Raw genomic sequence first — 72,089 nt, 5'->3', positions numbered from 1 at the left:
CACTCGGCCAAAGGCAAGGAAACATACTGCTACTGGTCTCCACAGAACACGCTATTAAGAATCCCCCAAGTAAATCACCGTATACAGCCGCCCGGGCTCCATGTCGGGAGCAAGGGAGAAAGACAAGGGACGTCTCTCTGACAGCGAACATGTTCAGGCCATACTCCGAATCTTATGTCAGGAGGTTCCGTTGTCCCATCAGGGACATGCTGGGACTGTAGCAGTATGGGTCAGGTAAGCTCACTGACAAGCCCATACTGGGGTATGGGCTAAGGACACGTGTGTGCCTCGATCAGTGTGCACACACTCCTTCCCAGCTCCATATAAGAGCTCGCAGACCTTCGCTGGAGGTAGGTTTTTTCTCACGTATTCTACGATTCTTGGAGCCACTTTCTTGCGGTGAGCTTTGCCTGACTTGAGCGTCGGAGGGTCGTCGCCGGGAACCTCCCCGGCCCGACTTCTGTGCAGGATCGTCGGAGCGTCGTGCATTTAGTCGGAGATCCACAGCAGCAGCAAGGGAGCGCTACGTGCCCAGCGTCCGTTGATTCAGCATTCGGGCAGGATCAATTTGGCGCCGTCTGTGGGAACGCTCCTGCATCCGACTAGAAACAATGGATGAGGCTGGACGACAACACACGGTGGCGCTTTCGACGGAAGAACTAGAAGCTCTGGTCGAGATAAGGGCCGCCAAACTTGTGGAGCAAAAACAGAAAGCATCGGCCGAACGGCCGGAGCAACAAGCAACATCTGCGTCGGGTGGCCGAGCGGAAGCACCTCCAGCCACCGTCGCATTCCATCGGGCCTTATTTCGCACCCCTGAAGTCGTACAGACTCAAAGAGATAGAGGATCTTCTTCCGACGAAATGCTTAGGCGAGACGACAGAAAGGGGATAGCTCCCCGAGCGGACTCATCTCCCGAGCGGATCAATCGCCAATTTTCGGAGGCTATCCTACGAGACCCTCTGCCCAAGCACTACGTGCCTCCGACGATCGGCGAGTACAATGGAACAACAGACCCAGATGATCATCTGGGTAAGTTCGATAACACAGCTACGCTCCATCAATATACAGATGGAGTAAAGTGCCGAGTCTTTCTTACCACCCTCTCGGGATCGGCTCAACGATGGTTTCAGAGGTTGCCGGATGGATCCACCACTAGCTTCAAGGACTTCCGAACGGCCTTCCTCCACCACTTCGCCAGCAGTCGGCATTATCAGAAGACAAGCGTCAGCTTGTTCTCCATCTAGCAAGAGCCTAGAGAATCGCTTCGAGCTTACATCCAGCGATTCAACCAAGTGGCGATGGATATTCCAACGGCCACATCAGAGACGATGATGAATGCCTTCACGCAAGGCCTTGTGGATGGGGACTTCTTCCGGTCGCTCATCCGAAAGCCGCCCCGAGATTATGATCACATGCTACATCGGGCTAACGAATACATAAACGTGGAAGAAGCGCAAGCCGCCCGGAAAAAGGAAACTCCAACCGAGCGGGCTCCTATACATGCCGAACGGAAACAGCACGCCGCTCATCAGCCACCTAAAGGACCAAGGGCCGAAGCAGTCCGCTCCCCTCGTGGGAAGTCCCAAGTTCAAGAAGTAGCTGCCGCTCGGCCCAAGCCAAAGAAGAGATGGACCCCTATGTTCTGCTCCTTCCACCGGACGGATACGCACAACACGAAGGATTGTCGAAGTCTTCCCTTTGTGGCTAATCCCGTTCCTAGGAATGCCGAACGACGGTCTCCTCCCAGCGATAGGAGACAAAGGACCCATGGAGCTGACCGGACCCGTCCCGAGGGGCGACGTCAACATACGCCCGATCGACATCGTTCTCCAAGGCAGGAGAATCGCCGAGCGTCCAGAGAACGGTCCCGACCTTCCGCTCGGGAAGAGGAAAACAGAGGCAATACTTCCCAAGGCGAGATCAATGTTATTGCTGGTGGGCCAACCGAAGGAGACTCCAACCGAGCCAGAAAGGCGGGCGTCCGGCAACTCCAAATCCACGCAGTCGGTTGCAGCCAAGAGCGAGTATGTGGACCGGAGATCACTTTCGGGCCCGGGGACTTAGAAGGAGTTGAAGTGCCCCATGACGATGCTCTGCTCATTAAAGCGGTAATAGCAAATTATACTATTCATCGCATATTCGTTGACACAGGGAGCTCGGTCAACATCATGTTCAAGAAGGCGTTCGATCAGCTGCAAATTGATCGAGCCGAGTTGCTGCCCATGACGACCCCGCTCTACGGGTTTACGGGCAACGAAGTTCAGCCGGTCGGACAGATCCGGTTGGCTACCTCGCTGGGAGAGGAGCCGCTTAGGAGGACAAGGACAACAAACTTCGTGGTGGTTGACTCTCCCTCGTCCTACAACGTCATTTTGGGACGACCGGCGCTCAGCGAATTCCGAGCGATCGTCTCAACCTTCCATCAGAAGATCAAGTTCCCCGTGGAAGACAAAGTGGGAGAAGTACGAGGAGACCAGCTAGCAGCTCGGCGATGTTACATCGAAATGGTCAGAGCAGAAGCTAATTCCGCTCGGAAGGCGCCCCGAATCGAGGTACACGCCATAACTGAGAAACCTCCTGCTTTAATTTATGAGGAAAAGGAGGAGGTTCAGATCCATCCGACCCGATCGGAGGCCACGACTTTTATCGTCTCTGATCTGGAGGAGAAGCAGAAGGAGGAACTAATCCAATGCCTCCAACGAAATCATGATGTCTTCGTCTGGTCGACACATGAGTTACCCGGAATTTCGCCGAGCCTAGCGCAGCATGAATTGCATGTCCGACCGGACGCTCGGCCAGTGAAGCAGAGAAAAAGGGATTTCAGTGTCGAGCATAATGCAAGTAGAAAAACTTCTGGAGGCCGGCCACGTACGCGAGGTGCAGTTCCCTAGCTGGCTGGCCAATGTAGTATTGGTCTCCAAGCCGGGCGGCAAGTGGAGAGTCTGCATCGACTTTCGGTACTTAAACAAAGCATGCCCCAAGGACTTCTATCCTCTGCCCCGGATAGATCAGCTGGTGGACTCTACGGTCGGCTGCGAATTAATCTGCATGCTTGACGCCTATCAAGGATATCATCAAGTGCCGCTCGCCCGGGAAGATCAAGAAAAAGTAAGCTTCGTAACGGCCGACGGCACATATTGCTATAATGTGATGCCATTCGGATTGAAGAATGTCGGGGCCACCTATCAACGCTTGATGAACAAAGTGTTCAAGGAGCAGATCGGACGTAATCTGGAAGTCTATGTGGACGATATTCTTATCAAATCTGTCCGAGCGGCCGATCTCTTCAAGGACATGGAAGAAACCTTCCGAACGCTGCGCAAATATGGAGTCAAGCTAAATCCCCTGAAGTGCCTGTTCGGGGCAAAAGGAGGCCGTTTTCTGGGGTACATAGTGACCGAGCGGGGAATCGAAGCAAATCCCAGCAAGGTGAAAGCTCTACAAGACATGCCGCCTCCAAGAAATACAAGGGAAGTGCAGCGTTTGACCGGTCGGATAACGGCATTGTCCAGATTTATCTCCAAAACCGCCGACCGGAGCCTACCATTCTTCAAGATCCTGCGCAAGGCTACTAAGTTCCAGTGGAATGAAGAATGCGATCGAGCGTTCGAAGAATTGAAGACATACCTTAATTCTCTGCCTATACTTGCCAAGCCGATCGGGGGTGAGTCACTTTATATTTATCTGTCTTCAACTGAGCATGCTGTAGGCTCAACACTTGTGAGGTCGAGCGGCGAGGAGCTGCCGGTGTATTTTCTAAGCCACGTTTTAAAAGATGCTGAATCTCGTTACACCGGGCTCGAGAAGTTGGCCTTTGCTCTGGTTTTAGCCGCTCGGCGCCTCCGTCCGTACTTCCTGGCGCATACTATCATCGTCAAGACCAATAGCCCGCTCGGCCGGGTGTTATTAAACCCAGAAGCGTCCGGGCGGCTCATCAAATGGACGACAGAGTTAAGTGAATTTGACATCCAATACCAGCCCCGCTCGGCGATCAAAGCGCAATCCTTGGCCGATTTTGTGACTGAGGTGCAAAGGCCGGAGCCGGAAGCTATGTGGAGGATATATGTGGATGGGTCATCCACTCGGCTCGGGAGCGGGATTGGAATATTGTTGCTCTCCCCTCAAGAAGAAAAGATGCACTTATCCGTCCGGCTGGATTATAAAGCAACCAACAATGAAGCAGAGTACGAGGCCCTCATAGCTGGCTTGCAGGCAGCTCGGCATGTGGGAGCCGGTCGGGTCACTCTTCACTCGGATTCGCAGTTAGCCGCTCAGCAGCTTTCTGGCACCTTTGAAATCAACAGCTCTCGGCTGAAACTCTACGCCGAAGCCTTCGAGAAGCTCAAGGCTGATTTTAAAGAAGTTATTGTACAGAAGATACCCAGAGCAGAAAATCAAGCAGCCGATGAGTTGGCCAGACTAGCAAGTTCTATAACGCCGGTCGTTATCCCGAAGTCAATTGAAAAAGTACTGCTGGTGGCGCACGTCGACCGGATGCAAGGCCTCACGTTTCCAAGCGACTGGAGGACACCTATTATAGAATTTCTCCGTTCGGGCACCACACCCTCCGATGAATATGCAGCCCGGCTCCTCAGAAGAAGAGCCGGTCGGTTTACACTCATCGGAGATCAGCTTTACAAGAAAGCTTTCTCGCGCCCGTTACTGAAATGTGTAAGCTCAGAGGACTCAGCTTACATCCTCCAGGAAGTACATCAAGGATCATGCGGGCGCTCGTTGGCCAAGAAGATCCTCTTGGCCGGATACTTTTGGCCAACTTTACAAACAGATGCCGCTCGGACAGTATCTACCTGCCTTTCATGTCAGAAGTATCACAACTTCTCCCACCGACCGGCCGAAGAAATGAAGGCATCAACCGTTTCGTGTCCGTTCGACCAATGGGGAATGGATATCGTGGGTCCATTTCCGATGGCGACCGGGCAGAGGAAATTTTTGCTGGTGGCGGTCGATTATTTTTCCAAGTGGGTGGAGGCCGAGCCGCTAGCCAGGATCACCGAACATATGGTCAAAAAATTCATCTGGCAACACATCATCTGTAGGTTCGGTATCCCTCGCCGATTGGTTTCAAACAATGGACGGCAATTCACAGGGAAGGTGCTAGAAGATTGGTGTAAAAGCTACGGCATCGAGCAACACTTCACGTCCGTGGTTTACCCCCAAAGCAACGGTCAAGCCGAAGTAGCCAATCAGGAAATCCTTCGTATTCTGCGCGCTCGGCTCTACCATCTCGGAGGAAGCTGGCCAGATGAGGTGCCGGGCGTCTTGTGGGCCATCCGAACGGCTCCAAAAGAAGGAACGGGCGCCACGCCTTTCCATCTGGTGTACGGCGGCGAGGCGGTCATTCCGGTCGAAGTCGGTGTCGAGTCCGTCCGGATCCAATGTTACGATGAAGGCAATGCCGAGCAGAGGAACATGGAGCTGGATTTGGTTGACGAAGAGCGAGCCAAGGCATCTGTTCGGCTGATGGCATACCGGCAACGGATGAAGCAAAACTACAACCGGCGCGTCATTCCCAGATCATTCTAGGTCGGCGATGTCGGCAAGCTGGAAGCTCCGTGGGCGGGTCCCTTCAGAATCATCGAAAAGCTCCGCTCGGGCGCGTATTATTTGGAGGATGAGGGCGGTCGGCAACTAGATAGGCCGTGGAGCGCGAACCACCTCCAGCCTTACCGGGCGGGGTGAAAGGTGCGCCAATGTAAATAATCCTGTGTACTTTTTTCGACTGTATACTTGAAATGCAGAAATAAAAAATCGGAGAAACAAATACAAGGCATCGTCAACGGAACCGAAGGCCAAGGCCGCTCGGCCTGGTAAGAAGTTAGCCTTGGAAAGCCGACGAGCCCCGTCGTTAAAGATCGAGAGCCGCGCCGACCGGCTATAAATATCCGCGCCGTCGAGCTCCGACGTTAAATATCGAGAGACGCGCCGGCGTCTATAAACGTCCGAGCGGAAAGCCGACGAGCCCCGTCGTTAAAGATCGAGAGCCGCGCCGAGGCTATAATATCTGCCGTCGAGCTCCGACGTTAAATATCGAGACGCGCCGACGCCTATAAACGCGTCCGGCGGAAAGCCGACGAGCCCCGCCGTTATCGAGAGCCGCGCCGACCGGCTATAAATATCCGCGCCGTCGAGCTCCGACGCTAAATATAGAGATATGCGCGCCTATAAACGCGTCGAGCGGAAGCCGGTGAGCCCGTCGTTAAAGATCGAGAGCCGCCGACCGGCTATAAATATCCGCGCCGTCGAGCTCCGACGTTAAATATCGAGAGACGCGCCGGCGTCTATAAACGTCCGAGCGGAAAGCCGACGAGCCCCGTCGTTAAAGATCGAGAGCCGCGCCGACCGGCTATAAATATCCGCGCCGTCGAGCTCCGACGTTAAATATCGAGAGACGCGCCGGCGTCTATAAACGTCCGAGCGGAAAGCCGACGAGCCCCGTCGTTAAAGATCGAGAGCCGCGCCGACCGGCTATAAATATCCGCGCCGTCGAGCTCCGACGTTAAATATCGAGAGACGCGGCTATAAACGTCCGCGCCGACGAGCACCGTCGTTAAATATCGAGAGCCGCGCCGACCGGCTATAAATATCCATGCCGTCGAGCTCCGACGTTAAAAATCGAGAGACGAGCCGGCGTCTATAAATCCCGAGCGGCATACCGACGAGCACCGTCGTTAAATATCGAGAGCCGCGCCGACCGGCTATAAATACCCGCGCCGTCGAGCTCCGACGTTAAAAATCGAGAGACGCGCCGGCGTCTATAAACGTCCGAGCGGAAAGCCGACGAGCCCCGTCGTTAAAGATCGAGAGCCGCGCCGACCGGCTATAAATATTCGCGCCGTCGAGCTCCGACGTTAAATGTTCCGACGTTCGATCGACTCTGCGTTCCGCACGGCTCATGGTTCAGAGGTCCTCGGCTGGTACGGGCGATCTTGGTCAGCAAAGCGGAATGTTACACGTACGGAATATCTACCCGATCGGATGGGTATCACCAAATACTTCGTCCAAAAGGCCTTTCGATAATTAGCGAGTGGGCAGCGTACATATTAAGTGAAGCATGGGGCAAGAATATAGAGTGCGCGAAGGGAAAGCATTGCATTCAAAATGAAATCTCAGGCCGGGCGGCCTGAGTACAAAAAGGACCATATTTATCCGAGCGGCCAAAGTACAAAATTACTCTATATAATCGTAGAGGGTCCTGGGGATGGTCTCTAGGAGCGCCACCTGATCGCCAGCCGGAATATTAGTGAGCTCCGGAAGCAGGCCCTTCGACTTCAGATAAGTCATAGTGGCTGTCATGGCCAAGTCGAAGGCTGTGTACATCCGCTCGCATATTTTCTCCGAGAATTCGGGCGACCGGATGTAACTTTGTCTTAGAGCAGCAACTCGACCCGGCTCGGCCTCCTGGTACTCTTTGAAGGCCAATTGAGCTGCAGAGAGGGATTCCTGCAAAGCGGTCAGCTCATTCTTATACTTGGTCGCTTCGGCCGAGCGACTTACTTTCTCCTGGTCGAGCTGATCCATCAACTCCTTGACCTTTAGCTCTAGGCCCCGAGCCTCCACATTTTTCTTCTCCAAGTCAGATATGGCCGTATTCTTCCGAGTGGTGGCCAAGGTAAATTTTTGGTCGAGCGACTTGACTTGCCGGTCTAGCTCGGCCAGATGATGAGCCTGGTCGGCTATTTTCTTCCGTTCGGCCTCCAGCATGTCTTGAGCCTTCTTCAGCTCCTTCTGCAGCTCAGAGTAGGATGGTCCCTGAGAACCGGACGGACCAACCGCTGCCTTCAATTGGCGCAGCTCTTCATCTACCAAGGCCAAGCGGTTACAAACCGCAATTTCTTCCACCCATCTCTGACGAAATAAAATAGAAACTGTTATTGGCCGAACGGAATGAAGGCATACAAAACTTGGGATGAAATGGACTTACCCCGGTGGCCTGCTGCATATGACTGTTGGCCAAATTCCCAATCGGAATCATCGCGATGCGCGCCCGAGCGTCCGCCCACATCTCGGCTAGAGGTCCTTTCAAAGTAATGGTATGCTCGGGCACGGTCGGTCGAGCGGTCTCTGGCAATAGCTCTTCAGTGGGAAGGTGAAGGGTAATCCGAATCGTGCGTCCGGGGCCGTGGGTTGTCCGACCGGCAGTTGGAAGGGGATCAGAAGCCGGCGCAGAATACTGGGAGTGAATGGTCGAGCGCTGGACTGAATGGCGAGGGGGCGGAAGGGTGTCGATTGGAATAGCCTCCATCAGCGCGGCCGGCTCGTCCCAGTCAGAAGGTGTCCGGTCAGACGAAATGGTTTCAGGCATTGGCGCCTTGCCCCGAGCGTTTGCAGTGACTCGCTCGGCTGGTTGAATCGCGGACGCCGCCGACCGCGAAGGAGTTTCCACTCGACGCCTCTTTTGTCGAGGCTGCTCCTCCTCCCGAGCGGAAGTTTCCCCGGGGGCAGTTGGTTCTTCAGGAATGGCTTCGCTGGCAACGTTTTGTTGAGAAGTGGGAGCGGTCGACTCATCCTGAGTCCCGCTCTCTCCTTCGTGGGATCCGACCGGTTGGATACCCAAAGCTTCCATCTCCCGGGTCGCTGCGGCTTCCAGAGCGGCCGCCTTTCTCTTCAAGACACCGGCCATGACCGAATCCATAACGATGTCCGCTGCAAAAAAAAAAGGAAAAGAAATCAGTTAGCAATCAAAGCAAATGCCTAACCCCAGGTGCTTACCGAAGCCGGTCGGGAGAGGAGTCCATATAGGACTCAGCCCAAAGATGTACATCACTCCCTCATGGAGAAGTTTGTTGATGTCAAGTCGAAGACCAGCCAGTATGTTTGCAGCGTGGAGGTAGTCCGGTCGGGTCTTGAACTTCTTCAACTCGGGAGTAGGAGGCAGAGTGACCTGTCACTGGGTCGGGAAGTCTGCCTGATTGGGCATACGGATGTAGAAAAAATAATCCTTCCAATGTTTATTGGAGGTAGGAAGTTTGTTGAAAAAGACCAAGCCGGGCCTAGCCTAGAACATGAAGGTGCCCGGCTCGGCTTGCTTGGGGTAATAAAAATAAAAGAAGACCTCCGGTCGGAGGGGGATGTTGTGAATCTTGAACAAAACAACGACGCCGCGGAGGAGACGGAAAGTATTGGGTACTAAGCTACCGAGCGGCACGCCGAAAAACTTACAGACATCTATGATGAACGGGTGTACAGGAAAATGGAGACCAGCTGTAAACTGGTCTCGAAAGACACAGAACGCTCCGCGCGGCGGTCGGTGAGGTCGAGCGGCAGGACCAGCTAAGCGAATTTCGAAATCCTCTGGGATTTCGAAATTATCGGCCAGAATATCGAAGTCCCGCTGTTCGAATCGGGACTGCATGGTGGTGTACCATGGGCCGAGCGATTGATCTTCGGGATGGGAGGAGCTGGCCATGGGCCGTTCGGGAAGAATTGAAAGAAAAAAAAAAGGCAGGAGAAAAATAGTAGCAAGCGAAAGGAAGTTTCAAGGATCGAAACTGAGAAAGAAATGCTGAAAAAACACCGGAAAGGCAGAAGGAAAGATGTAAAACCTTGCTGTGGGAAAAGGGGGCCAAAGAAAAGGCGCCGGAGAGCGTCGGAAAGCAGAAACAAGATCGCCGGAGCTCCGAAGCGCTGGAGGTAGTGGTCGAGAACGCACGCAGAAGCAAACGAGGAAGCGAAGGCTTTATAGGGCGGAGGCCGGCCGGCCTCCACCGTTGGATCCAGGTCACGGGAATCAAAGCGTGCATCCCGCCGTTCATTTCGAATCGCTTCGATCGCATCAAAACACCATGCCGCCGCCACCGTAGGCCGATGGCATTGCGCCACGTGGCGTTCTACCATTCGGAGCATTTAATGAAAGCATGCTCAACCTTAATGTCGGAGATTGGCGCAAAACCCGAGGAGATCCGGTGAATGCCATTGTTGATTTGTTCAAAGCCATCTATTCGATAAGCCGATCGGAGTATATTAGCACGGAGGAGCTGCCCGGCTAGATTCGCAGTCCAGTCAGTCGGACAATTCGCCTCCTTCGACTAGACTTGAAGGGGAGGCAAGTGATCCGGTTGTAAGAACAGGGGACCCCCATCCGGTGGAGTCAACGCCACGTGGAAGTCAAAGGGGCGGTGTCCGGCCGGAGAAGGGTAGGTCCGACCGACCGGCCAGCCGGAGTCGGGCCGGTGGTCAAAGGCGCCCTGACGGAAGTCAGGGTTCCGGCGCTCAGTGGACAGATTGCAGGGCCGGGCGGACGACACACTCGGCCAAAGGCAAGGAAACATACTGCTACTGGTCTCCACAGAACACGCTATTAAGAATCCCCCAAGTAAATCACCGTATACAGCCGCCCGGGCTCCATGTCGGGAGCAAGGGAGAAAGACAAGGGACGTCTCTCTGACAGCGAACATGTTCAGGCCATACTCCGAATCTTATGTCAGGAGGTTCCGTTGTCCCATCAGGGACATGCTGGGACTGTAGCAGTATGGGTCAGGTAAGCTCACTGACAAGCCCATACTGGGGTATGGGCTAAGGACACGTGTGTGCCTCGATCAGTGTGCACACACTCCTTCCCAGCTCCATATAAGAGCTCGCAGACCTTCGCTGGAGGTAGGTTTTTTCTCAAGTATTCTACGATTCTTGGAGCCACTTTCTTGCGGTGAGTTTTGCCTGACTTGAGCGTCGGAGGGTCGTCGCCGGGAACCTCCCCGGCCTGACTTCTGTGCAGGATCGTCGGAGCGTCGTGCATTTAGTCGGAGATCCACAGCAGCAGCAAGGGAGCGCTACGTGCCCAGCGTCCGTTGATTCAGCATTCGGGCAGGATCACTTACCTTCCAATACGCGAAGTCGTCGCGGTCATAGAAAGGTGGAATGGTGATGTCTTCTCCGAGTTGATCCATCTCTAGCTTGTGCTCCCTCGGGTGTTAATCCGGCGAAGAGCGACCTTGCTCTGATACCACTTGTTAGGATCGTCGTACTCGGCTAGAGAGGGGGGGTGTGAATAGCCGACCCCAAATTGCTCGTTTCTTCCTACGATTAGGGTTAGCGCAGCGAAAATAACTAAATAGAAATGCAAAAAGGAAAGATCAAATCTCAAACTCGAACTCGACGATGTAACGAGGTTCGGAAATGAAACTCCTACTCCTCGGCGTGTCCGTAAGGTGGACGAAGCCTATCAATCCGTCGGTGGATGAGTCCCCGAAAAACCAACTAATAAGAACTCCTTCTGGGTGGAGAAACCTCACCACAAACTCTTGCAACAGCAAGATCAGAGTACAAGTACAAGAAGCACAGCAAGATACAAATATAAAGATGAATGTAACAACTCTTGCTTGCCTTCTCGTCGTCGACTGAAATCTGTAGATAAAGCACCAACTTCACAGAATCACAGCAGCAGCTGAAACCAGTCGAAGAAGTCGAGGAAGCTCACGCGAAGCTTCGGAAGCGAGCTTAACAAAGCTCTAGAACAGCAGAAGCAATAACTTGCAGAAGCAAGAAGAAGATCAAGAAGAAGCAGAAGCTTCGGAGAAGAAGAAGAAGAGTAAGTGGGAGACTCCACTGTAGAAGCCCTCAACCCTTTTATAGCCTGCATCCACCTGCGAGAAGAACAGAGGCCAAAGACAGCAGAAGAATCTAGCCGTTGTCTCTCAACGGCTAGGGCCAGACCGATCAGGCATCACCGTCTGGGGCTGGGTTAAGTCCGTGACGTAGGGGGCTTACTGATCGATCTCTGATCGGTCCACGGACCGATCAGGAAGTTCTCTGATCGGTCCGGGGACCGATCAGCTTCGCTGAATGCTACTGATCACCTTCTGATCGGTCCACAGACCGATCAGGAGGTTCCCTGATCGGTCTCGTGACCGATCAGGGCGTCCAATACCTTCTATCGGTCAACTGACCATCATTCTTAGCATCCGGTCACTCCCTTGACCTGCTAAGACTCCCCACCAAGTGTCCGGTCAATCCCTTTGACCCACTTGGACTTTTCTCTTCGTGTCAAGTATCCGGTCACTCCCTTGACCTACTTGACCTTCTCAACACCAGATGTCCGATCACCCTTGATCCATCTGGATTTTCCCTTGCCCGGTTTCACTCACCAGGACTTTCACCTAGCTTCACTCACTAGGGTTTTCACCTGGCTTCACTCACCAGGACTTTCTCACTGCCTGGCTTCACTCACCAGGACTTTCACCTAGCTTCACTCACTAGGATTTTCACAACTGCCTGGCTTCACTCACCAGGACTTATCCGTCTGCCTGGCTTCACTCACCAGGACTTTCCACATCCGGTCCAGAGAACGAGCTACCGAGCCCTCTCCGACTTCCATCCGGTCCAGAGAACGAGCTCCCGAGCCCTCTCTGATCACAGTCCGGAGAATGAGCTACCGAGCCCTCTCCAACTTCCCATGTGCCAAGCTTCCATACTTGGACTTCTCCGTGCCAAGTCTCCATACTTGGACTTTTCTCGTGCCAAGCTCCCTGCTTGGACTTTTCACCATGCCAAACTCCCTGCTTGGACTTTTCCCATGCCAAGCTCCCTGCTTGGACTTTTCCCGTGCCAAGCTCCCTGCTTGGACTTTTCCGAGTCAGGTCAACTCACCTCGGGTCAACCAGGTCAACCTTGACCACGGGTTGCACCCACAATCTCCCAATCTTGTATCCTTGTAAAACATCAAGATACAACTTTTCTGTTCACGTCAAACATTGTCAAACATAACTCGTCAAACATCAAAACACAACTCGAGTCTGGTCAACCAGGTCAACCTTGACCTAAGGTTGCACCGACACCACTGCCACCAAGCCTTTGTCGCATGCTGTGCTGTTGTGCTGCTAAAGAAGAAGCTGTGAATCCGCTTGTAGGGCAGTGATCACCCATTGGGAAGAGGAGAAAGGGGTAACAAATCTCTTGAACTAAGCTTGTTTGACTTATGTTACTTCTGATTGGAAGTTGGAATTTAGATATGGAGGTATTAATTATGTTTTAGGATTTGTTTGGAGATCCATGGTTGCACTGTAGCTTCGACCATGAATCCTCGGCAGCAAGTTCTTCGGCTGAATTGACGACGAAGTCTTTGGATTTGGGTAAGTTTGGATAAAGTTTTATACTTAGATATAATGCTATTTATTTGTATTTTGATTAGGAACGTTTTCATTTGAAGGGTTGTACAGTCACCTAGTTCCGACCATCTTGTTCTTATAATGAACATCCCCGGCTGTGAGTCGATGAAGGAGCAATTCGAAATGAGGTAAGTTGTGTATGGAGATTGGTTTGTATTTAATGATGGATTGGTTGATTTGGATTGATGGTGTTAGGTTGATATAGCTTTGTATCAGTTTGGGACTTTAATATGTTCTATCGTGGTTAATGAGTAATTAGTTGTGTTGGTTGGATTATCAGAGGTGGTGGTTAGCAACTGATTATGTGGATGAATTATGCATGTTTAATTCGTAATGTTTAGTTGTTGATGGAATTAAACATGATTGGATAAGTTGGATTGTTAGTTCAGGTTTTGTTGGATTTGAAGCATGTTAATAAGAAGGGTTAACTAATTGAATTGGATTAAGTCATAAGAAGATTAGCTGTGAAGGAAGTGTTGGATTATTAAATGGAATTTAAGTACAATTTCTTAATTAGATTAGGATTAGGTTTAGCTATTTGGTTTATGATAAAACTTAGCTATGTTGTATATGCTATGTGCAGGACTTTGATTTGAGATGAGCGCCTCGATGTAGGAATTGTATTGGCATGATTTTCACAATGAAGGCGGGTACTTTTTGCTTTATCTCTTTAGTGCATTGATCTTAGTGCATGAGCTAAATATTCAGATAGTTACTGTGTTTATCTTAACTCCACTCGTATTTTTTTTGTGCTTGATGCTTATCCACTCGATCTTTGAGCTACTCGTTTCTATATCTATACAATCTTTCGTTGCTATCTATGATATTTAGCAGATACTAGATACCATGCTTACTTGCTTGAATGTTGTTTATTTACACATCTTACTGAGTATGCTGGCTTCGTGTAACATACCTGATTTCTGTTTATATACATTTGATGACTACTACATTTTACACATCATGTCATTGCATGCATGGCGGCGACCATGTCTCCCTTGTGGTTGAGAGGGTCGTTGGTCAGGGCCGCACGCTCGACCACTCATGGGTAGTGATAGCTGGAGCGTGCCACTTGTCCTATAGTGCTCCCACTTGCTCACATATGAGTAGTAATTGCTGGAGTTACGAGTAGCAGGGATCCCGTCGCAGATGTAGCTAGTTAGCTATTATGTAATTGTCCTCTCAGCCACTCGAGAGTAGTGGTAGCTGGAGTGGTGTACAGTTTGTCATTGACCCGGCCTCTCGACCATTCAGGGGTCATGGTACAGAGGGGTGGGCGGGAGTGACCATCTGTGTATACACTGTTATTATTATACTTGCTGATACTGTTGCTTACTTATGCTGATGTTGCTAGTTTATACTGCTGTTGCTTACTTATGCTGATATGCTTACATAGGTTGAGATATATACCTGTGATATGTGTGTAGACACTGACTTACTTATTATTAATATGTATATACCTCATATGTTACCCATGTAGTACTTATGAGTAATATGGTAGCAGGTCTTTGCTACACCTGACCTTCTATTACTAGCCTAGGATATAGTTTCAGGTATGAACACTTAATATGATATCACTGTAGTATCTTCTATTTTCCCTACGAGACTGTATACCTTTGTATCTCTAATTCTTTACTATACTCATGCACTATCTGTCTATTACCCGCTGAGTCTTAGTACTCACCACCCCATGAAATAGTTTATTTTACCAGGTAACAGGTAAAGAATTTATGGAGTCGCCTGAAGATCCTGTTTGCCAGTCCCATGTCACATCGAGCTTCTCCTTTCGTTAGTGTTTCCATTCACATTATTGGTTTTGTACTTGTTCTTGTATTTGTATCTTTTATATGGAGTTTAGTTTTGTGATATCTTGTGCTTGATTTGATGTAGTTGTCGTGTCAAGCCGGGCTGGCTTGCAGTTAGTTGTATTATGGTTTTGTGATCATTACTTGTGATTTCCGTTGTGTTTTGTTTCAGCCATGTGGGCTGACTATAAATTGCATGGTTGTGTTTACTTTCAGCTGTGTGAGCTGCTTATAAACTGCGTGGCTGTTTTTATATTCAGTCATGTGGGATGATGTTGCTTGTGAGAAGTCATATGATAATGTATTATGCTTCATATTGTCATTGTTACAGGGAGGTGCTGTCCGATTTTCATCGGACAACCTTACTCTCGAGGCGTGACATTGATATTTCCTACTAAGTCACTGCCAGTATAACCGGTTGGTGTAGAAAGCACCAGATGATTGAATCCAAGTTTTGATAGTGACAAAGGGTTTAAAGTTAAGGATTATTGTGGTTCTAATAAGTCTAATTAAGTGTGCAAGAAAGTTCTAAGTGAGTTTAAGAAAGGTAAAAGTCCTAGTATACTAGGCAAGTGGAAAGCCCTAGTTGCAGCTAGGTAAGGAAGTACTGGTCCAAGGGACTGGGTAGAAGTCTTAGCAGGTCGTGGATATTAGGCAAAAAATCCTACTGGTTGAGGACAATAAGTAAAAATCCTGAAGGTCACGGACACCAGGTGGAAGACTGGATAAGTCGAGGATCGGATGTCCAATAGAAAGTACTAAAGTGTCAGATGCTGAGCAAAAGTTTAAACAGTTTGGAGGACCAGTTTGACATTAGGTTATCTCTCCTAAGAGGAGTAGGTGAGGATGTATTCCCCATTGAGAGAATAGTAGACGTCGGTTCGACCTAGGATTTCATGAAAATTTGAAAGTCAGAACTAGACAATCCCAAAACTGTCAAATTAATTAATTAATATTATTTTATATTGTGCTAACTCTGTTTTGTAAGATATCTTAGGTATTTGAACTAACATATTTTGTAGGAGCTGAAATACATAAGTTAGCCTTAAGTTAACAGTGCTCGAGATTTCTCAGAGTTGCTCGGATGTGTCTCAGAGCTGCATGAAGGCGCCCTAGATAGGGTAGAGGCGCCCTCGAACAGATAAACTTTGAGGATAAAATTTACATTGCGAGGAGGCACCCCTGGAGTGATGGAAGGCATCTTGGAGTGCATTGGAGGCACCTCGGAGCACCTGGAAGGTGTCTTTGGGCAAATAAAGAGCACAGTCTACGAAACTTATCGAGTCTGAAGCTAAGGGGATAAATTTTGCAACTGGAGGCACCTCGGACGAGGATGGAGGCACCTTCAACACCTTATAAAAGTATTGTTTAGCCAGAATTCAATACAACACTCAAAACATAACAAGCTACAACTTCTACACTCAATAAATCATTTATCGACTATATTCCACAAGTCGAATACTTTCAACTAAATTTCAAATCTACTTCTCCAATAATTATAATCTTTTCCGTTGAAAGTATGTAGAAATAGAATAGCAACATTTCTAGATGTCATTTTTCTTAAGTCTCATCTCGCTCTGATAGTAATTAAAGGGGGAGAAGATATGATATTTAGGGATAGAAGAGAAATATAATTAAGGAAGAAATATAATTTTTTATCTCAATATATATTCTATGATACAAGTTAGCTTAAATAGCTATGATAAAGGAAGTCCAATAATCAATATTGTTTTATTGAAATTTAATTTAAATTATTTTATTTTATTGCTTAAGTATTTTGCTTTTGTAATTTTGGAATGATTATGACGTGTGAATTGGCATATTGAGTCCGGCTTCAAACGGAATAGAGTTGTTGATTTTGATTGGATGCGTGAATTACAATTTTATTAATTTATTTAAAAGTGGAGACAGACAGATTCGAATTAGCCCGTGGATTGAGAAAGAAAATAAAAATAAAAAACTCAAAATATACTTTTAAATCAAAATTTATTTATTAAATGATCAAATTTAATGAATAATAATTTTTTCTATATTTTTTATAATTTGATGGACTAACCTGTCTAATCTATAACTCATTGTAGATTATACTGGATACGAATTGGAGATTTTTCAACTCACTAAGTGACCTATATATCCAATCAAATGATGAATTTTTAATGGATCGATCTATCCGACTCGATACAGACAGTCGTGTTACAGCTTAAAACAGAATATAATAACTGTCACGGTGTGCTTGTCTAATATATATAAAGCTACGGACTAGTCTGTATAACTCAATATATATACAAGTTTATGTTAGCGGACGTTGTGCTGAGGACTACGTCTGCGACACTGCGACAATGTCCGCAGCTTTTTTTTTTTTTTTTTTTGCTTTTATTATTTATTTATTTATTTTGATGATTTTTTTAGAGAGATAGAGTAGAGGATAACATGAGCATATATGCATACATACCCATCATTTAATTCTTTACGTTTCTTTCAAAACCTGTAGATTGTTGTTCTATCAACAAAATAGAGAGAGGATAACACGAGCATGTATGCATACATACCAACCATTTAATGCCCTTAGCTTATCTTTACGTTTCTAAACCTGTAGATTGTTGTTCTATCAACAATATCAATCTTTGGGTATGATATCCGCAAGTATAAAGCGTAGAGCACTGATACCTCACAACCATCCTACATCCTTCATCCGGAGCGTGGACTGCTACATCCTTCGTCTGGAGCGTGGACTGCGTTAACCTTTACAACTACAACTACAATGGTTCAAAGAGCATCTCCTTATGTTTCATTAACTCTGTTAACAGTCGTATGCACCTTTTGTTGTACCTCTGGAGCAAGAGTGCTGCAGGTAGTTCCAGGTGCCTCGATAAATCATGGGGAGCAAGGTAATGGTGGTGTTAGTGCAATGCGTAATGTACCAGGTGGCCCTGACCCAATCCATAATGGAGTTGAATTTGGTGTCCAAGACATTGATGCTACGCGCACAGTTGGAAGTGGTCCAGAACCAATACAACACAGTGGTGGTTTTATTGATATAAACGATGTTGGTGCAATGCGTAAGGTACCAAGTGGCCCTGACCCAATCCATAATGGTGTTGAATTTGGTGTCCAAGACATTGATGTTGGTTTTATTGATAGAAATGATGTTGAGACAATGCGTTTAGTCCCACAAGGCCCAAATCGAATACACACTCCTGATCAAAATGCTAATGATGGAATGGTTTAACAATGTATGAGTTTGAACATGAATAAAAGCTAAGTCTAACTTTATCTTGATTTTATTGCTCTCTTTGTATGTTTCTATTGATCATACGAACAACTCTTAGCTTGTGAGAAGTGTCTTTATACAGAATTAAAGAGAAACACATGCACTAGATTCTTATCCTCAACATAATGATTTTATGAGCTAAAACATCATCCATTAATATTGGAGCTGCAGCCATATGAAGATGAAATGGAAAACTTCTAATTGCAATGGGATCGTTAATCAGAAACTATGTAATGAAATGTAGAAATGTTTTGAGTTTGACACAATCAAATTAGAAGCATAAAACAGAAGGGATACAAGCCAATGCCTCAAAATTATTGGTTGCTGGATCAACATAATCAATATACCAGAAAACATTCAAGATGTACCCTTCTCTAAATACACAATTTAGAAACACATAATGAATTGTTGATGGCAGTCACTTCTTTCCCAAAGGGACGAGGAACCCTTTTCCGAACTATTTGAGAGTTCTACTATAAAGGTTTCGGTACACAATTCTAGTTCTGTAAATGAGAATCAGACTCAGAACAACAGCGATGGCACAAAGTCCCGACATTATTAGTGAGCTGAGGAAGAAACAGATGGCCCCTGTGCATTTCACTGTTTCCTCCCCACTGAATGAAGCAACTTCGAATAATCTTCGGATTCGTAGAAGTGATTTGTGGTGTTTCTGGGCTCGCTGCGATGCTTCATAATCGTAGATTACGCTGGCAATCAGGCCAGAAAAGATTAGTGAGCCTGTGGGATTAGCTACTGTGAGGAAATTGTACAGAGCTCCAAAGTTCTTCAAGCCAAACAACTCAGATGCTGCAGCAGGAACAATGGCCCAGTGAGCTCCATATCCAAGTCTAACTAAAAGGGTTCCTAGCTATGTACATTGTTCCAGGCCAAGCCATGGCAAAGAATAAGTGTCCAATTGCCATTACAACCTGAAAGACTGCCAAAGCCACTGGCCTAGGATATGCTTAGTCCCTGAGAACAAATTTTTTGTTAGCATCAAATCATCTTGAAAACTTTTGCAAGTGGCACCAAATTCGTACCTCACAAGAACCTCGGACAAATAGCCTCCACCTATTCTTCCAAGAATGTTCCAAATACTGATCATGGATACGAAAATATGAGCTTCATCATAGCTTAGAGATTCACTCATATGGCCAAGGTTATCGATGACCGTCATGTTGGACATAATTGCATGATATTATCCACTTCGAGCATAAATCTTCATGGTTTTGCTTTTGGGCTCTTCCCAAAAGACCTCATGCCAATGAAGATATCTTTTCTCTTTATAAACTCATGATCTTTCTCATGTGTTTTACAATGTGAGACTATGTTTACAACCTTACAAACCCAACAATCCCCCCCTTAAATAAAGGACCACATGCTTCCCAAGTCCGATCCTTCGACCCACTAGGTCCTCTATCCTTCAGTCTATCCGACCTACTAGGACTTCCTTTATCTGTTGTCTGTGTTGAAGCAATCTGGGTACCCTAAGTTTTGATGTTTGGGCAAAGGTTTAAGTTAGGTTTATTGTTGTATTTGATATGCATTGTGAGTGTGCAGGATACAGGTACAACAAGGAAAGCCCATGTGTGATCTTGGCAAAGGAGGAAAGTCCAAGGATGAGTCTTGGCGGTGTAAGTCCAAGCATGTAGTCTTGGCAACGTAAGTCCAAGTGTGACTTGACAATGGATGAAGTCCCCGAGGCGCGACCTCTTGGCAAAGGAAGACCCGACAACAATGACAAAGCCGATGGAAGCTCCAGAAGGCAAGACGTGAAGGATGGGGAGGCATCCGAGGGACGCAAAGCTGATGGAGGAGGCTAGAAGGCTAGGTCTAGGTTGGTCGGGCGAGAATGAGTGTTGAGTGAATGTACTCAGGATAAAATTCTAGAATTAGGGTTTACTGTAGCGGTACTGTAACAGCACTGTAGCGTTACTGTAACAGTACTGTAGCAGTCGACTGGTGGTTTCATGAGTCGACTGATGCAGTTGACTAGTGCAGTCGACTGAGAGCGAACAGAGGGTTGGTATCGAGCCATTGGGCTGCAATGGTCGAATTTCCACGAAGGACAGTCGACTGCATGTTTTGGCAGTCGACTAGTAGGCGGGGTTTTTCAACCCGTGGCCTATATAACCAAGCATTGGAAGCTTGGTTAAAGTTGACGAAATAGAGGTGGTTAACCCCTATTAGTAGTCTACCAATGCCCTAGCTTCTCAAGAGTCCTTGGTGAGAGTTTGTGGCGAAGTTTCTCCACCCACAAGGAGCTACACGAGTTAGCTGGAGGTTTTCCGGGGAGTCATCCACAGACGGATCGGGATCGTCCACCTTACGAACAGCCGTGGAGTAGGAGCTTCATCTCCGAACCACGTTAAACAACGTGTCATTGAGTTTGCTTCTTGTTTATGTTTTTTAGGGTTAGCTTTGCTTTTGTTTGTTAGTATTTTTGTTTCCGCTGTGCACTAACAAGCGTAGGAAGCGACGATTTGGGTGAGACGCTATTCACCCCCCTCTAGCGAACATCAAGGTCCCAACAAGTGGTATCAGAGCACTTGAAGAAATGGGAAAAGAAGAGGAGCACAAGTCAAGGGGGAGCTTCAAAGGTAAAAGGGAAGGTAATCGCTATTTTGAAGTTTAATCCAATCTCCAATTCTTATATGCTTGTTAGAAATAATGTAGATTATTTACGTAAGCATAATCATGGATTTAGGTATAATGATAGAAATAAGGTTAACATGGTAGATAACCCTAAGAAATCATACACTAAGGGTAGACCTAATAAGAACCAAACTGTTAGGACCAAAAGTAGCTAGAGGGGGGGATGAATAGCTTCACGTGTGCTCGTCGTGCTTCCTTGCCTGTTTTTTCAAAGTGATGCGCAGCGGAATACAAAGAAACAAACTACAACAATGTTAACAATAGGATTTTACTTGGTATCCACCTCACAAGAGGTGACTAGTCCAAGGATCCACGCACACACACACACCTCCACTAATAAACACTCCTTTTCGGTAACTACCGAAGGCGGAGAAGCCCTACAAGACTCTCAATACAAGTAGAAGAAAGGGTAGTAAAGATTAAGCAAAAGCTTACAAGATATGCAGTAAAAACCCTAGCTTCTTCTTCTTCTCGTTGCAACTCGCCTCTTGACTTGGATGAACCTCCAAGAACCTTCAAGAACTGGCGGTGAGGAGCTTAGAGAGTGCTGGGGAGGAGCTATGATGAATCTGGAATGAATCGGTGAAGCAATGCCGAAGGAATCGTGCGCCTGCGGCCTTTATCGACGCCAACGGTCGGATCCCGATCGATTCGAATGTTCCCAATCGATCGGGGAGGCTTTGGATCGATCCACGGATCGATCCAGAGCGCCTCTGTGCTCTGGGAAAAACGCCTGGATCGCGCGAAGCAGCAGCGTCCCAATCGATCCACTGATCGATTGGGACCTCTGGATCGATCCACTGATCGATCCAGAGGCTCTCTGTTCGCTGGGACAGGTCTGGATCGATCCACTGATCGATCCAGAGCCTAGATCGATCCACTGATCGATCCAGCACTTGGTTTTTGCCCAAAACCAAGTCCCAAACCTCCCAAACCAACATCCGGTCAACCTTGACCTGTTGGTATGTCATGCCTAGCATCTAGTCACTCCCTTGACCTGCTAGGACTCCCTCACCAAGTGTCCGGTCAATCCCTTTGACCCACTTGGACTTTTCTTTCATGCCAAGTATCCGGTCACTCTCTTGACCTACTTGGACTTCCACCAGATGTCCGGTCAATCTTGACCCATCTGGATTTCTTTCGTGCCAAGTATCCAGTCAATCCTTTGACCTACTTGGACTTCCCAACACCAGATGTCCGATCATCCTTGATCCATCTGGATTTCCCTTGCCTGGCTTCACTCACCAGGACTTTCACCTAGCTTCACTCACTAGGGTTTTCCATCTGCCTAGCTTCACTCGCTAGGACTTCCTTCTGCCTGGCTTCACTCACCAGGACTTTTCTTCTGCCTGGCTTCACTCACCAGGACTTTCATACTGCCTAGCTTCACTCACTAGGTCTTTCATTCTGCCTAACATGCCAGTTAGGACTTCCCGGTCAAGTATCCGGTCAACCTTGACCTACTTGACTCTTCTTCAATCAATTTCTTATTGTCAAACATCTAAACTCAAACCAAGACTCAGCTTGGTCAACCAGGTCAACCTTGACCTGTGGGATGTTGCACCAACAATCTCCCCCTTTTTGATGTTTGATAATACCACAATAACACTTACAATACCACATGTAAGTTAGGCTAATCCTATAGCCTCAATCTTCATGCCACTAGGTAATGAACACATAAATTAAGCTCTTCATTCTCCCCCTAAGAGGGCACACTCCCTCTAGATAATGAAAGCCTAACTTACACCCATTCACAGGTCCTTTCATTCTCCCCCTATTGGCACACATCAACCCATCTTTGGGCACACATCAACCCATGCCCCAATTTTGGGTACACATCAACAAATCCATTTGTTGACGACTCTCCCCCTGAAGAGTTGCTCATCGTTGTTCACACCATCACTCGTTGTGATCAACACGATAATGAAGGTCCCATACCCTTCATTCATCCTTAACTTCTCCCTCAATGTAGACAAATACCCAACCTTGAGCACTTTCTAATCACTTGAGTTCCCACTTGAAATAATGAGGATATCCACTCCCCATTTCAAGTTCAAGTGCTCAACCTTGAGCAAGTTCCTAACAAAAGGTTAACCACCTTCCAAGGTTCATGAAAAAATAATTTTTCATGTCTTTAAAGAGTCCCTCCCCCTAAAGACATGGTGGTAACTTCTGTCATTGCACCAACAATGACTTGGAATCCCTAAACCTTTAGGAAACCCAAATTTAGAAGTTTTGAGGTTCAAATACTCAAAATTTGAAACAAACCTCAACCTAAACTTCAACGAAGTCTTCCTTAACCATTCCATCCTTGTTTTCAACACGAAAACACCCTTTTTATGTATACAAATGTATTTTAGGGGTTTGGAATGGTTACATAGACTAACCATGGTTCAAAGATGCTGAAATCAGGCCTACCCAGCCAAAATCAGCAACTTGGATCGATTGGAGTTGGGTTCCAATCGATTGAACCTTGCTGAATCGATCCACTGATCGATTCAGACTTCCTGGATCGATCGGCTGATCGATCCACGGATCGATTCAGGCACTCCAATCGATCCACGGATCGATTCAGGCACTCCAATCGATCCATGGATCGATCGGAGCTCTGATAGTTGCTGAAAATCCATTTCAGTCAACTTCAGAAACCCCTAGAAAATTCTACAAAAATCCAAAAATCATGAAATTTCGTGTAGACATTATTTAGGGCATATACTATCAAGGAAAAATAGTTTTCTATGAAAATACTTCATATTTTCAAAGATTGACACAAACTTGAAGACTTGTAAAAACTTTAGTGTTTTCTTCAAGTTTTGTGTCTAACTATTCAATGGTGATTACTATCAAAAGATAGCCTTCACCAAGGTTTTTCAAAAACATTTTGAAAACTTTTTCAAAACCAATATCCCATCATGTTCCTTGGGCTTAATGCACATGACTTGTACATTAGCTTTCCCAATGATGGGAAAACACATAACTATGTGTTTTGATGAACCTAAAAACTCAAAAGAATGCACTAAATCAACATCTTGAGCTTTGTTCATCATCCTAACATCTCACTTGTATCTAATGTGCACTAAACACATACAAGTCACCTTATAGTCTTTGTGAGATGTAGATTTTGGTTTTTGCCCTAATCTAGGGATCATGCATATCTATCTAGGCATTTTAGAAATATTAGACATCCACCTAGAATGTCACTTGTTAACAAGGGTTGTTAAATGCCATTTGTCCTTAATTACAAGGAATTAAACTAATGCATGATAATGTTATGGCATACATCAAAATGAAATAATTTTCAAAAGAGAATATCCTATAACTACATGATGTATGAATGTCATGACATAGTATTTTTGGATTTTTCATAATAAAACATGAATGCAAAAATAGACATGATGTCATGGCATATGATGGGCAAACAATCATGGCAAGATTTAGCATAAATAAAATATACCTAGATTAACTATCTAAGTATCCTTAAAATCTTAGCTAAACTTACAACTTAAACCTAGATTGCCCTAAAGTGCTTCAAGAAAATGCCAAAGCCTAAATTGGCATTTCTAATTCCCTTGATTAATGTATGCCAATTGAAAATAGACACGTCCTCAAATGTTGGCATATTCCATTTTTCTTCAAGAGTGATTACATAAACCAAGGCCCGGATTGCCTTAAATTTCCAAGAGAATACCAAAATCTCAACTTGGTATTTCTCAAGGTTTTCCCAATTTGTGCCATTTTAAAATAAAATCAATTTTTCACCATTAGGCACATTTTACTCTTTCAAGGAGTAAATAAAAATTCTATTTCATTTTCAAAGGTTAACAAAAATCTTGAAAATGCTCCTTGAGTGTCAATTTCCTCAAAGTTGGGTTAACTACCCTTCTAATCGGAGTTGACACTCTCTAACTCATCTATGGGGTAGAGAAGATGCTCCTAGGAACCCAACACCTATTGGTGCTCCTTGGATGCTCTAGGTATTCACTAGGGATAACTTCCCTAGATACCTTCCTAGTGACCTTGTTCGGCTTCTTAGAAGCCTTGGTTACTTTTTCTAGGTCAACTCTAGGGATAGCCTCCCTTGTGACCTTGTTAGTGACTTTCTTAGACTTCTTAGAAGTCTTAGTCACTTTGGTTGCAAAAATACTCTTAGGGATGACTTCCCTAGTATTCTTGGCTTGACCACTAGACCTAGGGTTTGTTCCATAACTATATGGAACTCTATGGTAACTAGGCACATCCTTCTTAGCTTTTGGTTTGTATCCCAAACCTTTATGGCCATTGGATGGCTTTGATTTTCCTAACTCTAAGTTATGCTCATTTTGCCCTAATAGGATATTTTCCATCCTTTTTAGGGTCTTTTCCATTTTATCAAGTCTTGACCTCAAGACTTGATTTTCTCTCACTAAGTCCTTAGTATTTGATCCATGAGCATTTTTGTTTCTAGGCTTGTATCTTAAATCCTTAGAGTTATCGCCTAGGTCTTTACCTACATTCCTAGCCTTAGGGATAGTAGTTTTGGCATGTAGGGCCACATGCTTTTCCTTAAAGCCCTCATGCTTCCTATTCTTATGGTAAATCGCATTAAAATGGTAAAAATTAGAACTATCATGCTTTTTACCATAATGTAGAGGGGTAGGCTCAATAAATGTTACCTTCCTCTTTACCTTGGAGGCTCCCCCTTGATTAGTGCCTCCTTGAGCCTTGACCACCTTCTTCCCCTTGGGGCATTGACTTCGGTAATGCCCCTTTTGATTGCAAGAGAAGCATATAATATGCTCCTTGCTCTTCTTTGTGTTGGGGATGATCTCCTTGGGCTTCACCTTGCCCTTTTGTGCCACTTAGCCCTTCTTCTTGGCCAATTTAGGGCACTTGCTCTTGTAGTGCCCATGTTCTCTACACTCAAAGCATATAATATGATTTTTGTTATTAATTGAAATATTTATACCTTTGCTTGTAGGGATGGCATCTTTTCCTTTGGATCCGGAGGTAGAAGCTTCCTCTTGATCGGACCTTGATTCTCCTCCATTTGATTTTTCTTGACTTATGGAGGTAGAAGCTTCTTCCTCCTCTTCGTCTCTTGACCCGGATGTAGAAGCTTCTCCTTCTTCTCGATCCGGTGTCACCAAGGATTGCTCCCCCTCAATCCTAGAGGTGGAGGCTTCATCATCTTGAATATGAAACAAGGAGTATGCCCCCTCCTTGTTCCCTTCGTTGCCTTCCCTTGAGGATGAAGCTTCTTGGATTTCCTCTTCTTCGGAGGTTGAGCATCTCTCAACCTCGGAGTCTTCCTCTTGATCTCGCTCCAATGAGTCGCCCTCTTTGGATTCTTCATGATCTTGTACAGTGGAGGGGATCTCTTCATGAAGCTTGGCCAATTTACTCCATAATTCCTTTGCATCTTCAAATTCTCCAATTTTGCAAAGGATGGTGCTTGGCAATAAATTGACCAAAAGCTTGGTCACTTTGTCATTGGCCTCGCACCTTTGGATTTGCTCCGAGCTCCATTTGCTTTTCTTGAGAAGCTTGCCCTTGGAATTTCTTGGAGCCTCGAAGCCTTCCATTAGAGCAAACCATTGCTCTATCTCCATCATAAGAAAATTTTCGATTCTTGATTTCCAAGAATCGAAGCTTGTGGATGTGTACGGTGGAGCCACCCTTGTGTCAAATCCAAGTCCATCTTGGAATTGCATCTTGAAGTTGAGCTTGATAAAGTCTTGAACTTGAAAAATTTGCTTCAACTTCTTCACCCTCTAGCTTTTCTTGTTACGCTTGACCCTTCCGGCGATGATTCCGGTGAAGAGCGGTCTCGCTCTGATACCACTTGTTAGGACCAAAAGTAGCTAGAGGGGGGGTGAATAGCTTCACGTGTGCTCGTCGTGCTTCCTTGCCTGTTTCTTCAAAGTGATGCGCAGCGGAATACAAAGAAACAAACTACAACAATGCTAACAATAGGATTTTACTTGGTATCCACATCACAAGAGGTGACTAGTCCAAGGATCCACGCACGCACACACACCTCCACTAATAAACACTCTTTTTCGATAACTACCGAAGGTGGAGAAGCCCTACAAGACTCTCAATACAAGTAGAAGAAAGGGTAGTAAAGATTAAGCAAAAGCTTACAAGAGATGCAGTAAAAACCCTAGCTTCTTCTTCTTCTCGTTGCAACTCGCCTCTTGACTTGGATGAACCTCCAAGAACCTTCAAGAACTGGCGGTGAGGAGCTTAGAGAGTGCTGGGGAGGAGCTGTGATGAATCTGGAATGAATCGGTGAAGCAATGCCGAAGGAATCGTGCGCCTGCGGCCTTTATCGACGCCAACGGTCGGATCCCGATCGATTCGAATGTTCCCAATCGATCGGGGAGGCTTTGGATCGATCCACGGATCGATCCAGAGCACCTCTGTGCTCTGGGAAAAACGCCTGGATCGATCCACGGATTGATCCAACGCTTATCGCGCGAAGCAGCAGCGTCCCAATCGATCCACTGATCGATTGGGACCTCTGGATCGATCCACTGATCGATCCAGAGGCTCTCTGTTCGCTGGGACAGGTCTGGATCGATCCACTGATCGATCCAGCACTTGGTTTTTGCCCAAAACCAAGTCCCAAACCTCCCAAACCAACATCCGGTCAACCTTGACCTGTTGGTATGTCATGCCTAGCATCTAGTCACTCCCTTGACCTGCTAGGACTCCCTCACCAAGTGTCCGGTCAATCCCTTTGACCCACTTGGACTTTTCTTTCATGCCAAGTATCCGGTCACTCTCTTGACCTACTTGGACTTCCACCAGATGTCCGGTCAATCTTGACCCATCTGGATTTCTTTCGTGCCAAGTATCCAGTCAATCCTTTGACCTACTTGGACTTCCCAACACCAGATGTCCGATCATCCTTGATCCATCTGGATTTCCCTTGCCTGGCTTCACTCACCAGGACTTTCACCTAGCTTCACTCACTAGGGTTTTCCATCTGCCTAGCTTCACTCGCTAGGACTTCCTTCTGCCTGGCTTCACTCACCAGGACTTTTTTTCTGCTTGGCTTCACTCACCAGGACTTTCATACTGCCGAGCTTCACTCACTAGGTCTTTCATTCTGCCTAACATCCCAGTTAGGACTTCCCGATCAAGTATCCGGTCAACCTTGACCTACTTGACTTTTCTTCAATCAATTTTTTATTGTCAAACATCTAAACTCAAACCAACACTCAGCTTGGTCAACCAGGTCAACCTTGACCTGTGGGATGTTGCACCAACACAAACCACTTTGCCTAAGGGAAGGAAAGTGGGTGAAAATCTAAGCATTAATCCCAAGAAGGGGAGACACATGCCTAGGAAGAGTAGGTCTAGGAATGTCCATGATGGACATGTTGATTCTAGGGTTAGAACCCTAGAATTGGAAAATCAAGCCTTGAAGACAAAGCTTGAGGAAATGGAGAAAGTCCTAGAGAGGTTCATTATTGGACCTAAAGGACTTGACATGTATTTGGGTGGTCAAAGACCCAAAAATATCAAATTAGGTCCCTTCAAGACCAAAAGGAGGTCCAGTGCTAAGGTAGCACATGACATTGGTTAGGGAGGTGTGACCAAGGACAAGGGAGAGTTATCCAAGGCCAATAAGAAGGAATATGCTAGGGTGACATATAATTATGGCAAGGATGGGATACCCAAGGTTAAGGACAAGAAGAAATTAACCAAAGATAATGTGTCTAAGGTTAAGAAGGTGAGTTTTGTAGGGCAAGTGTCACCCGAGGTGCATCGAAGTGGTCTAGCCATAGTGGATGAGTCACCAAGGGAGGTGACTAAGGTTAAGATTCCTAAGGTTAGGAAGAGCCTTTGGGACCCATGGTAGATGGGTTATCAAATGTACCAAGTGGTTAGGAGACGGACTTAAGTCTCTAACATAGTGGGTTGACACAATTGGGATGTATTTCATGCATTGAAATGTGAATTGGGTTCATATTGCATGAAAATTAATTTTTGATGTCTAGATGCCATATAAACTAATGCTAGGAATGCATTATGGTTTAGTATGGGCAGATACATCAAGAGGAAGCCAAAACTAGGACTTTAGGTTAAGGTTCAATTGAACCATTTAGCAAGTTTTGAATTTTGTGTCAATCTTGGGATCTGTGATAAATATATTTATATATATATTTTTCCCAAGTAGACATGGATAAAATAGACCTCTCCACAAAATTTGGGATTTTTTTTGGAGGTCTATGGAATTTTTGGCACATTTCTGAAAGTGGGTAAAAAAGGTTGATTTTTGCCCAAAAAGAGTACCAGTCGACTGATAATAGTAATTTTCAGCACAGAGGACCTCTGTAAGCTCATTTTAACGAGGCCAGTCGACTGGTAGCACTGTTCATGAGCACAGAATGTCTCTGTAAGCTCGTTTTAATGATGTCAGTCGACTGGTACTTATAGCAGTCGACTGATACGGTTTGAAAATGTTTGTCAGCATTAGAAAATGACCAAAAGAGTGGTGAATATGTATGTAATCTTATGGGGGATTAATACATGATGTTTATGGTCATTAGAGGTCAAAGAGTCCAATAATTGGGATATTGTTGGAGCTCTTTTTGATGTATGGCAAAGGGGGAGAAATTTAGGTTTAAGTGGGAAACCTACATACCTTTGCAAGAAATCTTAGCTCAAGGAGGAGCTTAAGTGAAGGGGGAGCGATTGCTTATTTATTAGCAAAGGGGGAGAAGTTTATCTTTGCAAGAAATCCTAGCTCAAGGGGGAGCTTAGGTGAAGGGGGAGCCTAGGATTAGGTTCCATGATTTATGCATGTGTAGATTGTATATTTATTTGCATTATTATTTCTATATTGTTTCCCTAACTTAAACGGGTTGCCAAACATCAAAAAGGGGGAGATTGTTGGAGCAATCTGGGTACCCTAAGTTTTGATATTTGGGCAAAGGTTTAAGTTAGGTTTATTATTGTATTTGATATGCATTGTGAGTGTGCAGGATACAGGTACAACAAGGAAAGCTCAGGTGTGATCTTGGCAAAGGAGGAAAGTCCAAGGATGAGTCTTGGCGGTGTAAGTCCAAGCATGTAGTCTTTGCAACGTAAGTCCAAGTGTGACTTGGCAATGGATGAAGTCCCGGAGGCGCGACCTCTTGGCAAAGGAAGACCCGACAACAATGACAAAGCCGATGGAAGCCCCAGAAGGCAAGACGTGAAGGATGGGGAGGCATCCGAGGGACGCAAAGCTGATGGAGGAGGCTAGAAGGCTAGGTCTAGGTTGGTCGGGCGAGAATGAGTGTTGAGTGAATGTACTCAGGGTAAAATTCTAGAATTAGGGTTTACTGTAGCGTTACTGTAACAGTCGACTGGTGGTTTCATCAGTCGACTGATGCAGTCGACTGGTGCAGTCGACTAAGAGTGAACAGAAGGTTGATATCGAGCCGTTGGGCTGCAACGGTTAAATTTCCACGAAGGGCAGTCGACTGCATGTTTTGGCAGTTGACTGGTAGGCGGGGTTTTTCAACCCGTGGCCTATATAACCAAGCATTGGAAGCTTGGTTAAAGTTGACGAAATAGAGGTAGTTAACCCCTATTAGTAGTTTACCAGTGCCCTAGCTTCTCAAGAGTCCTTGGTAAGAGTTTGTGGCGAGGTGTAAGTCCAAGCAAACCCAGTGTCATTGGGTTTGCTTCTTGTTTATTGTTTTATATGGTTAGCTTTGCTTTTGTTTGTTAGTATTTTTATTTCCGCTGTGCACTAACAAGCGTAGGAAGCGACGATTTGGGTGAGACGCTATTGACCCCCCCTCTAGCGAACGTCAAGGTCCCAACAGTCTGGTCCTCTTAATTCGAACATAGGAGCTCCCACTTTCTTTGTTCGAGGTAATATTATACGCACATGGCTTAATCAGAGCATGACTCTAGTGCACAGTCGGCGGTTAAACCTTACTCTGATATCACTTGTTGGACCGTAATAAATTTAGATATCTCTATAATTGTATGATATTATCCACTTTGGGCCTAAGCCCTCATGGTTTTGCTCTTGGGCTCTCTCCAAAAGGCCTTATTCCAATGGAGATATCTTTTCTTTTTATAAATCCATGATCTTTCTCATATATTTTACAATGTGGGACTATATTTCTAATCTTATAAACCCAACACGTCAACCCTGAACCTAATCCCAGTAGAAGAGAGGTGAACATGAGCTAAAAGTCTTTTACCTTTATAGTGCCTGCATCAGGGTGAAGTCCTCTCCCTTGTGAGGGCCTCTCCTCTTCTTGACCAGCTCCATCAGCAGCCAAGAATAACTTTACCTGCAAATGAGCAATTCTCTTCTGCCTTTCTGATGCCGGGAGAAGGTCATCTCCCTTGGGCATCTCGTCCTCGAGCTCACTAAGGATGACTTCGTAAATCAACAATAATTTCAAAGTCCAAATCAATAATATTATTGAGACTCTTATCATAAAGAGAATTTATTTTATGAAACCTAAAGATTTCTCCTCTAATCTACTTACTGGACTAGATTGGAATTTTAATCTAGACTCAAGCATGAAATCACAAACTTTACAACCAACCGAATCTAGTATATATAAAGATAGACATGGTAAATCTTTAGCAAGATTTCATAATTACAAACATTCAACATCATAGGAAGAAGATCAAGAGGAAGCCCAACTTAGTATGAACTTAATGAATAAAGAATGTAGAATCATTCCACAAACTTATGTTTATAACCTAACTATTTATTTTATGATGACTTAAATGAGTAGGTATACCTACCATTTGAAATATCTACCTATTTTACTAATAAAGATCTTAAAGAATTAAAAACCTTTGATCCTTTACACCATATGCTAGAAGCAGACGGGATGTTAGACTGGATGTTATACTTTAATGAAGATCATAATATAATCGCTAAAAAGAATGATTATTTCTCCAATGTTAATTTAATGAATCTTGCCTAATCTAGTGCCACTAGTACATCTAGACGACAACTCTTATAGGTAAGATACTCAAAAAATTCTATACAGACTATGGACTACGAAAAAGAACATTATCTAGAAAAACAATTACATGCTTACATTAATAATAATTCCTTATGAACCATAGGAAAAACCAGGCTTTTCATTTGATACGTATTAATACGGTAAGGTCGGAGATAATCCAATGGCCGTAATTTAATATAAACGATAATGACATTCAAAATCCATTGGCTACGAATTAATGTGATTATTGCTAAGCCAGCACCATTTATTTTTTTATTATTTTTTTTGACAGACATTTTTACGAAGAAATGGGACTGCAAGCCAAAACGAAACTGGTATCGAGATCCACACTTACCGACGTTTGTTACTCTTCCCGTCTCTTCACTCCTCGCGTTCTTGACCTTCATCTGCTGCTCGTCCCTTCCTTCGCTGTCTCCGAGATTCGTCATCCGCCGCCCGTCGAACTCGATTTAAACTGCCCCCTGCATCCGCTGCCTTGCTTCCAATTTGCATGGTTTGCCGCCACCAGAAATTCGGAGGAACAGCTTTCTCCCAGAGCTTCCGCCTTCTGGTTCGCCTCCTCCCTTTCTCCTCCTTGATTATCGATAGGATTCAGACGGATCCCAGCGGGATCCGTCAGATCTGGGGGGTTTCCGGCATATTCCAATGGTGTTCCCACATGTGTCATAGGGCTGTTATATTTTAGATGAGTCTAGTATCGTCATCGGTCTTCCTGATCTAGATCAGCCAATTCCCTAAACTGTTATTCCGTCGTCATGTTATTGATTACTATCTTTTACTGGTTACTTTAGATAATTTTGTTATTTTCATTGTGTTGCATCACTGTTAGGTCTGCTCTATCTTGTTTTGACTAATGTTATTGATATCTACATGAAAACCATAACATTGTGTTCTTGCTCCTGGTTATGGGCGGCCTTTTTGTATGGGCACTGGCGTCATCATTGTGCTAACTACTAACAGTATTATATTGTGCTTGCAGACAAGCAGTAATGATGCTCATTGTCAATGACCTGAACTAGTTTCACTAATGTTTGAAGTTCCTTTAGCTTCTGGTAGTAGTCCTCATCTTCGTCGTGCTGGTAGTAGACCTACTTTTACAGATCAAGGTGGAATGAAAATCAATTTGAAGCCAACTCGTGTTCTCTCCATTTTTGCATGGATTTCATGTGCATGTCATACATTTGACTTTGCATGTTTTAGTTCCAACTGAACCTGGGAAGAAGTTGACACTGGTTACTTTTTCTCAGAGGTAGATGAGATGAAGGGTCCAAGCATAGCAGCCTCTAGTGTTGCAATGATGCCATCGCCAATTTTTTTGTGGAGATTCAAGGTTATTTTTTCTTCTTAACTTTTCCAATTTGTTCTACTTGCTGAGTCAAAACATGCTTTTTCTTCTGATTTGAAAGCAATATCTCTGTATGCCCAATTTCTTTTCTTTGAAATAGGAAACTATACTTATTTCTAATGTAGCTTAATTATTTAGTTACCAAATTCACACACACAAAAAAATCGTATAAAGCTCCATAATTTAAATTTGTTAGTTTACCAGAAAAAGTTGATATGATAAAGGATCGATTATCTAATTTTCCTCTTTATCATCTTTCTAAATAAGTCTCTTTTATAGGCACTTATACTTAAATTTGAATAATTTTTGAAATTCCTCAGTAAATAGATTAGACTCTAAAGCATTTCTCAAAGTATCTTTGTATGACAGGACCTTCTTGATGATCTATGTTTCCTTATACCAGTGTCTTTCTTTCAAATCCATGTTCAATAAGTAAACTTTTCCAATTATTTAATTGATGTGGCAGAAATGGTTAAACCTTATATGTCCAATTATCTTAATCTGCATCCATTATGGCATGGCCATTATATACATAGACTTGTACCTCACATGTTTGTTCCCCTCTCAGTTGAGATCCTGAAGGGTTATGTGGCTTATGTGTACTTTTTGGAAGATTCTGGAATGCCGTATAAGTTTTTAAGTTTTCTATTTTGCTAACTTGGGAGTCTATTTCAGGTTGTATTATTTCTGTTGTGGGGCATCACATGTTGCAAGGTCAGTTCTTAACCTTATCTGAATAAATATCACACTTGACCTGTATGATTAAATAGTGGAAATATATCTCAGGCCTGTGGCTCACACATGTTGTGCAGATAGGCTGGGACTCTGTAATGCGAATGAATGCAGATAAAAGAGATTTATTTCTTTATGAGGCCTTTTTATATTTTAATCCACTTCTTCTTGTGGTAAGTAGTCATGTAGCTAGGTTACTTCAAAGGCCATTTGCATTTGAATAACTCACTTCCTCATTCAAAATCTTTTTAATTTGACGCTACAGACTTTGATGGTTTGGCTATGGGGAGTGAATCTATGGGTTTTTTCTCAATCATCTATTAACTATGCAAAAGTATTTGATCTTGATCACGCCCATCTCACACATTGGGAAATATGGAAGGTATATAATATGGATTTCACACTCAATGTGCAATCCTTGTTCACGCCTTGTGTTTTGCATACCATCTCTTAAACAAGCACGAATCTCAGGCGTAGCAACCTGCTGTTGATTTCTTCACTGACTTATGCATACAAAATAACAATTATATGCTAATTCCTCTGTGTGCTCAATATTTCGAAAACTGAATATCCACAGCATAGGATCCTAGGATCATGCAGGATTTTAATGGAGATTTAAAGAATATTCTAGCTTTGTAAATTTTAAGTGTTTGATGCTGAAACATACACTTAACAAATGGTTTTACATGTTTGAAGGTAACTAAGTGATTTTGAAGTTTGACAAGATGAATCTATTATAATTGAAGGGGGGTAGAGGGAGATCAAAGTAAATTCTAGTTACTACATTAAAAAACTAAATAACCTATTTTATATTAATATTTAATAGTGTATATCAAGCTCAAAAGAGGGATGAGATCTAGTAGCTGATCTCAATAGTTTGGACAAATATAACTTGGTGATAGGATAACAATTATACTTTAGGTCATTTAATGCGTCGACAGACATTTTATAAGATGGCCATGTGTATGTTAAGTGTGAAATAAATTATATGTTTCCTTTCTTTCTCCATTCTTTTTGGTTGAGAGGATGGTAGATTCATTGAAAGAAGAATGCTAACAAGGTGCAAGGACTTTAGGATCCAGTCCAAGTTCCATTGCAACAAAAATTGCAAGACATTGTTAGAGAGAGTAGCTTACAGGTGTGACTTTCGACCTACTGATTGAGTCTGGCCTTGTGACAACTTCGGTATTAGAGTAGTTGACATCATCTTGGTATAAAGCTAAGTTTGTTTGCAAGTTTTTTATGTTAAATTTGTTGGTTCACAACTTTTCTACATATTCAATCGATTCATATGAATATCAGTATAGATATTAAGACAAACTAGTACAGTTATTTCCTAAGACAAACTGATACTGTTAATTTATCTTATGATTCAAGCCAATATTAAAACACAACAACTATAATTAATTTGGATTGCTTATTTCGAGGGATATGAAAAAATATTTAAAACCATCAGAAAATTTACAGACAAGGGTATGAGCAGGGGAAATGAGAGTGGATCCAGTGTTTGCCATGATTATATCTGAAATTTTTACGCGTGATCAATAAGGATGTTGTGGGTCCCCAGAGTGTCCGTGACTTCATGCTAGAGTTCTGTTATTCAACATGGCTAAAAGGGGGTAGATAAAGAAACTAATAATGATCTATCATCACAAGAAACCTTTTCCAATTCAAATATCTCACCTAGCTAAGGACTAGATATGCTTTGCTATCATATGCCACAACCTACCTAATCAAAAGATAAGTTTGTGGTAGTTCACTTTTATACTGAATTAGAGCGTTGAAACCTGTTGATTTTTTGTAGGTCTTAGTCACCCTAGCCTTCTTACTTAAGCTTCACTAGTGATCCCAAATTCTAGGCTATCATCTCTAGACATGTCTGTATTCATTCTTTTGTTATTAACTGTCTCAAATTGTTGGGACAATCTTGGCTTATGATGAGATGCTGTTGTTAGGCAGTGAAGTCCTGTGCATGTCAACCCATTAGTTGAAACAATTACTTCTATATGAAATTCCTACAAGTCTATCTTTTTATCATGAGAGCGTTGCTGCAAAGTATGCTATTGTTTCAGGAATATTAGTTTTAGTTACAAACTTTTAAATCTATTACAATGTCGAAAGAATGCATTCTTGATCAATGAAAGATGTAAACATAATAAAACAGGCAAACCTTCATGCTGATTGATTTCTTCTAATTGCAGTGTGCAATCTGGATGACCATTGTTGTTCCTACAAGTATGTCAGCTTATCTTTATCTGTACTCACATGGGGAAGTATCACTGGCTGCATCACAACCTGTATTGTACCTGTGCCTCTCTTCTATATGTTCACCTCTTTTTGTGTGTTTCTGTAAATTTTTACTGATTGTTTCTTTGGTGCAATATAGACATCCTACTCAAACTTAATGAATACACTTGTTGCTTGGAAAATCATTATGTAATTGGTATTAGACTATTAGCGATTTAGCAGTCAATTTGATTGGCAGTCTATGGCGCTTGTCATAAAACAGGATTGGTTATGCTTGTTAAGGAATCTAACATACTGCATGGATTTTAAAATTGTATTATTGTCCTGAAACCAAATGGATTTAGAATTGGGTTAATTACTATGCCCTGTATTTTTTAAGGTTGTAGAAAACTTATTGTGTATCTCCATTCACAAAATTTCTATGATTTTATCCACGCTTCTCATTGGAACTTTTATGGCTTGGCCTCTCAGCTATGACACAAAATAAACATGGTTGATGTTTTAAAGTTCCCTTGGCTGAGTTGTGAGTCTCTTGATATTGTGCATCTAATCATCAGTACAATTTCATTTATGATGACCAACTGTAGGCATACAATAAGGTTCAGATTCTCATTGGAAAATGTTTGCGCTTACCCATCTTTTAGAAAAAAATCCATATGACATGAAATCAGGCCATTAAATGACCTATGCTTTATGTGGGTGTATGTACATTCATGAAGTTAGGTCACTTCATGATACATATACACCATGTTGGCATATATATATATATATATATATATTCATTTCTATAAGTTATTTATCATCAACATACCTATAGGTGATATATTTAATAATTGCATAAGATTTAATTGATATAAAAAGTCCACACAAAGTAGTTTGTAGTTTATACTTCACATATCCAACATAATCATTAACAAAAAAAACAAACAAGATAGATTTTGATATGAATCAGTTAGATGGTAGATATTAAGCTTAAACATGTAGTGCTTATGCAAAAAATCTTCAGAGATCGATTGCCGAATTAATAATCCATTTTCGATGCAAAACAATATTGAACTTTAAAAAATCATCACAGTTAATCTCTTAAGACAAGTTAATAACTCCAAATATTAAGATATGAACCATACTATTACAATAAAAGCATTATTATTGTAATATAAATATAAATAGGAACCTGATCACCTCAGTTGCTCAACTGTTTGAAGGAGCTCAGATGCAAATCTTAACTTTAATGTAGCTTTTAAATTTTGGTTTTCATATTGGGAGATAAGGATCCAAAAATTTCTTTCATGATTTTTTTTCTTGTAATAAAACTAATTTGCGAGGCAAGGATTTACTTGTTGTTTATTTAAATAGTTAATTTACCATAAGAAAATTGGGTTATATTAAGGATGTGTTCTCTTGTTCTATGTTTCTACCTAATAATGTTGATCATACCAGCTAGGCAAATACTTGGAACCATAATTATATTGCTAGCTTCTTGTGTCAGTTTTCAGTTTGCTTAAGTGAGTGGCTTGCTCCTCCCTTTTGTGTATCTTTGTTCATCTTGAGAGCCATCCTCGTCTTAGATAATTGATTGAAGACGCACCACCTCTTCATGTAGTGCCTAATTTTGGGGAAAAAAACATGTGAATTTTCTTTACAAGATTCAAATTGTTTTATCTTGCTTGAAATACCTATAAAAGAAAAATGATAGTGCCATGTCGCTTGGACTGAGAGAGGTTTGGCGGTGATAACATGTGTGGAAAGAAGTCATGCACAGGAATCTAATGGCTTGTAGAAGGGAAGGTGTGCCGAGGGGCCTTTGGACTGTCGGCGGCCATATGTAGAAGAGAATGATGACGGACTTCCTGAATCAGGAGCATGGATGGTCTGAATCTGGATGGAAAAATAATTGATGAAAGGGTCGTAGGCGTTGGCAGTGATAATATTGAAATTTCTCCCGGAGAAGGTGCAACACATGGAATTTACTCCAATAGAAGAATGATGGGAGAGGGTCGATGTGTGGGAGCCTCATTACTATGAACAATTAGAGAAGAGTCATGCAAAGAGGATGTTTGGGAGAAGGCCTCTGATATCATGTTACATTAGGTAGAATTATTCTAACACACACAATCTTAGGTAGCTTCCCTCTACCTATATATGGATATTATTACGAATATAAAATAATACAAATGCACCTCTATAGTTTACATGTTTTCATATGAGCCCATAACTAAGGTAACTTATTAGGTCTTAAGCTTTTTTGCAATTGAATCTCAAGTAAGCACGAGTTTTATTAATCTGTGAGTTCTCTTATGAACTATCAAATAGTCATTCCTTTACAATTATTACATGACAAGGGATCTCTTTTGTGAAGGGGCGTAACAGTAAATTTGCTGCCATGTGACCTTGAGGTCATGAGTTTGAGTCGCGACAACCTCTTGCAAAATGTAAAGTAAGGCTGCATATAATAAACCCAATCTGGTCCGATCCTTCCTCGGGACCCGCACTAAAGAGAGCTTCGCACACCGAGTTGCCCTTTAATTATTTTTATTCGCTTTATAAGCAAAAACTAGATCATTCATCTTCTTCATGATTAGTATTTGATTAGCATAATAGGGATAGTAATGGGATGTATGAACCAAGTGTTTACAAATCTGTCCTCATAATAATAATGCAAATGGAATGTGGGATTTGATAACTCTCATATACGCATGCAGTTGAGTGGGCCATTTTTTCAATTTAATGGATTGCCTACTTATGTCAGCATATATTGCCATGTGTGGATGTGGGCCTTGTGCTTATGCTCTGTTCATAGGCATGCCTTTCACCCTCGGTGTACATATTCAAATTTCTCTTACACTGTTATGTTGAATTATAATAAGCTTTTGTTTTAACCGCAGGTTATTCTGTATTCAGTCATTCTAATGGTTCTCATATTTCCATTTGAAATTTTTTACTTGCCATCGCGCTATTATTTGTTGAGGACTGTATGGCGTATCATATTACCATTACAGGCAAGTGTTAGTTTTCATTTAAACATCACACTAGATTCATTGACTAAATTTTTAGCTTAAATAATTTGGTGTAAAGTTTGTCTTATCGCTGTCTATGTGCGAAATTTACTTTGATATCAATGCCTCGTTTGTTAGGACCAAACATAATCAGCACTTCTGTTGAATGAATTTCTCTGTTAGCATCCTTGCGTTGTTTGGTTTAGAGGTAAATTGGACCTAACATGTTTGCTGGCCAAGGATAAATGCGCACCAGATGGATCTTTGAGAGATTATGTAGTCAAGGTAGGTTGTTATTTGAGTTGTCGCTTCGATATAGACTCTTGCTAGAAATGATATGAGTGGTGGTTTCCCAGCAATCTAGCCTCCTATGTACTTTTCCCCTATGATACATAGTACATTGTGCTATGGTCCTTCGATACATTCATACTGTTCACATATTTTTATTCCGTAACTTAAGTCTCTTGGTGCTAGTCCATGGGAGCTTTCTGCTTCTTTAGGTTCGCTCAGCTTAGTGGAATTTCAATATGGTCTCTTGGACTAAAATATGCTTTCTCTTCTGAGAATCCAAGTCACGATCTTGGGCTTTTGGGTTCACTGGTAGGGTTCCAGACTCATCTCTTAATTTGGGGTCCTCTTGAGTTGGTGATGTTCTATGTCAATATTCTCCTGAGCTTCAAGGCACCCTTAATTTGGTGAGACCCCCCATGTTGATATTCTGGTTTGTAATGGTATGCCCTCTTAACTTCATGTGTTTCTTTGCCATGATTTGGTGAAGTTTCAAATCATTATCTTGGCTTTAGGCTTCTTAGCATGGAGGGGTTCCATGCCAATGTTTTGAGTTGTTGACATGGGAGAGTTTCCTGGTTGTTATATCAGGTTTTAGACGTTGTTAGCCTGATGGGGTTCCAGGTCCAATCTCTCAGGCCTTGAGGCTGCTGAACATGTTAACTTATTCTGTATTCAGGGCCTTACTTGGGATTAGGAAATTGAATCTCAGGCATATTTAATTTCTTATTTTGTGGAGTTTTGAGGATCAATATTCCCTTAACTTTCTGAACAAAACTTCTACATGCAGAACCAGTCCGTCCTTTTAGTTTGGATTGATAGTTGAAGTTTACTCTTCTGGGTTTCTTCCGGAACTTCTACTTCACAACTGAACCACAATTCAAGATTATTTTACCCATTTAATACTAACTTTTTATGTGATATTAGCTGTTCAAGTTTGTCAGTGCACAAACATTGAGCACATAAAATATTTTACTTTATTATTCATATTGGCTTTAATTTCTGTTTTATTCTTATTTTATCTGTATAATGGTCTTATGTTATAAAACCTTCACAGATTTTTTTCCCTAATTAAACCTCTGTCAATGCAAATGCAGGCAATCACATTTTCTGATTTCTTTGTGGCAGATATCATGACATCAATGTCAAAGGTATGCGTTTTGTCATTGTAAATTATTGTCGTGTCTATTAAGTCATCTCTTCGATTAGAAGTTGTATTCAGAAATTTTTGTGAGCTGTTATCATGTTTGAAATAGAAAGAGATGACCAACATAGCCTCCAAGTTTGCTGGAAGATGAACTGGGTTTTGTGTGTCACCTAGAAATGCATTCATCAATTCTAGGTCTGGTTCTTTTGTAATAATTTTCATAATTTCATATCACTAAAGACCTATTCAACAAGTTTCTGCAGTGTTATCTACCAAACTCTAACTTGTGATTGTTCAGTCAAATAGACAGCTGTTCCACTTCCACCAATTTGCCTATCATGATTCTTTTATTAAATATGATATTAACTGCTGTAATCATTGTTTTTTTTCTAGGTATTCTCTGATTTGGAGCGCTCAGTGTGTCGGATGGTGAATAGGCAGGTTAGTAAACATATTCTTCTATAGAATATAAAGGCTATGGTAAACTTTTCTTTCATGTTGGGTAGTTATCAAATATTGAATGTGCAGTTTGTACCATTTGACATATTCCATAGAATGTGCATGGTGTCATATCCACAGTTCCATATTGAATATTTTGGATTAAGGTGAAGTAAACAGACAGTTCCATATTGAATATTTTGGATTAAGGTGAAGTAAATAGTACTTTTGAAAAATGAGTTTGCAGAACATGGTGTTTGCATTAGTTAATGTTGTATGTAGATGGAGAGTAAAGTACATCTAATCTCTCAGAACTGAGGTATTATAATCAGCTTGTTCCAAAGGTATTGGAAAAGCAATCAGCATTACATTATGAACCATCATGAGGTACTCATTCCTTCTTTATCATAGTCATAGTAAAATTTAATGATGCCTTGTGCAAGTGTTGAGATTGTCGTGCAAGTGTTATTATCTAGAAGTCGAGTGGTGAAGAAAAAGTTCTATAACTAAACAAGTTAAGACAATTAAAATGAAAGTGTGAAGGTGAAAAAGCAAAAGACCTACTATAAAACACTTTAATAGAGTTACAAAAGATATCCATATAAAAGATCTAACATGGTGGGTTGTTGTAGTTAATATTAAGCTTATAGATAAGCTAAACTGGTGCTTTTTTCTTTCATCCTAAATAAGAACTTTATATGGATTGCTTTGCTTTCAGGTTGCAACAATAGCATGGTTTGAAGCAGATTCTGTATGTGGAAGCCACTCTGTTGCAATTCCTATAGTGCTCGTCTTTCCATATCTGTGCCGTTTTTTCCAATGCTTGCGTCAATATAAGGATACTAAAGAAAGAACTTGCCTTTTTAATGGTAAATGCACGTGTTCAATGTTTTTACTAGTTTTTCTCAGCTTATATATTATGTTTGTGATGCAAGTTGCAAGTTTATTGATATAGATTATTAAATTAACTAAGACATGCTGTAGCATGATGTACTATTTAGTTGTTTTAATGACTACAGATTATGCAATAATCAGTTCATCACTGTTCAATGTGCAATTGTAGTTTCACTTTTTTTGTGGGTGCTAACTGCAAAAAATTGACTGGAGTGAATGAGATGATAAAATTCTATTGTCTGTGCAGCATTAAAATATGCAACTGCAGTCCCCGTGATTTTCCTTTCTGCTCTGAAGTATCATGTCTTCCCTGACAGTTGGATCAATTTTTACCGGCCACTTTGGCTTGTTTCTAGTGTCATGAACTCATTATACTCATTTTATTGGGATGTGACTCGGGATTGGGACTTAAGGTATGCATGGAATCTTCTGCCCCTTCTGTTCTTAGACCATTTCATTCTGTTCTTACCAAATTACACCTTTTGTATTTTGCTTTTTTTAACCAAATCATGCCCCCCAATATTGATTCTTACTACATTGTGCTGCAACCATTATTCTTTTTACAGTTTATTGTTGATTTTCAATTTTCCTCCAATACTAAGCTAATTTATGAACTAGCTTGTTGCATTAACGTTTGCAATTTAAACAATATTTGAGTTTCTTCCAACGGTAAGAATCTCACATTTTAATTTTCATAAACGTGGGGTTTTGATTCACAAGTTGATTTAAAATCATGATTTCTGGATAAAAAGTAGTGATTTAAGTTCCTTCCAACCTAAGAAGGTAACAAGGCATCGTCTTAATTTTATATAAACCTAGGGCCTTACCCGAAAAGCTGATGTGCACATTAGCTCGCATCGTGAAAATGACACCAAGGTGAGTATAAATCATCTTGTGATTATGTCAATTTCCCAACAATAACTAGATATTTGAGGCTCTTCAACCTAAAATTGTCATTTTGGGCATCTCTTATCTTAATTTTTACATAAATTGGGGATTTGACCTCGGAAGTTAATATTTAAATATTATTAAAATCTTCCTTTTGAGGTTAAAATTACAAGTTTATACCAAATTAAAGTGCAAGTGACCCTTTAATGGCCATCTTAGGTTCGTAGAAATTCAAATATCCAAGTTTTGTTAAAAGTTATGCTAGAAGCTGGATTTTGATGTTAGATTTTGAGGAAACTTGAAAACCAAAGGTGATCTGAAACAATATACGGTCAGGGAGTGATTTAATAGTCATTGTAAAGGCCGCTGACTGGTAATAAAACCAATGCAAAATGCATGACTTGGTCAAATTTCCTTAATAAATCCAACTTTATTTTATTGACTTCCTCTTTGTCCCTTTGGCCTTGCAGTGTGTTTACTCGAATTTTCAAGTTTAAAAATCCACATATTTGCACAGATCTTCTGTATGGGCGAATATGGGTAAGTTTTCATTTCATCAATTGTTTAGCGCCTTGTCATTGTTTTAAAGCCCTATTTATGGAATTGCAGGTCTATTATTGGGTGATAGGAAGCAACCTAATACTTCGATGCACCTGGACCTACAAACTCTCAGCTCATCTTCGGCACAACTATTTGACAGTTTTTACGATTACTGCATTGGAAATAATGCGGCGTTTCCAGTGGATTTTCTTTCGCGTGGAGAATGAATGGAACAAGATGACAAGCAAGGCAAGCTTGGAACTTTCTGCAATGGATATCCCTATGGAGGAAGATCGACTACTTGGTTCTGCCAGCCATAATGTATAAGAGGATTGTGGTTCAGTAACTGAGTAATTGTATATGGCCGCATGAAATTACCAGCCATTGCCATTCTTCGTTTCTGGCAAGTCATTTTTTGTTACAAGAACCCATTATGAACTCGGGAAGTTCCCAGTTAATATAGATAATTTTTACAGCATTCTTTCAACACATCACAGATGTATCTAACATTGTTTTCTTTCCTTAATTGTATTGGGACTGCATTTAAAACTCTTGTTTCGATCGATCCAAGCTTATCGTAGTTGTTGGATTGGGAATTGTTAGAGCTCTAGTTTATCTTGAGCTAGGCAAATTATTGTCAGCCGCGACCTTTTTCTGTATATGATAAAATTAAAATCAGTCTTCTTGAAATTTTATTGAACTCGAACTACAACATTTGGTTATCGAGCCAACCAGAAGTTAATTTAAGTTTATTTTCATGTCGTTACTCAAGCTCATTGAAGCTTATGCTAAACCAAGCTCAATGCTCTCAAATCTGGAACAATACAAACATCCATGTCATAAATAGTTATTACAATGAAAAAAATGTATTTTATACATGATGTTAACATTGGTTGGTTCTAGAGCACAATCAGATTCACATAGTTCTATACTAATTTACCTCGAATTGACGACATTTTTATTGAAAATCTATCTTTATCTTGTAACCATTTAGCACCTGGTTAATCATTTACGCAAATTCATGTCCTCCAAGACTCCAAGCATTATTTGTTCTGGTCTAAGAGGAATTAAAATAAGACTGCGGTTATTGTAGATACAAGGATTGCTAGTATATTAGAAGTCATGACAGCTATGATAAGGGAGATGAGACGTTGTCTTTTCACTAATGTGGTACGTCTATTTTTTTTTTTTTTTAATAATTTTCTCTTCGCTCCCTAAAATTTACATGAAAATTTAGTCATCAACCTCACAAGGACAACGCCACCCAAATGAAATAAAAATGCCTCTGAACAAAACACACCCCCTGGAGCAAGCAATAGCAAGTTAGCAACTCCCAATAAATATTTTAAGATATTAAATGCCATGAGAAGTCCCTCACAAGGACAGCGACTTATTCACATATATAACCAAAAATCCTTCGTTTTTTTTTGGTTTTTGTTTAGCATACTTAATATTTTCAAGTACACCAGCACATGCAAGCTGGAATCCTTTTCATATTTAGCTCCAGGTCTATTTTTCTTCTCTTAAGTTCTTTACACCAAGTTTGAAATCGACATCTATAACGGACACAGCCTCAAGGTTCAGCTTCAAATCATCAGCTTCCTATTTTGCCTGAAGCATAGCTGATTGGGGAGGGGTCCGACCCTATGTTCGGCTTCAATTATTCCACTGTTCTCGGGACGACCAACTGCACAAGGCTATAAAAATCTCCCTTTCAAGCAGCAGCAGCAGCCTTGTGGTATAATAAATATCTATCCGGTAATCCTGCAAGATCATGTTTAGGAAGGAGCATCTGCAAAGAAAAAACATGTAGTGGGAGCAATTATGAGTTCCAGGGTGTAACAACGACGGCAGAGGGGAGAGGAATCATGTAAAGGAGAAATCCGGGAGGAATTCTATTCATGGAATTGCCATCTTTTGAGCAGGTCGTGACACGGCACCAATTAGGTCAAACAGTGGAGTGGAGGAAGCAGACAAGAGAGACCCACCAAGCGAGAAGCAAATCATGGAGTAGATCAATGAATGATCCTGAGGCATCTCCATTCTCCTGTTTACTTTTGTGTATTTATATCTTTCACATTTCTCCCCAATTATGATACAATGACATTCCAATACCAAAAGTCAACATTGGTATCAAAGTCCAGCAGCTGCACCTCTCTCTCTCTCTTCCTCTCAATTCCTCTTCTTTAATCGATCAAAACTGCAGTCTTTACAGCAGAAATTGGTTCTTTCTCTTCTTCCTCATTCAGAGTTTCGAAATCGAATCGAAAGATTGTTTTTTTTTTTTTTTTGCACTCTTCTTCATCTTCTCCAATTCTGAGAAATCCAAATTTCCTGTCCTATGAATCCCAAAGCATCTCCGAAGGAACAACCGGAGGATCCCAGCTTCCATCCGGCACAGGCTCTTCCTCGGTATGACAAGAAGGAAGCTGATCTCCGGGAAATCAGACAAGCACAGCCCAACAGGGAGGCGCAGCAGGTGGCGACGGCGGAGGAGAAAGGAGGACAAAGGCGGCAGCTTGCGCCGAAGCGGAGCTCCAACAAGGACCGGCACACGAAGGTGGACGGCCGCGGGAGGCGGGTCCGCATGCCGGCCCTCTGCGCCGCTCGGATCTTCCAGCTCACCCGGGAGCTGGGCCACAAGTCCGACGGCGAGACCATCCAGTGGCTGCTCCAGCAGGCGGAGCCCTCCATCATAGCCGCCACCGGCACCGGCACCATTCCGGCCTCGCTCCTCGCCTCCTCCGCTGCCACCAACCTCACCTCCTCCTCCTCCTCCACCACGACCTCCGCCGGCCTCCACCAAAGCAAGCTCCACGAATTAGGGCAGGAAAGGGCCAACTGGGCTGCGTTTGGCGTTAGGTCGCACCCGGAGCTGTGGCTGCCGCCCGTCGACGGGTTCAACGCGGCTTTGTTCCAGTCGGCGGCGGCGATGGGGGCCATGCCCTTGGCGGCGAGTTTTCCGAGGGTCGGGTTTAACGGTTTGGAATGGCCTGGGAGCAGCATCAATCCGATGAGCTTCACGTCGCTTCTGAGCGGACAGAAACAGGCACTGCCCGGATTGGAGCTCGGATTGTCACAACATCCACAAGTCGGAATTTTCAATCCTCATTCCTTGAGTCATTTCTATCATCATGTAGGGCAGGGCAGCGCCGGTGCCGATGCCGGTGCCGGCGGCGATCACTTGCAGCTGCCGCAACAACAAGAAGAAGATCAAAGGCAGCAATCTCTCACTCCTAATGAGAATTCAGAAGCGTCAGAACAGTAGGCACTTAAAATATTGAATCTGTTCTCTGTGTTTTATTGCAAGTTAATGGTCCAAGAGAGGAATGTTGCCAAGTATTGTTCTTCGATTTGGATTTGGATTTGGTTTTAGATTTTGGTTTTGGACAAAGAGTTAAGCCGCCATCCAATAATGGTAACTGCTTCTTTCGATATTACAAGTCAAAAAACATTTTTGATTTAGGAATTTTCATTGTTGATCAGTTCAATTGTATCGTGTTTGGTTCCAGGTACAAGCAGAATTGGAGTTGGCTGATTTTGAGGTTTGTCTATAAATCCTAGTTAGAATCCAAATATACCATAAATTTTACTACGTTTATTTTTAAATCTATTCACTTTATTTTTGTTTCCTATTTCTTTGATCTTTGGAGTTCTTCCCCTCTACTTGTTCGCCTGACTGATTCACAAAGACTTCTCTTTTCTCATCAGTTCAGTAATTAAGCAAAACTAGGAGCCGACAGTTGCATCAGCGGCCGTCGGCGACAACCGCCGTGTGTGTGTGTCGAGTTGACGCCTAGAACTATCGACGATGCCGGCGTTTTTAAGGAGGTGGGCTAGCCTGCGTCGCCGCGGTTCTCTGAGCAGAGCAGCTTTGCTCGCTGGACGCCGCATCGTAGTCGACGAGCGTGTCGAGAACCGGCGCGCCAGCGCCGTCACAGCTTCGGGAACGATGGCGTGGCAATTTTGCTGACTGGGATGGATGCCACGTCAGCATTTGATGCCATTGCGAAGGAGGTAGCTAGTTTCCATCTTCCACCTCGCATTGAAATGCGGTTCTAGTGTTCTAGATCGAGTCTCTTATAACTGTGAAGTCTTCCTCGAATAAGCATTGCTTCATCCTTCGCCAGCCCCACTGACCGGCACTTTCATAGCATTGCATGTCACGGGTTCGAGTCGTGAAAATAATCTCCTGTAATACAGGATAAAATTACTTATAATAAATCTTTCTCCAAAATTCTGCGCTAGTATTGACAATTCTAGTGTAGAAGAAACTTACATGGTTGAGTGGCAAGATCAATAGCCCTTGGCAAAATGTCCTTCCAAATTAAGACAATCTTTGCTCATGCTTTTTGAGGATAATTGTCTTCTTCTTTTTGGCCTGGTCCTCCATTAATCTTGATGTTTCTTGCCCCATCTAATTACAAAGTGGATGTTTCTCCTCTGAGGAATCTCTCCATATAAAACTCCTTGTTATAATTATCCTCTCAATTTCCTTGCAGGCGTGGGATGGCTTCTTTGTAATGCCCATCTTGTTTCGCCTTTTCGCTAATACCCCTTAATATGCTTCCTTCGATGATCTTCCATGTGTGAGTTTGAATGCTATGTAGCTTCTCTTCTGATTAATTGAATTTAAACTCTAACAAATTCTTAATATCTCTCCCTAAAAGTGCTTGTGTATACTTTTTAAGCTAAACCTTTTATTTGGCTCTCTTAATTTGCTTATTTGATGGTTGACTTTTTTTTTTTTTGGGTAAAATGTGTGGTCTCTAGTATAAGTCATACTAGCTCAACTCCACATCATTTCTTTAATTAGACTTTATGCAAAATTGCTTGATAAATGAAGATGTTGGTTGGAAGAGGACACTATTGTTGAATGCCCCTTGACAACTTAAAAAATTTGCATTCCTTTGTTATTCCAAAGAATCTCAAAACTAGAAGAGGAGAGGTAGTACTTAAATGTGCGTGCCAAGAGAATGTTGGTTCAATAGCTCAAAGATTCACACTTAAAAATACTTTGCACATCTCCAATGGTTAAAGCTCTATATGAATTTTTTTATAGCCGTTAATATGCCATCTTAATACTATATCAAAAGTAAATTCTATCACTCTCTCCACAATCAAAAAAAGCTCCTATAAATTTTTTATGGATCCTACATTATCAACTTTTTTACATCATTAATTAATATTCCAACCATATTTTTAATTTTGAGATGAAATAGCAAGTTTGAAATTTTACTATAGTTTTTAAACTATGAACCTCAAATCTTGTATCGATAATGTTTTTTCCAGCTTTTTTATTTCACATATCTTTTGAAAAATCTCCCATTGGAGATGGCTTTAAGGGCAATGAGCATAGTTGGTATGAAGATTTGAAAATGCAGATTATAAGTGAATGCAATTTGATCATATATTAGATAGATATTTTTCTATTTAGGCATATAAAAAATTTAAAAAAAAAAATAGGTGTCTTGGGTCAAAGTTAATAAATAAGCTATAAGTTGAATAGATTTATTTGAGTGAAGGTTTTCTTAGTTAACCAAATAGTCTAATCGACTATAGATGTTTTGTTTGTGAATAAAAATATTATATTTTGGCTTAGCCAATTGAATTACAATTCGTTCGACTGAAATTACGTGAGTCAATTGCTTAGTCGACTAATTTAAGTTGAGTTGATTGAAATTGTCATGAGTCGACTCGGGACTTATAATTCATAGTATAAGATTTGTTATAACAAAGCTTGAGTCAACTGGGATGAATGAAATTAATTGGAGTCGAGTCATTAATTAGCATAAAGGATACAAATTTCTTTAGGTGAGTCGATTGGCTACAAATTCGATTAGTTGAAGACAGTTAATTATCGGACAAAAGGATTTTTAAGTTCTGATTGAACACAAAGTCACTGGACAAAAAGGTCAATGATTATCTAATTGAATTGACTGATGAAGATTCAAGTCGATTAGTTAGACTTTAAGTTGATTAGAGAGAAATAGTCACTGTATACAAAATTTTAATTTGCATTTACGATTCAATCAACTAATGAACAATTTGAATCAACTAAGGCCACCTAGATTGCAAGGGAACTGAGACAATCTCAAAGGCAATGAATCGTATGCTCTAAAATCTTCCTTCTTTAATCTATTTGATTTCACTTAAAGATGAATATGTTTTAGGCGACCTAAAAAGATATTCATATCTAGAAAAAATTATTATTTTGTTTTCAATAATTATTATTATTATTATTATTATTATATCTCAACTAGGGATGGAGTCTCAAATTTCATATTGAGGGGGTGAAGAATATGTTATGTGATGTCGTTATGATCGGCGAGTAGTATTCCTTGCCGTATTCGCTGTCGTAGGTAGAGCAAGAGGTTTTTGTATCGCTCATCGAGCCTGTCAATGTTGATAATATATGGGTCATTTGTTCTCGGGCCTCCTTGTTGGGCTTCCTCTCTACTTCTTGCAATGCCACGACTACTAGGCCCAGATTGTCTAGTGTCTCCTGTTCCGACCATTCTGCAAGAATAAGAGAATTAATTAATCTTGAAAGGACATCGACAAGTTGGTTATTATTTCCTTCAATATGTTCAAAACTAATGTTTATGCCCATTCTAGTGATGTAATATGTGAAGGCTAGCCATCTGACTCGGGAGGGTTTATTTGTTGTAGATTTTTCAAAGAAACTGATGATTACTTGACAATCTGTTCAAATGATTAACTCCCTTTTATTTAGGAAGTAGATTTTGAGGGCTTCAAGGGAATTCATAACAACATAAATTTCTCCGTCTATTGTGGATTTTGGGGGATTATACTTGACACTTGCATAGACACATATTTTTTTTCTGAGCTTCTTGGGTCATGCTTTTGTAGTTTCCATTTGCATATCCCGCCACAGCCCTCCATACAACCATCTACTTCGAGGAAGATAAAATATTCTTCTGGGGGTACTTCAAGATCTAGTAGGTTCTTAACAATCCCCTTAATGTTTTTGACTAAGGCCCAATCTTGGTCATTCATCCGCTTATTTCCTGTTGGGCTTATCTTTGCATATAGTGGGCTTAGCATTTTGCTCAGGTTAGGAATGTAGTTTCTTACATAATTTAATAATCCTAACCAAGACCGCATCCCTTTTGTAGATAATAATTCTTTTTCCTGGAAATCAGCAATCTTTGAAATGATGTGAGGTTGTAACTTTATATGTCTTTCTTCGAGAATAACCCCAAGGAATTCTATTTCTGTTACTGCCACCTTCATATTTGTTGGACTTAGAACTAAACCATTTATTCGGCATATATTTAGCATAATTTAAAGTGCTGCGAATGTTCCTTTGAATTTTGAGAGAAAACTAGAATATCATCAATATATACCGCAATAAAGTTTTCAGTCCCTCTGAAATAGTTATCCATTTTTCTTTGAAAAATGACAGGAGCATTTTTCAAATCAAATGACATTACAAGCCATTCATATAGGTCGTCTGGGACCCAAAAAGCAGTTCATTCAATGGATTCTAGGTGTATAGCTATTTGATGAAATCCACTTTTGAGGTTGAATTTAGAATAAATTTTGCTATTGCTGACCTTCTTTAAAATGGTATTAATTCTGAGAAGGCTGTATTGGTCCTTATGAGTAAGATCATTAAGGCACTAGGAATGACAATTTCCTTCGAATCCGACAGAGAATCTGATATCCGACCCGAATGGAGAAGGGTATGGAGGTAATTTTTATACCTGATTAAATAATCGGATATTTGGGTATGGGTATGGAGATGGATGTTACAAAATCCTACTCATACCCTAGCCGATACCCGATTAATATATATATATATATATATATATATATATATATATATATATATATATATATATATATATATATATATATATATATATATATATATATATATATATATATATATATATATATAATATTATAATCTCTGTTAAAATTTTGAAGCGTGCTTAAGAGTTGACACTTCTATCTATTTATATTATATTATATATAAAGTTATAAACCCTATAAGGTCATACTTGTGCGATTGTGCGATTGTGCTGGAATTTCGAAGCCGAAGCGGACATTTCCTTTTCTCTCGAAGTCGGTCAAAGCCTCGATGGGGGTGAGAGCGAATAAGTGGGACGAGGAAGACGTTGCGGAGGCAGGGATTAAACAGTTCAAGCGACTCAAAAGGTTTGTCCTTGCTTCCAACTCCACCTCTATTTTGGATGAAAAGGAGCAATCATCTCATACTCTTAGTTCGTCGAATACTATTTAGGGTTTAGGGCTGTCAAGGTTTTTTTTTAATGATTTTGCCTTTTTGATTTTATTTGAAAACAATAGGCCAAAGATGAGAAAGGTTAATGATTATTCCATTTATATGTAGTTGGAACGAGAAAGCATTATTGTTTACTTTATGTTGTCTTTTCTTTTCATTTTTAACATACATTACAACATCATATTTAGGTCTATAAAATGAACCCAGTAGATCATACAATAGAAAATGAAGTGCCACTATCTAATGTAAATCATGATATTCCACAAATTTCTGAAGTAAATAATGAGGTTCCACAAGATCAACCAAATATGACATCTGTTGTTGCTGATGCTTCTCCTAGTACTGATGCTTCTCCTAGTGCAATAGGAACGAGAAAGTTAACATCTGATGTTAGGAATCATTTTCGAAGAAAGAAAATTAATGGAATGGATAAGGCAATTTGCAATTACTGTGAGAAACCCCTTTCTGGCAATAGTAAACATGGGACAACACATTTACGTGAGCATTTCAAAATTTGTCCAAGATGAACTATTAGTGATATAAGGCAGAAAATACTAATTAAAGAGAAAAACAAGGGAGATTTTGTTATTAAAGGCTTTCAATTTGACCAAGAAGTCTCACGGTGCATGCTTGCTGAAATGATAATTTTACATGAGTATCCATTAACAATAATGGAGCATCATGGATTTCGTAAGCTTTTAGCAAGTCTTCAACCTTTGTTCAAGGTTCCATGTCGCAATACCATTAAGAGTGATACATTGAAAATGTATGATTATGAAAAGACAAAAGTATTGAGCTTGTTGGAATGTAATAAAGGTAGGATTGCTTTAACCACCGACATGTGGATTGCATCTAATCAGAGGAAGAGATTTTTGGCTTTGACAGCTCATTTCATAGATGATAATTGGACTTTGCCAAGTCACATTTTGTGGTATACTTTCTGTTTGTCACTCAAATATGCACTATTTTTCATATTTTTTTTTATGTTTTTAATTGGATAGATACTTAAATATGTACACTATTTTTTTTTTTTTTTTTGCATTATATAGGTTTGCTTATGTTTACTCTCCACATACTTCAGAAGTCCTTGCTAATGTGATAATTAAATCTATGATGGATTGAAATATTGATAGGAATATATCCACCATTACTGTTGATAATTGCTCCACTAATGATTCTCTTATAAACAATGTGCTATATAAACTTGATCATTCTACAATTATGCTAGGAGGGTCTTTATTTCGTATGCGTTGTGCTTCTCATATTTTGAATTTAGTTGTCCAAGACGGTTTGGGTGTCATTGCACCTAGTGTTGAGAAAATTCGTGAAAGTGTTGCATATTGGAGAGCATCTCCTAAAAGAGAACAAAAGTTTGATGATGTGGCACGGATAGTAGTACACAATATGAATGTTAAAAAATTGGTGCTTGATTGTAAAACCCATTGGAACTCAACATATTTGATACTCATAACTGTTATATCTTTTAAAGATGTGTTTGCTCATTTGAGATTTCGTGATTCATCTTATAAATGTTTTCCAACAGAGGAGGAGTGGTTGTTAGCAGAAGAGGTATCTCAAATGTTGAAAGTTTTTTATTTTGTGTCTGAAATATTTTCTGGAAGAAAGTATCCCACAACAAATATCTTTTTTTCCTAAGGTTTGTGAAATTAAAGTTTCATTGTTAAAGTGGGTCACATCTCCTAATAAAGTTATTTCTTCTATGGTTAAACGAATGCTTTCCAAATTTGAGAAATATTGGTCTAATATTCATGGAATTATGGGAATAGCTACTATTTTAGATCCAAGATATAAGTCAAAATTGGTGGAGTATTGTTTCAAAAGAACACATGGAGAGATTGACTTTAAAGAACCTCTTAGAAGGATTCAAAAAATGTGTTATGATTTGCTTGAGGAATACACAAATAATAATGGTCATGCTGGTGTTGAAAACATAGGATATTTTATTTAAAACCTTAGTTTTTAGTTTTCTAAAAATAGCTAAGTTTTAAAGCTTTAGAAAGATAACTTTTTGAACTTGTAAAAAATTTTAAAAATAAAATTTACAAATTTAACCTAATTTTTGAAATAAGCTTTGCAAACATAATTTTCAAATATAGCATTTTTACAAAAGGAAGATTATTAAGGCTAAGTCCAATTTTCAAATCAAGATTTCAAAACTAAATAAGATTTTATTTTTCAAGACTCAGTTTGTAAAATCCAACTTTTTGAATCAAATTTCAAAACTACGTTTGGAAAATCCAACTTTCAAAACCAACTTTTGAAACTAAGTGAAATCTGTTTTCAAATCTAAGTTTGTAACCTCCAATTTTCAAAATAAATTTTCAAAAATATATTTTCAAAATCCAATTTTTTAAAGCTAAGTAGAATTTAATTTTCAAAACGAAGTATGAAAAATCTAAGTTATAAAACCGAGTAAAGTTTATTTTTCAAAATCAACTTTTCAAACCTAAGTTTGTAAGTTCTAAATTTCGAAACTAAGCAGATAAATATGATTTTCAAAATTAAGTTTGAAAAGTTTAAAGTTCGAAACTAAATAAAACTAATTTTCAAACGTAAGTTTAAAACAATCCAATTAAGGAAATCTAATTTTCAAAATGAAGTTTGAAAAATCAAAACAAAATTTTTGTTTTTTAAAAAACTTAGTTTTATAAAAGTTAGTGTTAAAAATATTTAAAAAGAAATATTTTTCAAAAATTAATTTCAAAATAAGTATAAAAATAATTAATCCTCCCCCTGAATCTGACATTACAAAAACTATTTAACCAATTAGCTACTTACTGGCTATTAGAGGATAACAACTTCACTTGGTTAGTCAAGTTAAGTCTAACTATAATCAGTTAGTGTTTGACTAAACTGAATAACTTAATCTGATTAATGTCTGTTTTGTATTTAACGGCCAGACTTATGTCGATGCACTGAAACAAGCATCTTAAGTCCAGACAATTTGTCTATGCATCTCACCCCTTTCTATGTTCGACAATCACAAACAAGGGAATCCTAGGGTGTTGGTGAGATGCTCAAGTACTAGCCTTAAGGGAACATGCTTTCTAAGGAATTGTTCTAGTCTAAGGTTAAAACTGATTTAAAATTCTAAAAATGGAAAGTTTTTACAAAAAAATAAAGATTTTATCCTACAATTTGAAGGCACTATTTTTTAAAATAGTTTTTGTAATTTAAGAGTCCTAGTCTATTAAACACATTTCTAATTTTCTACGTAGATTGCTAAATTCACTTTCAGGGAGAGGTTTGGTAAATATGTCAGCTAAATTAGATTTGGACTCAATGTACTTGAGTTCAATATCTCCTTTAGTGACATGATCCCTGATAAAGTGGTACCTAATTTCAATGTGTTTGGTTCTTGAATGATGCACAGAATTTTTTGTTAAATTAATTGAGCTAATATTATCAATTAACACTTTTACATTTGTAAGGTTTAAGTTAAAATCTTTTAAGGTGTGCATCATCCATAATAGTTATGCAACACATTCTCCTATAGCTATATACTCTGACTCAGTTGTAAATAGAGCAATACAGTGTTGCTTTCAACTAAACCAGCTGACAAGTGATGGACCTAATAGCTGACATCCACCACTTGTGCTCTTGCGGTCTAATTTACACCCAGCGTAATATGAGTCAGAATACCCTATTAATTCAAAATTATTAGTTCTAGGATATCAAATTCCTATATTTGATGTTCCTTTAAGGTATCTAAAGATTCTTTTAACTTGAGTCAAATGAGATTCTTTAGCACATGTTTGGTATCTAGCACACATACTAACTGCAAATAAAATATCGGGTCGACTTGCAGTTAAGTATAGTAGGCTACCTATGACACTCCTATAGTATTTTAAGTCAATTGGTTTTCCATTAAGATCTTCATCTAAGATTGTTTTAACTGCCATATGTGTTTTTATTTCTTTAGTATTTTCCATCCCGAATTTTTAAGTAATTCTTTAGTATATTTTTGTTGATAAATATAATTTTCCTCATTTGTTTGTTTGATTTATAATCCTAAAAAGTAAGTTAATTTTCCTACTAAACTCATTTCAAATTCTTGTTCCATTAGATTTGTAAATTCTTCTAAAAATTCTGAGCTGGTTGAACAAAAAATTATATCATCTACATATATTTGGGCTATAAAAATATCCTCTTTTATTAATTTAACAAATAGGGTTGGGTCAATTTGACCTTGGTTGAACTCTTTGGATATTAGGTAAGAGGTTAGTCTTTCATACCATGCCCTGGATGCTTGCTTAAGTCCGTATAAGACTTTCTTTAATTTAAAGACATAGTCAGGGTATTCTAAATTTTCAAACTCAGGTGGTTGTCCTACATAGACTTCTTTTTTTATCAGTCCATTTAGAAAGACTGATTTAACATCCATTTGATACAGTCTGAACCCTTTATGGAATACATAACTGAGTATCATTCTAATAGACTCTAATCTAGCTACTGGGGCATAAGTTTCATCATAGTCAAGTCCTTCTACTTGACTAAACCCTTTAGCAACTAGCCTATCTTTATTTCTAGTAATTTCCTCAGTTTCACTTAATTTATTTCTAAATACTCATTTTGTTTCTATTATCTTTTTATTTTTGGGTGGTGGTACTAAGTCCCAAACTTCATTTCTTTCAAATTGAGCTAGTGCCTCTTGCATAGCAATGACCCAGTCTGGATCAAGTAAAGATTCAACTACGATTTTAGGTTCAATTTGTGAAATCAAAGAAATTTTGCTCAGGTTTCTAAAAGGATGACCTATTCTAAACCCTTAGGTCTGGATCACCAATTATTTGGTCAATTAGATGATTTGGGTTGACTCTTATGATTCTAGGCTGTTGATTCTCTTGAGATTCTTCTTCCTCTTCGTGATTGGTTCCTTCTTGATTACTATTGCCTTGAGTAAACTCAATTGGTTGAAGTTGGGTTTGTTCTAGGTTTTGTTTGGATTCCTCAAATTTTACATTGGTGGTTTCTTCAATTCTTAATGTAACCTTATTATAGATTTTGTATCCCTTACTATTTAGTGAATATCCTACAAAGATTTCATTTTCTATTTTCGAAATAAATTTTCCTTAGTGTTCTCTTGTGTTTAGTATGAAGGTTGGACACCCAAATACTTTAAAGTATTTTATATTGGGTTGTTTATTATAATATATTTCGAAAAAAGTTTTGTTATGTGTTTTATTTAGTGTTGTTCTATTTTGTACATAGCAAGCTGTGCTAACAGCATCCGCCTAAAAGTGCTTAGGTAGATTATATTTATTTAGCATAGTTCTAGAGGCTTCAAGTATAGTTCTATTTTTCCTTTCTACAATTCCATTCTGTTGGGGAGTTTTAGGACACAAAAATCTAATGATATCCGTTTTCAAGACAAAATTTATTAAAGTTATGATTTTTAAATTCTCCCCTGACAATGGGATCCGAAATACCGAAATATCCAAGCTAAATAAAAAATGGGTAAAATCGTGAGCCTAGCTCTGATACCAAATAAATTGTCACGCCCCAGGTAGTCCCTGTCCGAAGAAATTTCGGCAACATCTCCCCTGTACGGCGGACAATATGAATCTCAGTATACATATATCAATACCTCGGCCACACTCGGCCGGAACAATACAGACAAATAGTAAAACAATCACGCAGTTATATTCAGTATTTCTACACAGATATAATATGAACAATCCACGCAGTTATATACAGAAAAGATGATATAGAAATCAATGAAGATATACGTACACATCCTACTCCACTACAACGAAGAAACGAAATCCACGAAGTAATGAAATATTCGCAGCGGAAAACAAAAGTAGTAAACCCAATGTGCGTCATAAAGTCCACAATACAAAATCCACATCACGAGTATATAAGATGCAAAAACAAAACAGATCCCGACAACAGGCAAAACCTAGCGATAAAGGGGCTGGCGACTGGAATCTCTCCTGACGGCCTCAACCTAAAAAATAGTAACAACGGGGTGAGTTCAAAGAACTCAGCAGGTAATCCAATAGATATGTACAGCAACATATAACTACCAGTAATATCCTAAGGTACAGTCTCCTAAACCATAGGACCTACAGTACAGTCTCCTAACAATATAACAGGTATGCATAGCTGAATAAACTGTAATGAGTAACCAGAAGCATGTAATACAGTTTACAGCAAGAATAATACGAAATGCATAACTGAAATAAACTGTACTCACCTGCGAGGCTTGGGCGAATGACTGTGGACATACACAGATAAAGATAGTCAGAACAAATACGCATGTATCCTGTATGCATGTCAATCATATGCAGTCACCCAAGTGCATCATCCAATATGCAACAATCACAATAAATGCAATCTGTGCATATGATGCAATATGACATGGTCACCCCTGACGTCAGTCTGTATCTCACGCACAATGGTGAGACCGCGTGGGTAGGGCTGTGACACCGTGCACTCTGCCGTCACTACCCCTGAAGAGTGACCGAGTGGACGGGATGCTGTCGGAGTACACCTATCCTCCTACCTCAAACATAGTGAGGGAGCGCAATGCTCTCAACTCCCGGTACGCGATGACGGGGAGGGATCCCGGCTGCAACCCCGCTGTGTCGTGCTACCCATGAGCACCCCGGCGGTGCACCACCGAGCAACCTGCCATACACACCCTGAGTGCTGTGCCACTACCCATGCAGTGGTCACGCTGTGTGCAGGCCCTCATGTAGCCGGCCGACGAGCTCAACAATAATGGAGTCGTCAATCGCCCAGCATGCAATCATGCGATATGATGCGTGCGGCTACAATATGTCATACCTGAACATATCCTCCTCCATATATATGTGTGTCAAAAGGTACACACATAAATAACCCTGATAGAAGCAGCATAAATCCAAGAACACCTATATAACAACGATATAAGCAATATGAATCCAACATCACATATCCAATATGTATAACAACTAATCCAGTATAGTAAAGCACTATAAATATCCATATCCACGAACACATATACACATGGTAAGAAGTAAAGGTATACCAGCCTAATGTATAGCAGATAACAGTAGAAGCATGTATCAAGTAGCAACCAAACTTAAATCCAGGGGAAGTGTGAACTACCAATCACTAGTAACCGTCTACAGGTATCGAATAACCTATAACCAGGGAAGTGCTAAATCTACCAATCACTAGTAAGTATATATATAAACTGCACATATCAAAAGACACTATCAAGAGATAAGTCAAAGGGTACCCGCCTCAAATAGAAGGTACAATCCAAATCCGAAGTCGAGACGCCCGTCTCGAATCAGAGTCCTGTGTCAAACAAATAGTTTTATTTAGCTAAATCAAATGAATAGCTAAATAAAATCCCTAAAACTAAATTAGGACAAAACCCTAATCAACATAACCTCAATCTATCTAATTAATCTAATGGTTAATTAGGATTAGTTACCTAATCCCTAATCACCAATAGATTAGAAATCTAAACTTAGATTAAATCTAATAGTTGACTAGGGTTAAGTGTCTTAACCCTAATTATTCCATTAGATTAATCTAAGCAATTACATCTAATCACAATCTTCCAACCAACACAAAATCTACAATTAACATAACCCTAATTCCAATCTACACATCATGTAATCAAATTATCCCGAATGCAATACGATCTACAACCAAGATCAATTACCTATATTCAACTAAACAATCACACTTAACCTAATTCATCTAGAATAATTCACCTACAACATGAAACAATTACCCTACACATACCTCAAACTCACAACCAACTCAAAGCACCTCACTGAGGTATCTTGAACCAAAGCTCGAGTTCACTGCCGGAGCTAAAGAGAATTCACAGAACACAATCCTGCTGAAATCCCTCCCTACTCAATCGATCCAAGGTGACATCAAGAACACCCCAGAACAGAACCTCATCACCTACTAGAATCAACCGGATTAAAACAACATCAAAAAAATGGAAATCACTAATCAATCAACAACCTAATTCCGAAAACCATTTGTGCACCTTACCTCTCCCTCTTACTGCCTGTGATGACCTAGGATCCGGCAATGTTGCTACTGGAAGCCCCAATGCCAATTCCACAGCATCATCTTGACTCCCTTGATTGAATTTCCTTCTCCCGGCGATCAGATTGCAAGAAAGATCGATCTGTTTAGCATCGGCAGAGGGATAAAGACAACCAAGGAAATAGATCCGTCGCGATCAAATCAAGTGATCACTGGAAATGGTGCATCGATGACCTAGGGCAAAGGCAAGAGAATAAAGAAGAAAGGATTGGTGACAGTGTGAGTCGGAGAGAACCGAAAGAAGTAGGATCGGTTACTTACCACCGGAGCCCTAACTGCCTCCTCCACTCCGGCGATCGAGTGGATCTGGCTCGATCCAGTAGCATCGGTTCGTCCCCGTGAGAGAACCAGTGGCAAGGAGAAGAGATCAGAGCTAGAAGGAGAAGGGCCTCGGCTGGATCTAGGCTTACTAGGCGTCGATGCCGGTAGAGGAAGATCGCCGGAGGTCGAAGCTCCGTTCCTGTCGGCGCCGATTCATTCGCGAACGAGAGGTAGCGAGAGGAGTCAGGGAGATCGGGGGAAGAAGGTGTTCGGGTTGGGTGAAGAGTCGGCGTTTGGGGAAAAGAAATAAGAAAAAGAATTTATAATTAAAACTTTTCCTCACTTAAATGGGAATTCCAAACAGGCTTTATCCGAACCCATAATTTTATCCCCGCAAAACCCGTCGTACGAGCTCCGAAAAATTCCCAGATAATTTCTAAAAATTCCGGAAAAATTCTATAAGGCTATTTTCCAAATAACCCTATTAATTAAATTTTCCGAGATCTCACATCCTCCCCTACTAATAAAAATTTGGTCCCCAAATTCCGCTATAACCAATAGCAAACACTGAAATATAACCATGCAGTATAAATGCTAAAAGGAACTCTAACCCACATACCTCAAGTAAACAGATGGGGGTATCGAGCTCGGATCGTATCCTCCAGTTCCCACGTAGCCTCGTCGTCAGAATGATACTGCCAACCGACTTTAACCAGTCGGACAGTCTTGTTCCGCAACTGACGCTCTCAATGGTCCAGAATCCGCACCGGAACCTCCTCGTAAGTAACATCAGGCTGAATAGGAACAGATATATCTGACAGAACATGTGCCGGATCGGATACGTATCTCCTCAGCATAAATACATGGAATACATCGTGAATGCCAGCTAGAGATGGTGGTAGCGCTAGACGGTAGGCTACTGCTCCAATCCTCTCCAAGATCTGGAATGACCCGATATATCGAGGAGCTAGCTTACCTCGGAGACCAAATCTCTTCACCCCTTTCGTGGGTGAAACTCTAAGAAATACATGATCACCAACGGAGAACTCCAGGGGTCTCCGTCTTTGATCAGTATAACTCTTCTGACGGTCCTGAGCCTCTGACATCCTCCTTCTGATAGTGCGAACTAACTCTGCATCCTGCTGAGCTCTCTGAGGTCCTATCAGCTGGGCCTCCCCAACCTCTTCCCAGAGGATGGGTGTACGACAAGGCCTACCATACAACGCCTCAAACGGTGCCATCTGGATAGCCGAATGATAGCTGTTGTTGTAGGCGAACTCCACTAATGACAGGTGGTCCTCCCAACTGCCTCCGAAGTCCATGACACAAGACCTCAGCAAGTCCTCCAATGTCTGAATAGTCCGCTCTGACTACCCATCTGTCTGCGGATGGAATGCTGTACTGAAACGAAGCTGTGTGCCCAAGGCCTGCTGCAGACTCTGCCAGAATCGGGACGTGAACCGTGGGTCTCTATCAGATATGATGCTCAACGGAACTCCATGCAATCTGATAATCTCTCGACAGTATAACTCAGCTAATCGATCCAGAGAATCAGTCTTCCGGATCGCTAAAAAGTGTGTGGATTTGGTTAATCGGTCAACGATTACCCAAATCGCATCATGACCTCGTCGAGTCCTAGGCAATCCTACCACAAAATCCATAGTGATATGCTCCCACTTCCACTCTAGAATAGGGATCCTCTGAAGTAAACCAGCAAGTCTCTGGTGCTCAGCCTTCACCTGCTGACAGATAAGACATCTAGCAACAAACTCCGCGATGTCCTTCTTCATACCGTTCCACCAATAGGAACGCCTCAAATCCCGATACATACGGGTCCGCCGTACAGGGGAGATGTTGCCGAAATTTCTTCGGACAGGGACTACCTGGGGCGTGACAATTTATTTGGTATCAGAGCTAGGCTCACGATACTTGCTCTTCGTTTTGGATTTTCGAGGTTTATCTGATACCAACTTATTTGGTATCAGAGCTAAATTTTTTTATTTAGCTTGGATATTTCGGTATTTCGGATTGTACGGACTTCCGTCGATTTTATCGTTTCGGAATTCCGAGGTATTTTGACGATGTTTTATTGGATCTATTTGGGGGCTATGCAGCGACAGGACATCTCCAGACGGCAATAGGTAAATCAGGTAATTTTATAGTTTTCATACCTGTAGTGATATCTAGATAACATTGTTTTTCATATATGATACGTGTTCTAGTACTTAAACGTGGTCGCACATGTATGAGGGCGATCGAGTCTCCAGAGAGTTCTGTTAGGGTTGAGCCTGTCCGTCAGGAATAGACTCCTTAGGGTATTGTGACCACGTTAGACTGTCAGATCCTGACGGTTCCGACTTCAGAGGTACCTACCTCGCCTGTACCGCCAGTAGTACCTACAGGGTACTCGGCACCTTCTCTAGCCGTGCCTACTGCGTACTCGGTACCACCACAGACATCTGTGCTGGTTACTACATACTCGGTACCTGCACCAGCAGTACCGGTTACATCTTACCCGGTACCGCCCATCGTACCTTTAGTTGTCCCTACTTATGCCTACTCTGTAGTTCCACTAGTGGTTCCTACCCTGTTTATGTGGCAGCACCAGTGGTACCTCTTCCAACCTATCCATCAGCACCACCCATAAGATCAACTCCAGTGATTCTGCCCAGTACCGCAGCGATATCGACGGATATGGTTGTGGCACGAGCATGGATCCCAGCCTTGGCGGAGTTGGTGAAAAGCCAATTCACGCTATGTCGCGGGGAGACTGATCCGAGCGTGACTCAATCTTGGATAGAGTCTATGGAGCGGACATTCTTTTACATGGCCTGCTCCGAGTGGGAGAAGGCTGAGCTGGCTGCTTACCACTTACGAGACGGGGCAGAGATTTGGTGGGACACATAGCGCTCGATTATAGGCGAGCAGCATGTTATATATACGAGAGTTAGAGAGGCATTCGAGAGTCAGTGTTTTCCCCGGACGTATCAGATGACACGTCGGTGGGATTTTCTGAGTCTTCGACAGAATAACCGCTCAGTGATGGAGTATAATGCTGAATTTAATAGGTTGGCTAGATTCTGTCCTGAGTTGGTTGCCGAGGGCAGATCTCGTATGCTCTAGTTTGTCCAGGGACTAGACGGGCATCTTCAGGTGAAGATTGTCGATTTCAGTACTTCATCATACACCGAGACACTGGATAGAGCTCTCATGATTGAGTTTACTCATCGGAGAGTGAATGCAGATAAGAAGAGGAAGCAGACTGATCAGACTTCCGGATAGACCCAGCAGCCACAGACTACTGGATAGCAGCAGAGCAGTCGCACTCAGACGGGTCAGAGTACTTCTGGGTCAGCTGGCCGACCCCAAAAGTCAGGACGATCTTCATCTGGACGTTCTCGGTCTTCTCAGCAGAACCGGAAACAGTCCACTGGTGACCCTTACTGCACTTGATGTGGATCCCCAGATCACATCACCTCTGCATGCACCCTGGGACAGTCAGTTTGCTATTAGTGCAAACTGCCTGGGCACTTGAGCCGAGATTATTCGCTGAAGGCTCAACATGTAGCGTCCGGAGTTTCTGTTCCGAGAGGACAGTTTAGTCAGTCCAGGAGATCCGCAGTTTCTTGGGCTTGGCTGGATATTACAGACGATTCGTTGAGGGTTTCTCCAGTATTGCTATGCCAGGCCTTACTAGGAAAGGCTGAAGTTCACGTGGTCGAGGCTTGTGAGACCGCTTCCGGAGTGAGGCGGAGATTAGTATCGGCACCGGTTTTGGTTTTACCTTACGGTGATGACGATTCATACTTTACAGATGCATCTCTTGAGGCTTGGTATTGTTTTGATCTGTGTGAGGGTAGTCTCCTATGCTTCTCGTCGGTTGAAGGAGCATGAGAAGAACTACCCAGTATGATTAGAGCTAGCCGCTATTATCTTTGCTTTGAAGATTTGGCGACATCATCTTTATGGTATTACTTTTGAGATTCTTACTAATCATAAGAGTCTCAAATATATTTTCACACGAAGAACTCAATCTCCGACAGAGGAGATGGATGGAGTTCTGAAGGATTATGATTGTACTATTAGCTACCATCCGGTAAAGCTAATGTGGTTGCCGATGCACTGAGCAGGACGGAGGGACTTTAGCTTGTCATCGAGTTCTGATCCACGGACTTGATTGATTCTCGAGTTGGGCCTTGAGGCGAGGGCAGACGAGCAAGGTATTCGGTTACCATGGTTGCTCGATCGTCGATCGGGATGAGGATTCGAGGCCGGTGGAGATCAACATTCTGATTCATTAGCGACGGATAGCTTCGGACGTGGGAGTTTACGAGATGATGAGGATTGTTTATTTCGAGGTAGATTATGTGTACCTCGGTCTCACCCGGTCAGGGTACTTCAGAGGCTCATCGATCTAGATTTGCTATCCACCCAGAGGACCCGTATCTACGGATTTGAGGCGTTCTATTGGTGGAGCGGTATGAAGAAGGACATCGCGGAGTTTGTTGCTAGATGTCTTATCTGTCAGTGAAGGAGCACCAGAGACCTGTTGGTTTACTTCAGAGGATCCCTATTCTAGAGTGGAGTGGGAGCATATCACTATGGATTTTGTGGTAGGATTGCCTAGGACTCGACGAGGTCATGATGCGATTTGGGTAATCGTTGACCGATTAACCAAATCCGCACACTTTTAGCGATCCGGAAGACCGATTCTCGGATCGATTAGCTGAGTTATACTGTCGAGAGATTATCAGATTGCATGGAGTTCGTTGAGCATCATATCTGATAGAGACCCACGGTTCACGTCCCGATTCGGCAGAGTCTGCTGAGGCCTTGGGCACACAGCTTCGTTTCAGTATGACATTCCATCCGCAGACAGATGGGTAGTCAGAGCGGACTATTCAGACATTGGAGGACTTGCTGAGGTCTTGTGTCATGGACTTCGGAGGCAGTTGGGAGGACCACCTGCCATTAGTGGAGTTCGCCTACAACAACAGCTATCATTCGGCTATCCAGATGGCACCGTTTGAGGCGTTGTATGGTAGGCCTTGTCGTACACCCATCCTCTGGGAAGAGGTTGGGGAGGCCCAGCTGATAGGACCTCAGAGAGCTCAGCAGGATGCAGAGTTAGTTCGCACTATCAGACGGAGGATGTCAGAGGCTCAGGACCGTCAGAAGAGTTATACTGATCAAAGACGGAGACCCCTGGAGTTCTCCGTTGGTGATCATGTATTTCTTAGAGTTTCACCCACGAAAGGGGTGAAGAGATTTGGTCTCCGAGGTAAGCTAGCTCCTCGATATATCGGGTCATTCCAGATCTTGGAGAGGATTGGAGCAGTAGCCTACCGTCTAGCGCTACCACCATCTCTAGCTGGCATTCACGATGTATTCCATGTATTTATGCTGAGGGGATACGTATCCGATCCGGCACATGTTCTGTCAGATATATCTGTTCCTATTCAGCCTGATGTTACTTACGAGGAGGTTCCGGTGCGGATTCTGGACCATAGAGAGCGTCAGTTGCGGAACAAGACTGTCCGACTGGTTAAAGTCGGTTGGCAGCATCATTCTGACGACGAGGCTACGTGGGAACTGGAGGATACGATCCGAGCTCGATACCCCCATCTGTTTACTTGAGGTATGTGGGTTAGAGTTCCTTTCAGCATTTATACTGCATGGTTATATTTCAGTGTTTGCTATTGGTTATAGCGGAATTTGGGGACCAAATTTTTATTAGTAGGGGAGGATGTGAGATCTCGGAAAATTTAATTAATAGGGTTATTTGGAAAATAGCCTTATAGAATTTTTCCGGAATTTTTAGAAATTTTCTGGGAATTTTTCGGAGCTCGTACGACGGGTTTTGCGGGGATAAAATTATGGGTTCGGATAAAGCCTGTTTGGAATTCCCATTTAAGTGAGGAAAAGTTTTAATTATAAATTCTTTTTCTTATTTCTTTTCCCCAAACGCCGACTCTTCACCCAACCCGAACACCTTCTTCCCCCGATCTCCCTGACTCCTCTCGCTACCTCTCGTTCGCGAATGAATCGGCGCCGACAGGAACGGAGCTTCGACCTCCGGCGATCTTCCTCTACCGGCATCGACACCTAGTAAGCCTAGATCCAGCCGAGGCCCTTCTCCTTCTAGCTCTGATCTCTTCTCCTTGCCACTGGTTCTCTCACGGGGACGAACCGATGCTACTGGATCGAGCCAGATCCACTCGATCGCCGGAGTGGAGGAGGCAGTTAGGGCTCCGGTGGTAAGTAACCGATCCTACTTCTTTCGGTTCTCTCCGACTCACACTGTCACCAATCCTTTCTTCTTTATTCTCTTGCCTTTGCCCTAGGTCATCGATGCACCATTTCCAGTGATCACTTGATTTGATCGCGACGGATCTATTTCCTTGGTTGTCTTTATCCCTCTGCCGATGCTAAACAGATCGATCTTTCTTGCAATCTGATCGCCGGGAGAAGGAAATTCAATCAAGGGAGTCAAGATGATGCTGTGGAATTGGCATTGGGGCTTCCAGTAGCAACATTGCCGGATCCTAGGTCATCACAGGCAGTAAGAGGGAGAGGTAAGGTGCACAAATGGTTTTCGGAATTAGGTTGTTGATTGATTAGTGATTTCCATTTTTTTGATGTTGTTTTAATCCGGTTGATTCTAGTAGGTGATGAGGTTCTGTTCTGGGGTGTTCTTGATGTCACCTTGGATCGATTGAGTAGGGAGGGATTTCAGCAGGATTGTGTTCTGTGAATTCTCTTTAGCTCCAGCAGTAGCTCAGTTTGGTTCGGCAGCCACCCATACCTCAGTGTTCTTTGTTCCAGCATCTTGTTCGGTTGTGAGTTTGAGGTATGTGTAGGGTAATTGTTTCATGTTGTAGGTGAATTATTCTAGATGAATTAGGTTAAGTGTGATTGTTTAGTTGAATATAGGTAATTGATCTTGGTTGTAGATCGTATTGCATTCGGGATAATTTGATTACATGATGTGTAGATTGGAATTAGGGTTATGTTAATTGTAGATTTTGTGTTGGTTGGAAGATTGTGATTAGATGTAATTGCTTAGATTAATCTAATGGAATAATTAGGGTTAAGACACTTAACCCTAGTCAACTATTAGATTTAATCTAAGTTTAGATTTCTAATCTATTGGTGATTAGGGATTAGGTAACTAATCCTAATTAACCATTAGATTAATTAGATAGATTGAGGTTATGTTGATTAGGGTTTTGTCCTAATTTAGTTTTAGGGATTTTATTTAGCTATTCATTTGATTTAGCTAAATAAAACTATTTGTTTGACACAGGACTCTGATTCGAGACGGGCGTCTCGACTTCGGATTTGGATTGTACCTTCTATTTGAGGCGGGTACCCTTTGACTTATCTCTTGATAGTGTCTTTTGATATGTGCAGTTTATATATATACTTACTAGTGATTGGTAGATTTAGCACTTCCCTGGTTATAGGTTATTCGATACCTGTAGACGGTTACTAGTGATTGGTAGTTCACACTTCCCCTGGATTTAAGTTTGGTTGCTACTTGATACATGCTTCTACTGTTATCTGCTATACATTAGGCTGGTATACCTTTACTTCTTACCATGTGTATATGTGTTCGTGGATATGGATATTTATAGTGCTTTACTATACTGGATTAGTTGTTATACATATTGGATATGTGATGTTGGATTCATATTGCTTATATCGTTGTTATATAGGTGTTCTTGGATTTATGCTGCTTCTATCAGGGTTATTTATGTGTGTACCTTTTGACACACATATATATGGAGGAGGATATGTTCAGGTATGACATATTGTAGCCGCACGCATCATATCGCATGATTGCATGCTGGGCGATTGACGACTCCATTATTGTTGAGCTCGTCGGCCGGCTACATGAGGGCCTGCACACAGCGTGACCACTGCATGGGTAGTGGCACAGCACTCGGGTGTGTATGGCGGGTTGCTCGGTGGTGCACCGGGGTGCTCATGGGTACGACACGGTGGGTTGCGGTAGGGATCCCTCCCGTCGTCAGCGTCTGGGAGTTGAGAGCATTGCGCTCCCTCACTATGTTTGAGGTAGGAGGATAGGTGTACTCCGGACATCCCGTCCACTCGGTCACTCTTGAGGGGTAGTGACGGCGAGTGCAGTGTCAGCCCTACCACGCGGTCTCACCATTGTCGTGAGATCTGGTGACGTCGGGGGTGACCATGTCATATTGCATCATATGCACAGATTGCATTTATTGTGATTGTTGCATATTGGATGATGCACTTGGGTGATTGCATATGATTGACATGCATACGGGATACATGCGTATTTGTTACGACTATCTTTATCGTGTATGTCCACGTCATTCGTAACCTCGCGGTGAGTCAGATTTATTTCGATTATGCATTTCGTATTATTCTTCGTAAAGCTGTATTACATGGTTACTCATTCAGTTTATTCATATGCATACATTATATTGTTAGGAGACTATCTTGTGTCCTATGGTTTAGGAGACTGCCTTAGGATATTACTGGTAGTTATATGTTGCTGTACATATCTATTGGATTACCTGCTGAGTTCTTTGAACTCACCCCGTTGTTACTATTTTTCAGGTTGAGGCCGTCAGGAGAGATTCCAGTCGCCAGCCCCTTTATCGCTAGGTTTTGCCTGTTGTCGGGATCTGTTTTGTTTTTGCATCTTATATACTCGTGATGTGGATTTTGTATTGTGGACTTTATGACGCACATTGGGTTTACTACTTTTGTTTTCCGCTGCGAATATTTCATTACTTCGTGGATTTCGTTTCTTCGTTGTAGTGGAGTAGGATGTGTACGTATATCTTCATTGATTTCTATATCATCTTTTCTGTATATAATTGCGTGGATTGTGCATATTATATCTGTGTAGAAATACTGAATATAACTGCGTGATTGTTTTACTATTTGTCTGTATTGTTCCGGCCGAGTGTGGCCGAGGTATTGATATATGTATACTGAGATTCATATTGTCCGCCGTACAGGGGAGATGTTGCCGAAATTTCTTCGGACAGGGACTACCTGGGGCGTGACAAATTGGTTTGTGAGTAAATTTTGTTTGTTTATCTTGTTGACAGACATTACATATTGTTGAGTCTAAGTTAGGTAATTTTGATAATACTTTAATTAATCCATTTAATTTACTTATATTTCTGAAATTAGTGTGTGGCATTCTTCTATGCCATAACTAAGTTTCTTCTTTTTGTGTTAAATAACACTTAATTGAAGAAGTGGTTAAGTTAATTGCATAGATGTTATCTTTTCTAAACCCTTTTAGACTTATCGTAGGGTTATCTAGGTGCTTGATTAGACATTCTGAAGACAAAAACCTAACCTTATATCTAGTGTCATACAATTGACTGATACTAAGGAGATTATACTTGAAATTTTCAATAAGTAAAATATTTGTAATAATGAAGTTAATTTTAAGCTCAATGTTGCCTATACCAATTACCTTGAGTTCTCCATTGTTACCAAAGATAACTGTTCCTAAACTTTTATAGATAAGTTGAGTGAATTTGGTGTGATCTCCGGTCATATGTTTGGAGCAACCACTGTCCAAGATCCACTTGGTTTCCTATAAATAGTAGGGTTGAGGGTTAGTCTATGTCTTAAGTTCAACCTTACTTAGTTAAGAATAATAGTAAAATAATTATCATTTATTTTTTATTCTTATTATTATTTTTTTAAAATGATTTTTAAAGAGTTTTTAAAATGATTTTTTAAAGAATTTTTTAAATGAAAATTTTAAAGAGTTTTCAAAATGAAAAATTTTAAAGAGTTTTTAAAATGAATTTTTAAAGAGTTTTTAAAATGAATTTTTAAAATGAAAATTTTTTAAAGAGTTTTTTAAAATGAAAATTTTTAAAGAGTTTTTAAAATGAAAATTTTTAAAATACATTTTTTAAGAGTTTTTAAAATACATTTTTTAAGAGTTTTTAAAATGAAAATTTAAAGAGTTTTTTAAAGAATTTTTAATTTTAATTTGCTTTAATTTAATTTAATTTAAATTAATTTAAGTTAAATTAATTTTTAGTTCTTAGTCATCTCACCTGATCTAAATTTTCAATAAGGGAATCCTATAATTTTGTGAGATGAATTATGTTCAATTTTTTTTTAGGATTTAATTGAACTTTGTGTTAAATTTAGGTTTAGCTTTGGGTTCAACAAACAGACATTTTTTGGATAAACTTCTGGGCTATAGTGAGTCACTTGGACATCATTAGAGTAACCATGCCTTCGAGGTTTTCCAAATAGTCCTATTCACTGAACTTAGTACAAAACCTTGGTCTAACTGGTTAGGATCCGTAAAGGGTAGCTTCGGTTAGTTCCACTTAGCCAAATGCACCAGGTCGAAGCCATATCTTCCTAGACATGCATAGACTAAGCTTCCCCAATGCACTATCATCCAAAACTTCACCAGTACCGTTGGTCAAGTTAAACTATTTTCCCTTTGAACTAGTCCTAATTATCCTGTTGGGCAGATTGGTTTTGTTTACCCTGTCGCGTAGATTAATTTTTGGAGGTGTCAGCTATTCCGGAGCCTCCCCCTGAATTATTGGTCTGTTATTTTTAAATTCTAGGTTTGTGTCTGTTACTTTTATAACTATATTTAACTTGATGATAAACTGATTTTTGATGGGTTCTTAAATTTTTTGATTTTGATTTTATTGATCTAGGTTTGTGTTTTAGTTTTTGATTTTGTTTATTGGATTTTATATAGTATATTTTATCTTTAGGTATGTAATATTGGTTAATTCCTACTTGCGTGGTTAAGCACGCTTTCGGAACTCATGCTTTATTTTGTTGTTTATATTAAGTTATTAATGATTTAAATGTTTTATTGAACTTGACTTGTAGCCAAGTCCGGTTTTATTGTAAATTGCTTTTTGATTGTTTAAAATAAGATCTGAATTTTTTGATCTTGTCGTAAATTTTCTAGAAGATCTTTTAATTTATTAATCTCTATTTTTAATGTTGAATTTTCCTCCTCAAGTGTTAAGTCTTGAGTTGAATTATAATTTGTGATTTGTTCCTTGAGGTTTTGATTTTCCTCAAGGAGCAATTCATTTTCATTTTCTATTGTAACTAATTTCCTATTTAAACAAGCAATAATTTTAAAGAATTTTTTATTCAAAATTAGAATATACCTCTTCGGACCTTCGAAAACGAGTGCAGACTCGTGACTTGATTCGGGTTCGGACCCGTCTTTTGATTCGTCCTCCGATTCTGCTTCGCGGGTCATCAACGCAACGTGACTCTGGTGCTTCTGATCTTCAGCTTCCGATTCTTCTGATGATGAGTCGTCCCACGTCACTTTGAGAGCCTTCTTCTTGGTTGTCTTCGTCTTATCGCTCTTCACTCTTGGGCACTCGTTCTTGTAGTGGTCCTTCTTGTTGCACCCGAAGCATATTATGTTCCTTGGTTCGGTTGGGGAGTTGATCTTCTACAGGTCCTTTTTGCTGAAGCTCTTCTTTCTCCTGGCGAACATTTTCCTTACCAGATTCACCAGATACTCTTCGTCTTCAGAATCCTGGTCAAACTCATCTTCAAACTCAGGCTTGTTTTTCGTCCTTTCCATGGAGGAACCTGCAAACAAGGCAACACCTTTCTCGGTTCTGGCGTTAGTTTGCTCGTGTAATTCTAATTCACAAAATAATTCATCAAGTTTTAATTTGGATAATTTTTTTTAAATTTTGTAGGCATTTACTATAGATGCCCACAAAGTATTACGCGAAAAAGCATTTAACGCGTACCTGATTAGATCTCAATTCTCCATTTCGTGGCCTATCGCGTGGAGTCCATTGAGGATGTCTTTGATCCTCGCATGCAGTTGACTCGTCGTTTCTTCTTCCTGCATTTTAATATTAAATAATTTGTTTAAAAAGAGATCACGCTTCGTTACCTTGGCGTCGCTTGTTCCTTCGTGTAGTTCAATCAGTTTGTCCCACAATTCTTTTGCGTTTTGGTGCGGTCCTACCCGATTCAGTTCTTCCTTTGTCAACCCGCATTGTAGTGTATTGAGGGCCTTGAAGTCTGTAGAGGACTTTTTTTTCATGTCCGGAGTCCACTATTCCAGGTCCAGTGGATTTCTGGAG

General features: G+C 41.4%; 3 protein-coding genes and 1 pseudogene across 9 annotated transcripts; 3 read left to right on the top strand and 1 right to left on the bottom strand.

The window, feature by feature from the left end:
- Nucleotides 1-17,687: 17,687 nt before the first annotated feature.
- On the top strand, nucleotides 17,688-18,155 carry LOC122019465 (CLAVATA3/ESR (CLE)-related protein 4A-2-like). Its single transcript, XM_042576926.1, has one exon. It carries the CDS (start codon nucleotides 17,688-17,690, stop codon nucleotides 18,153-18,155), a length of 468 nt encoding a protein of 155 aa, XP_042432860.1.
- A 465-nt stretch (nucleotides 18,156-18,620) lies between these two features.
- Nucleotides 18,621-32,259, bottom strand: LOC122019464 (annotated as a pseudogene).
- On the top strand, nucleotides 32,117-43,895 carry LOC122018958 (SPX and EXS domain-containing protein 1-like). Of its 5 annotated transcripts, XM_042576442.1 has the most exons (14): nucleotides 32,117-32,381; nucleotides 32,811-32,937; nucleotides 33,079-33,161; nucleotides 33,852-33,890; nucleotides 33,989-34,081; nucleotides 34,174-34,290; nucleotides 36,110-36,205; nucleotides 39,041-39,154; nucleotides 40,537-40,590; nucleotides 40,980-41,027; nucleotides 41,743-41,893; nucleotides 42,166-42,331; nucleotides 43,277-43,346; nucleotides 43,416-43,895. In XM_042576442.1, the coding sequence occupies exons 2-14, from the start codon at nucleotides 32,859-32,861 to the stop codon at nucleotides 43,671-43,673; spliced, it is 1,368 nt and encodes a 455-aa protein (XP_042432376.1). In that variant the 5' UTR covers nucleotides 32,117-32,381; nucleotides 32,811-32,858; the 3' UTR covers nucleotides 43,674-43,895. The 5 variants fall into 5 exon arrangements, with proteins under 5 accessions (XP_042432376.1, XP_042432377.1, XP_042432380.1 ...); XM_042576443.1 differs by lacking the exon at nucleotides 32,811-32,937; XM_042576446.1 differs by lacking the exon at nucleotides 32,811-32,937 and having other exon boundaries at nucleotides 32,361-32,381; nucleotides 33,963-34,081.
- A 1,529-nt stretch (nucleotides 43,896-45,424) lies between these two features.
- On the top strand, nucleotides 45,425-47,593 carry LOC122020974 (transcription factor TCP20-like). Of its 3 annotated transcripts, none has more exons than XM_042579041.1 (3): nucleotides 45,425-46,764; nucleotides 46,859-46,891; nucleotides 47,063-47,593. In XM_042579041.1, exon 1 carries the CDS (start codon nucleotides 45,688-45,690, stop codon nucleotides 46,612-46,614), a length of 927 nt encoding a protein of 308 aa, XP_042434975.1. In that variant the 5' UTR covers nucleotides 45,425-45,687; the 3' UTR covers nucleotides 46,615-46,764; nucleotides 46,859-46,891; nucleotides 47,063-47,593. The 3 variants fall into 3 exon arrangements, with proteins under 3 accessions (XP_042434975.1, XP_042434973.1, XP_042434972.1); XM_042579039.1 differs by having other exon boundaries at nucleotides 47,058-47,593; XM_042579038.1 differs by lacking the exon at nucleotides 47,063-47,593 and having other exon boundaries at nucleotides 46,859-46,981.
- Nucleotides 47,594-72,089: the final 24,496 nt, after the last annotated feature.

Source organism: Zingiber officinale, chromosome 9A, assembly GCF_018446385.1.
Source record: "Zingiber officinale cultivar Zhangliang chromosome 9A, Zo_v1.1, whole genome shotgun sequence".
NCBI lineage: Eukaryota > Viridiplantae > Streptophyta > Magnoliopsida > Zingiberales > Zingiberaceae > Zingiber > Zingiber officinale.
Note: the sequence above shows the minus strand (reverse complement) of the source record. Positions and strands in the feature narration are given on the sequence as shown.

What these genes read in the sequence shown, in the direction of transcription:
- LOC122019465 (XM_042576926.1), top strand. Translation starts at nt 17,688, where the DNA reads ATGGTTCAAAGAGCATCTCCTTATGTTTCATTAACTCTGTTAACAGTC.
- LOC122018958 (XM_042576442.1), top strand. Translation starts at nt 32,859, where the DNA reads ATGTTTGAAGTTCCTTTAGCTTCTGGTAGTAGTCCTCATCTTCGTCGT. An exon ending in CACTGGCTGCATCACAACCT is followed by an intron (nt 36,206 to 39,040) that starts GTATTGTACCTG and finishes TTTTAACCGCAG; the next exon opens with GTTATTCTGTATTCAGTCAT. An exon ending in TCATGACATCAATGTCAAAG is followed by an intron (nt 40,591 to 40,979) that starts GTATGCGTTTTG and finishes TTTTTTTTCTAG; the next exon opens with GTATTCTCTGATTTGGAGCG.
- LOC122020974 (XM_042579041.1), top strand. Translation starts at nt 45,688, where the DNA reads ATGAATCCCAAAGCATCTCCGAAGGAACAACCGGAGGATCCCAGCTTC.